The sequence below is a fragment of the Rattus norvegicus genome, chromosome 7 (assembly GCF_036323735.1).
Source record: "Rattus norvegicus strain BN/NHsdMcwi chromosome 7, GRCr8, whole genome shotgun sequence".
In the NCBI taxonomy this organism is placed as follows: Eukaryota; Metazoa; Chordata; class Mammalia; order Rodentia; family Muridae; genus Rattus; species Rattus norvegicus.
In genome coordinates, this window is record NC_086025.1 from 8,239,821 (window position 1) to 8,311,909 (window position 72,089).

Genomic DNA, 72,089 nt, shown 5'->3' on the forward strand with positions numbered 1-72,089 from the left:
AGTTTCACTGGGTTTGCTTAGTTTCTGTTTCAATGACCTGTTCATTATTATTGTGTGGGGTTCAATGTGTTTTTCAGGCTTTAGTAAAGCTTCTTTTATGAATGTGGGTGTCCTTGCATTTGGGGCATAGATGTTCAGAATTGAGACTTTGTCTTAGTGGATTTTCTCTTTGTTGAATATAAAGTGTCTTTCCTCATTACACTTGATAACTTTTGGTTGAAAGTCTATTTTATTGGATATTAGGATTGCAGGTCCAGTTTGTTTCTTGGGAACATTTGCTTGGAAGATCTTTTTCTAACCTTTTACTCTGAGATAGTGCCGGTCTTTGTAATTGAGGTATGTTTCTTGTATGCAGCAAAATGCTGAATCTTATTTGCATATCTAATCTCTTAGCTTATGTCTTTTTATAGGTGAGTTGAGTACATTAATGTTGAGAGATATTAAAGACAGATGACTGTTGGTTCCTGTTATATTTGCTTTTGTAGGTAGCTTTATGTGCTTGTGGTTTTCTCCTTTTGGTTTTGTTGTGAGATGTTGAATATCTTATCTTTTCTTTGGGACAGGTATCTTTCCTGTATTGTAGTTTTCCTTCTAGTATTCTCTGTAGGGCTGAATTGGTTCATAGATACTGTTTGAATTTTGTTTTTTCCTGGAATATTTTGATTTCTCCATTTATGTTGATTGAGAGTTATGCTGGGTGTAGTAGCCTGGGCCTGTATTTGTATTCTCTTAGAGTCTGCATGACATTGACCAGGGGCTTCTGGCTTTCATAGTTTCTGTTGAGAAGTCTGGTATAACTCTGATATGTCTGCCTTTATGTGTTACTTGGCCCTTTTCCCTTGGAGCTTTTAATAGTATTTCTTTGTTCTGTGCATTTAGTGTTTTGATTATTATGTGATGAGAGGATTTTCTTTTCCGGTCCCATTTGTTTGGTGTTCTGTATGCTTCTTTTACCTTTATGGCCATCTCTTTAGGTTGGGAAAGTTTTCTTCTATCAATTTGTTGTAGATGTTGTCAGGTGCTTTGAGCTGGGAATCTTCATTCTCCTCTATTCTAATCATTCTTAGATTTGGTCTTTTCATTGGGTCATGAATTTCCTTGATATTTTGGGCTAGGAGTTTTTTATGTTTTTATTTTTTTTTGACCTTTGTGTCAATCTCTTCTACCATATTTTCTATACCTGAGATTCTCTTTTCTATCTTTTGTATTCTTTTAGTGATTTTTTACATCTGTTATTTTTGACCTGTTCCCTAGGTTTTCCATGTCCTAGTTTGCCTCCATTAGTGTTTTCTTTATTGTTTCTACTTCCACTTTTAGGTCTTGGACTGCTTTATGTAATGTTTTCACCTGTTTGATTGTCTTTTCCTGTATTTCTTTAAGGGATTTGCTTCCTCCTGCTTCTACGTTATCTGTGTTTTCCTGTATTTGCTTCAGTGACTTATTTATATCCTCCTTGAAGGACTTCATTATCTTCATGAGATAGGATTTTAGGACAGCTTCCTGACTTTCAGGTGTGTTGGCGTATTCAGGGCTTGCTGTGGTGGGAGGACTGGGTTCTGAAGATGCTCATGTATATTGACTTCTGTTGCTTATGGTCTTGCACTTGCCTATAGCTATCTAGTTCATCTCTTGGAATCCATAGGTTCCCAACTCTTACACACTCTACTCTGACCTCTACACTATGGAATAGGCTTTTCCTACCCTGCAGCATTATTTCTCTCTCTCTCTCTCTCTCTCTCTCTCTCTCTCTCTCTCTCTCACACACACACACACACACACACACACAACACACACACACACACGTATAGTAAACAAATACACCAATGCATTTTTCAGATGTAACAATATCAAGTTCTTATCCATGTGCTTTGTAATTACAAAGATACTCTTCTGTCAGGACTAATTGTTTTCATACACAAACACCAAAATACCAGATTTAAATGAATTCTTAGTTTACAGTTTAGGAAGGCTATACTCTTTCTTTCATATATATTTTCATGCAGGATATCTCACAGTATTCTAAATTGTCCTAAATTTGCAATATACCTAACTGTGCTGGAATTTATAGAATCCTTCTGCCTCATAATTCTAAGTGATAAAATTACATAAGTAAGCCAAGGTACTCAGTTTCTATCTCCTTATAAGCAACAGATTAATAGCCAGAGGGAGGACCACTTTTATACATTATAATTTCTGTATTTTTAAAATGGATCCCAGAGTCCATTTTAATGTCTTTTTTGACAAGTATGGTATTATAAAATTGTGTGAGAAACAGAGGGATATGCAGCGAGAGGCATCAAGATTAAGATATGAAAGAATCCAGGGACTGAGGCTGAAGCTTAGTTTGTAGGGTGCTTGCCTAGGATGCTTAGAGCCCTGGCTACTATATTCAGTATGGTAAGAACCAGGTATAGTGGTTAACTCCTATTATCCAGCACTTAGGAAACATCAGTGAGAGGCTCAGGAGTTTGAGGTCATTCTCAGTTACACTGCAGACTTTGAGGTCAACCTGGATTACGTTAGACACTGTCTCAGAACAGAAAAGAACAGACAGATGTAAAGAAAGACTGGAAACCTTGTCCCACCTGGATTCCATGAAACAAACCATACATGTAAGAAAATTCCAGGATGAAGGAGAGTGAGTAGGCAATATGTAAATAACTTATAAAGGACCAAGGAGCTGTTTTTTTATGGAAAAGCATATGTATTGTGAAAAGCCCAAGACTGGGAGTCCAATGTTATATTCCCTGATGTATCCTGGCACGTCTCAGGGTTCTATTTTTTATGCAAAGAACTTGATGTCCAACTATGAAGAGCAAGGGACCCCAAGAAGAAACCATGCAGGCTCTGACCAGCACAACAGTAACATAAGAGATAGGGGTAGCCTATGGTCTAATGTGTTTCTACATCACATTAAAGAATGTGCAGCCCTAGAAACACCATCTCATGTGTTATCCCTGCTGGGGAGTGCACAAGACGATAGGGATGCTTGTGCAGAGATTTGATGCCAGAAACCATCTCCTGCAGAAGAACAGAAGTGAGGAGGCTGCAGGACCTGTGGTCTGTGTATGAAGAAGCAGTTCCCTGGGATGACATACCACCTACCTTACTAACTTTCTCTCTCTCTCTCTTTCTCTCTCTCTCTCTCTCTCTCTCTCTCTCTCTCTCTCTCTCTCTCTCTGCCACACTGTCCCTTTGCTCCTGACACTCAGAATCCTCATTGGCCTTCCAACATTCCACGTTCTTTCCAGGGCCTTTATTCACACTATTTGCAGTACAGAATTGTTCCTCCATCTGTCCCCAAGACTCCCTTCCTATATCTCTGCTTCTTACCAACATTATTTTGCTGTAGAAGTCTCTCTTCCAAAGATTATTAGGAACATGACTAGTACAAGGCAATTGATGTAAGCACACATCCCAAGAGAACCAAAATAATAGATTGCTGGGTGCTGGACATGCTGCTGCTAGTGAGCAGCTATGACAGCTGGAGACTTCAGATACAGGGTACACTCAGGATTCAGACACTGAGTCTTAATGCTTCTCCTCACACCCTCGCACCCCACTGGTAATCTCCATGCCTGTTTTTCCCTAAGACACTCAACATTCATCTTTTCCCTAGGTGATGACCATTTTTGTTTCTGCCCCAGCATGCCCTGGGGAACTTACTTTCATTTTCATTTTTTTAGTTGCTTGGACATAAACAAGCTCACAGAAATTCTTCTGCCTCTGTCTCTGCTGTGCCTGGATTAAATGCGTTCACCACCACTACCTGGCATTAAGGAAATGTTCAAAGGGACTATTTGAAATTTATCTTTCAAAGTAGCAAACATTCTCTAACGCACAGCCATTAAAACCTTTCTTGTCTCTTTGGAATGTGAAATTCTATATATGCATTCCAGAAATTTGACTGCATGAATTTCAAGCACAGACAGGCTAAAATCAGATAGATAAAAACACAAGGAGAATTCACTGAGGTCAAAAGTATTTCAGAGTCACATCTTTAAACATGGAGACACCAAACATCCTTTTTCTTCTCCTTGGTCTTCAATGAAAAGGAGGAGAATACAAGTATCTCTCCAGACATCAAACAAGTGGGTTATCTGATAAATTTGTAAATCTTCCTATGCCTTGGGGCAATAAGAATAAGTTCTCATGGTTTTTAGTGCAGAATTCTACCAAACTTTCAAAGAATGGCTAATACCATCGCTCCTCAAAATATTTCACAGAATAGGAATAGAAGGAACACTGCCAAACTTACTCTGTGAAAGCAGAGTTACCCTGATACCTAAACCACACAAATACTCCACAAAGAAAAAGAATTTCAGACCAATCTCTCTTATGACTATCAATGCAAAAATACTCAATAAAATCATCACAAACTGAATCCAAGAACACATCACTCTTCATGATCAAGTAGGCTTCATTGCAAGGATGCAGGGGTGGTTCTATATAGGAAAATCCATCCATGTAATCCACCCTATAAATAAACAAAGAAAAAGTCATATGGTCATTTCATTAGATGCTGAAAAGGCCTTTGAGAAGATACTACACCCCTTCATGCTAAAATTCTTGGAGAGATCAGTGATACCAGGTGCATAAAACATCATAAAAACAATATCCACCAAGCCAATAGCCAACATCAAATAAAATGGAGAGAAACTTAAAGCAATTCCACTAAAATTAGGGGCAAGAGAAGACTGCCCACTTTTCGTTTTAGTACTTTAAGTTCTGGCTAGAGCAATAAAACAACTAACTGTGATATAAAAAGAGTACAAATCAGAGAGAGGAAGGGACAGAATTCTCAGATAATATGATAGCATATGTAAGTGACCCCCAAATTCCACAAGATAACTCCTACAACTGATAAACACCTTCAGCAACGTCGTTGGACACAAAATTAATGTACATATATCAGTAGCCCTCCTCTCTACAAATGATAAATGGACTGAGAAAGAAATTATGGAAACAACACCCTTCATAATAGCCACAAATAACATAAAATATGTTTGTGTAACTCTAAAAAAGCAAACAAGAAGAAGGAAATTAAGAAAGATCTCAGAAGATGGAAAGATCTCCCATTCTCATGGATTGAGAGGATTAACATAGTGAAAATGTCTTATCAAAATCAATCTACACATTCAATGTAATTCCCATCAAAATTCCAACACAATTCTTTATGGACCTTGAGAGAGAAATTCCCAACTTCATGTGAAAAAAAAACAAACAAAAAAACTGGAATGCTAAAACAATCCTGAACAAAAAAGGACTTCTGGAGGGATGACTAACCCTGATCTCAAGCTGTACTACAGAACTGTAGTGGTAAAAATTGCATGGTATCCGTATAGAAACAGACAGGTTGATCAGTGGAATCAAATTAAAGACCCAGAAATAAACCCACACATAGGGTTAGTCATCCTGTGGTACCCTCATAGCTGTAGCAGGTTCTGTCCCTGAACCTGTTTCCTGTTTGTGGATTTCATTTGCCTATCTAGGCTACCTGTCTTCCCTCAGTGGGAAAGGAGTCTAACCCTGTAGAGATGTGTCAGAATGCAGGGACTGGGGAGGGGGGTCACCCTCTCAGAGGAGAAGGAGAGGGATTGTGTGAGGGAGAGACCAGAGGACAAGGTTTCAGAGGTAAAATAAATACATAAATTTAAAAAATACTAGCAAGTGGAAGAAAATACTAGGAAAACTGAAATATGGAAATGGTCTTAGATAGACTAAGATGGCTGGATGTTTCCTGAATAAAAACATCTAGAAAGCTTTTTGTTTTAAATAAAATTGTGAGTCAGTCATGTCAGAAACAAAGGATGAGAGTTTTAATAAGTGTATTATAGTTTTTGTTTTGTTTTGTTTGTCGCCGGGAGCGTGGAAAATTTATTGAGAGCAGGTCTTGCGTTCCAAAAGGGTGCTGGGCTTTCATTCATCGTTGGCTGTGTCACTGCGGGTGGTCCCCTTATTACTATCAGTTGGTTGGCCACACTGCAACGACCACAATAGCCACGAGCAGCAATAAAATCACCATTATCATCCCACAGGAAGCTGACTTTCCGTCCACCAGGGTCACTCGCCTGGCTTCAGTGCGGAGCTTCTCATCTGTGTTCTCCACCAGGTTGGCAAGGTCATCGATGATCTCGTTCTGTTCGTCCAGTTCATTCCCAATCTCCTGGCACATTTGCTTTTGGCGGCTTATGGTAGAGGAAAGGGCATCAAGACCCGCGTCCTGTTCTTTTATGATTTTCTGCTGCTGTTGCCGGACCTCATCAAAACCCAAGCCTCTGGTCTCCTCTGGCTCCTCACAGAGCCAAGGGTTGGAAGATCCTCGCTTTGCTTCTTCACCCATCAGGCTGGACCTGATCAAATCCGGCTCGGAACCCTCATTCTTAAATGATGCCAGGAGCAGTCTCTCTCAGGTGACAAGGTCATCCTGAAGGTTCTTTCTTCGATCCCCCTCCAGCTGTGTCACCTGGCGGGTCAACATAGCTCTTAGAAGTAAATTCCTTCAAGAGTTCGATCTTTACCTTCAGATTCTTCAACAAAGTTCTGATTGTCAAGGTAAGCTTAGGTGTCTTCTCACCTCTTCTTTCGCACTGATTTCGTTCTTGAATATTCTCAGCAATTTCTTGGGCAAACTGACAAGTAGAATCGTAAGTGTAGAACCAGGGGTCTGGGGCCATGGTGCAGTCTCCACCTGCAGCTGGGATACTTCTGTTTTATAGGTTTGTTTTGCAACTCAGACAGTTCCTCAATAATTGAGACTGGGATAACATATTTATTTAAGAAGCTTTAATGGCAAAATAACTGAGTAGTTATGATTGTGTTTTAATCTTCTATACTAATCTGGCTACTTAACAGTCCAAATCCCAACACACTTGCATTTTATCTCATTCTCAACGTCTCTTCTGGACTCTCTCCCCCTGGGTAATCTCCACTTTCTCTTTCTCTCTCTCTCCCCCTCCCCTGGCTGGGATGACTTCCTGACCCATTCTCTCCCCTGCTCAGTAATAGGCTGGTAAGCTTTTACTCAAAAGTCAGAGAATAAATGGTGAGTGATACTTATACAACATCAAGGCAGGAGATACTTAGAGTAAGGATTGATACCAGATATGGGGCCAGAGAAGTCAGCACTTGGATAATTCAAAGATATAAACGACAAATAATAATACAAATGATACAAAATCTTTTGTCCCACAGGGCACAAAAGCATCATGTCTACATTTCCCCCTTTAGTTAATAAAAGGCTTTCTGTTTGGAAACTTTGGATATACAGTCTATATTGGTTCTATAACCTATTCTCTTGGTGAGTTTAAATTCCTTGTCTAGATCATTCTTTACTATAACTTGCATAGACCTTAATACGTTTTCTTAAATCCTAAACACTTTAGTCTTATGTGGGAGACTATAATTGTCTAATGTTCAACCCCATCAGACACCTGAAAAGGAATAATTATTACCTGAGTATGTACAAAGTGTAAGCAAGCAGCTTCCAAAGATAAAGAAAGGAGATAAAAAGCTAACAGCCTGAGCAGTTTCATCATTACCAGAGCTCAATGATCCCAAAAGGGTTTTCAGAGCTCTGATCTTTGAGCTAAGTGATTCTAGGAGCTGTGGGAAGGAGGGAAGTTAAAAGTTATAGTGATACTTGTTTGGACGAAAATCCCCATGACCAACAGAACAGAATCTCTGGCCTGACATTCCAAGGAGAACTGGCCAATATCAAGGATAATTGAATCGACTAGCACTAAATAGGTACTACCCCCTCATGTACTTTCTTGATTGAACACAGGACTTAGTGCTGACATCTTAAATGAGCTTAAAGAAAATGGTGTTTATAGAAAACACGAAAGAATATATGTTAAAGCATAAAATATGAGTATTTTCCATCAAATACTATTAATATTGTTTTTGTATTAAAAATTTCAAATATTTTTAACCTCCCTATCCAATAAAACCTTAGTTTTCTCAAAGATCCACTTGTTTCTGGTAGGAGTTTAATGGGCTGGAGCAGGGCCTCTTTTCCCTTCCTTCCTCATATCTGATACAGCAGTTCTTCCTAGACTGTCCAAATGAGTAAGACTGAGGTGAGGTCCAAGGCAAAGGGGAAATGATACAGCCACCACCTTCCTTAGAAGAAAAACCAATGGAGCCTTGGCTTAGGGCAGGAACATAGCCTCGAGATGACGAGTAAAATGTTCCTTTTCCAGACACTAAAATGGCAGTGCTGGCCCCTTTCTTGGCTATCCTGAACTTATTTCTAATATGACCACATAGAAAACAACTTTAAGAATGATTTAACACCTATCTCCTGCCATTTATTTCTGGGAGCCAATCCAAGATTTTCTCAGAGGTGCTTGCTCAAGGGCCAACTTGGCAAGGTCTGTTTTGGTGCTTGGGGAGGTCTTGAGGGAGTCAAGGGAACCTAGCTCCTTGGCCTTTGGTTATCAGTCCCAAGGCCACCTGCATTCAGTCTGAGGCATCCTGTATTCTTGTCAGCATTGCTGAATTGGTTTCTGCGGATTTTATCTGATTCTCCTCTGCAAACAGTGTGTCAGACCTGCACTTCTTTTTTTTTCTTTCTAGTTAGAAACATGTTATTTAAATGTGTCGAATAAAAACTTATATTTCGAGCGAAAGTCCCAATCTCGTGCTCTCTGCCTCCAGCTCACTGCTCCCAAAACCCCTGGGAGAGAGAGCTCACCGTCCGGACAGGTGGGCACTCCTGAGACTGCAGAGTGGAAGAGACCACCAACACTGCCCACCCCTGCCCACATCCGTGGCCCAAGAGGAAACTGTATACAGCCTCTGGGTTCCCATAGATAAGGGCACAGGAGGAGCAGGTCCACTGCATCTGAGACACCGCTGGAACGTGAAGGGACCAACCAGATAAACAGTTCTCTGCACCCAAATCCTGTGGGAGGGAGAGCTAAACCTTCAGAGGGGCAGACACGCCTGGGAAACCAGAAGAGACTGCACTCTGCCCACATCTCTGACTCCAGAAGAAAACACCAAACGCCATCTGGGACTCTGGTGCACAGGGGCTCCCGGAAAGTGTGACACAGGTCCTCCTGGTTGCTACCCCTGTGCAGAGCTCATAAGCAACACCCCACGAGCAAACGGGAGCCTCGGGACCACAAGTAAGACCAACTTTTCTGCTCCAAGCAACCTTCCTGGTGAACTCAGCACACAGGCCCACAGGAACAGCTGAGGACCTGTAGATAGGAAAACCTACACACTCGAAAGCAGAACACTCTGTTCCCATAACTGGCTGAAAGAAAACAGGAAAACAGGTCTATAGCACTCCTGACACACAGGACAGTTTAGCCACTGTCAGAAATAGCAGAACAAAGTAACACTAGAGATAATCTGATGGCGAGAGGCAAGCGCAGGAACCCAAGCAACAGAAACCAAGACTACATGGCATCATCAGAGCCCAATTCTCCCACCAAAGCAAACACTGAATAACCAAACACACCAGAAAAGCAAGATCTAGATTCAAAATCATATTTGATCATGATGCTGGAGGACTTCAAGAAAGACATGAAGAACTCCCTGAGAGAAATGCAGGAAAACGTAAATAAACAAGTAGAAGCCTATTGAGAGGAATCACAAAAAATCCCTGAAAGAATTCCAGGAAAACACAATCAAATAGTTGAAGGAATTAAAAATGGAAATAGAGGCAATCAAGAAAGAACACATGGAAACAACCCTGGATATAGAAAACCAAAAGAAGAGACAAGGAGATGTAGATACAAGCTTCACCAACAGAATACAAGAGCTAGAAGAGAGAATTTCAGGAGCAGAAGATTCCATAGAAATCATCAACTCAACTGTCAAAGATAATGTAAAACAGAAAAAACTACTGGTCCAAACCATACAGGAAGTCCAGGACTCAATGAGAAGACCAAACCTAAGGATAATAGGTATAGAAGGGAGTGAAGACTCCCAGCTCAAAATATCAGTAAATATCTTCAATAAAATCATAGAAGAAAACTTCCCTAACCTAAAGAAAGAGATACCCATAAGCATACAAGAAGCCTACAGAACTCCAAATAGATTGGACCAGAAAAGAAACTCCTCCCATTACATAATAGTCAAAACACCAAATGCACAAAATAAAGAAAGAATATTAAAAGCAGTAAGGGAAAAAGGTCAAGTAATATATGAAGACAGACCTATCAGAATCACACCAGACTTTTCGCCAGAGACTATGAAAGCCAGAAGATCCTGTACAGATGTCATACAGAACCTAAGAGAACACAAATGCCAGCCCAGGTTATGTATCCTGCAAAACTCTCAATTAACATAGATGGAGACACCAAGATATTCCATGACAAACCAAATTTACACAATATCTTTCTACAAATCCAGTGCTACAAATGATAATAAATGGTAAAGCCCAACATAAGGAGGCAAGCTACTCCCTAGAAAAAGCAAGAAACTTATCGTCTTGGCAACAAAACAAAGAAAAGAAAAGCACACAAACATAACCTCACATCTAAATATGAATGTAACAGGAAGCAATAATCACTATTCCTTAATATCTCTCAACATCAATGGTCTCAACTCCTCAATAAAGAGACATAGATTAACAAACTGGATATGCAGTGAAGACCCTGCATTCTGCTGCCTACAGGAAACACACCTCAGAGACAAAGACAGACATTACCTCAGAGTGAAAGGCTGGAAAACAACTTTCCAAGCAAATAGTCGGAAGAAGCAAGCGGGAGTAGCCATTCTAATATCAAATAAAATCAATTTTCAACTAAAAGTCATCAAAAAAGATAAGGAAGGACACTTCATATTCATCAAAGGGAAATTCCACCAAGATAAACTCTCAATCCTAGATATCTATGCCCGAAATACAAGGGCACCTACAGGCGTAAAAGAAACCTTACTAAAGCTCAAAACACACATTGCACCTCACACAATAATAGTAGGAGATTTCAACACCCCACTCTCAACAATGGACAGATCATGGAAACAGAAATTAAACAGAGACATAGACAGACTAAGAGAAGTCATGAACCAAATGGACTTAACAGAAATTTAAAGAACATTCTATCCTAAAGCAAAAGGATATACATTCTTCTCAGCTCCTCATGGTACTTTCTCCAAATTTGACAATATAATTGGTCAAAAAACGGGCCTTAACAGGTACAGAAAGATAGAAATAATCAGGCCACCATGGCCTAAAGCTGGTCTTCAATAACAATAAGGGAAGAACGCCCACATATACATGGAAGTTGAACAATGCTCTACTCAATGATAACCTGGTCAAAGAAGAAATAAAAAAAGATATTAAAGACTTCTTAGAATTTAATGAAAATGAAGGTACAACATACCCAAACTTATGGGAAACAATGAAGCTGTGCTAAGAGGAAAACTCATAGCTCTGAGTGCCTGCAGACAGAAACAGGAAAGAGCATATGTCAGCAGCTTGACAGCACATGTAAAAGCTCTAGAACAAAAAGAAGCAAATACACCCAGGAGGAGTAGAAGGCAGGAAATAATCAAACTCAGAGCTGAAATCAGCCAAGTAGAAACAAAAAGGACCAAAAAAGAATCAACAGAACCAAAAGTTGGTTCTTTGAGAAAATCAACAAGATAGATAAACCCTTAGCCAGACTAAGGAGAGGACATAGAGAGTGTGTCCAAATTAACAAAATCAGAAATGAAAAGGGAGACATAACTACAGAAACAGAGGAAATTCAAAAAAATCATCAGATCTTACTATAAAAACCTATATTCAACAAAACTTGAAAATCTGCAGGAAATGGACAATTTCCTAGACAGATACAAGGTACCGAAGTTAAATCAGGAACAGACAAACCAGTTATACAACCCCATAACTCCTAAGAAATAGAAGCAGTCATTAAAGGTCTCCTAACCAAAAAGAGTCCTGGTCCAGATGGGTTTAGCACAGAATTCTATCAGATCTTCATAGAAGACCTCATACCAATACTATCCAAACTATTCCACAAAATTGAAACAGATGGAGCACTACCGAATTCCTTCTATGAAGCCACAAGTACTCTTATACCTAAACCACACAAAGACCCAACAAAGAAAGAGAACTTCAGACCAATTTCCCTTATGAATATCGACGCAAAAATACTCAATAAAATTCTGGCAAACCGAATCCAAGAGCACATCAAAACAATCATCCACCATGATCAAGTAGGCTTCATTCCAGGCATGCAGGGATGGTTTAATATACGGAAAACCATCAACGTGATCCATTATATAAACAAACTGAAAGAACAAAACCACATAATCATTTCATTAGATGCTGAGAAAGCATTTGACAAAATTCAACACCCCTTCATGATAAAAGTCCTGGAACGAATAGGAATTCAAGGCCCATACCTAAACATACTAAAAGCCAAATACAGCAAAGCAGTAGCTAATATTAAACTAAATGGAGAAAAACTTGAAGCAATCCCACTAAAATCAGGGACTAGACAAGGCTGCCCACTCTCTCCCTACTTATTCAATATAGTTCTTGAAGTTCTAGCCAGAGCAATCAGACAACAAAAGGAGATCAAGGGGTACAGATTGGAAAAGAAGAAGTCAAAATATCACTATTTGCAGATGATATGATAGTATATTTAAGTGATCCCAAAAGTTCCACCAGAGAACTACTAAAGCTGATAAACAACTTCAGCAAAGTGGCTGGGTATAAAATAAAATCAAATAAATTAGTAGCCTTCCTCTATACAAAGGAGAAACAAGCCGAGGAAGAAATTAGGGAAATGACACCCTTCATAATGGACCCAAATAATATAAAGTGTCTGGTGAATATCCATTTGGTGATTTAAATTTTTCTTAATGGAATGGGCTTTCTTTGAGGCAAGAGAATTAATCTGCTACACATTGTTTAATGGTCTGCATATACTGGAGACCTTATGTCTATATGAAGGAGAAGTTCCTACTGAAAGATCCCCCAGAGCGGGGAGACTCTCATTCAAATCTTGGCATGACGCTATCCCCTTAAGAACTCAGGAGAGACTGTCATTGCTGTAATCACAAGAGGTTTATCGATAGGAACAACCAGTGCACTGGGGTCAAGACTCGTATCCCACACAGGGGCACAGGAGTTCTACCTCCAGTAGCTGGGAGAAGGGGTATTTAAAGGAAGAAGCCACAACTCAAGGGGGTAGGGATGGCATCATTGGAAAATTTGGGAATACCAGTGAAAAATCACAAGGAGAAGCTTCCTGTTTCTCAAGATTGTTCTTTAAGGTTTTAATCTAACTTTATGGTCAGCTAGTTCCTGGGAGAGAGTTGTCTAACCTGCTGGTGTAATTACTCATTCTGTGGTGAGCTAGTTCCTGGAACATGCAGTTCCAGGGCCCGACCATTTTCTTTCTTCTGCTCTAAACTTTTGTCTGGGGGGGGGGGGGGGGGAGCAACCTTAAAACTTCTAGCTTTCACTACTAAGTGCAGGGTTGACTTTGCAGTCCAGGTGAAAGTTATGCAATGCCAGTCTCCACTCTGTGCCTGGGGTGGAATGTAGGGCTGTGCTGTGTTCCTTCACAGCACTCTGTCTCTAAGGGAGCTGCTCGTGTCACTCAAGCGTCACTCGCTAATCAGGGCCTCGAGGCGGAACATCAGTCGGAATAGAGGCGGGAACTTCCGGTCTGCCTTGCCTCTGGTTGACTGAGGAAGTCTCTCCTCGGTCCGTGCTCTGTGCTGGGACCCTGCTTCCCACAGCTGTGAGAAGAGCGTGGATGAGGTCAGAATCCGCGCTATGGTGAGCGGGGCCGCCGTCCCCATGTGTGGAGGATCCGCGGGAGCCCGTGTGGGGTTGACCCGGGGTGCGGGAACCGGCGGCGACACGCAGTGCCCTGTGTTACTCCGTTTGTTCAGGAGGTTTGGTCCCGCTTCAAACCTCTCATTGACTTAGTTCTCCTGGGCTCACAGCGTGGGAAGCGGGAGCTGTGCTTGGAAACCATTCTGGGCTTGCTGCAGAGCTCGGGCACGCGCGGCCTTTATTGTCAGGGGAGACAGTGCTGACTGGCGGAGCTCTAGTTTGTCTGGTGTCGTCTAGAAGTTCTTCCCCTGGCCCTTGACATTGAGGTGTAGGATCCGTCTGCAGTTAACTCTGCGCAGGTTTAAAGTCTGCCTTATTAACACATTCGCATGTAGATGCCACGGGGGTCCAGTCACGCGTGCCAGGAAGGCCAGCCTCACTGTGGTCTCTTGTCATTGACCCAATATTAATTATGATTTTGTTCTGAGTGCTCTCTCATGTTCTGCTGATCTCTTTATTCTTTCTCAGCAGCACAGTCTTTATTGCAGGTGTAGGAGAGTTTTGAAGTCAGATGGTGTCACTGTGCTGTCTGTTCAGTCTTGTGTTGCTCATGTTTCTGTTCATGATGACCTTTTGTCATCGGTTTTCTGTTGTTCTTCGCAGAAATCGTTAGACGTTTTGGTTTTCGAGACAGGGTTTTTCTATATCCCTGGCTGTCCTGATACTTTATTTGTATTGCAGGCTGGGAGCTACACCTGCCTCTGCCTCCTGAGTGCTGAGATTAAAGTTGGGCACCAGAACTGCCAAGAAATCGTTAGATTTTTTTAAATTGGACTTTTTTGAATATATATCTAAAATTTGCACTGAAATAATATTGAGGCTCCTTGTTCAAAATTATTGAATCTTTCTCCGTTGACCAAGTTCCTTGAGTCTTTTAATTAGAAAGTTATAGTTTTGACTACATGTTTGTCATACTTTTATGTATTTCTCTGTATTAATACATATTTCTATGTTCTGCAACAGAATCTAAGGATAATTTTGTGCCAGCACAAATGCGTTCTGAACCAAACCCAGGTCTTCTGCAAGAGCAGTAAGTGGCTTTAACTGCTGAGCCAGTCTTAAACTTGACAGATTTTCAAAAATTTACACATGTGCATGCATGTGCACAAGATGAAAACTGAGAATTAAAAGAATGTAGGTTTGCTTAGGAAACTATCTTTGGGTCTTATAGGAGATGACTCTGTAGGTATGCTGGTCAGGTTTGGTTAGATTGGAACAAGCTAGACAAACTGGCCTGTGGGCAAATGTATAGAGTATTCTCCTGATTGATGATTGATATTATATTCCCGCTGTGTTTGGTGCTGTTGTGGGCAGGTGGTCGTGGATTGCTTGAAAGCAATCTTAGCAAGCAGTGAGATCAGTAAAGTTCTATTTTTGTGAAGAGGCACCATGATCATAGCATCTCTTATTGAAGGAAATCATTTAATTAGGGCTTGCTTATAGTTTCAGAGGTTTGGTCCCCTAATGTCACAGTAGGGAGTATCTGGGACGTTGTCAGATGAGATGCTGGAGCAGTAGTTGAGAGTTTTAATCCAGATCATCAGCCACAGGAAGAGCCTGTGAGCCTGGCCTGAGCATTTGGAACTCCATAGCCCAGCCCAGTGTCAGGCTTCTTCCAAGAACACAAACTCCACGGCAACAAAGGTCCTAGCCCTTGTCAAGGAGCACCTCCCTAATGACCAGCATTTAAATCTATGAGCCTGTGGGCACCATTCTTATTGGAATTACTAGAGGCAGTGAGCGCCATTAAGCAGGTTGACAGCATATGTGGAATGTATACGCCTGCAGTGTGTAGTTACAGAAGTTTTTGCAAAAGCTGTTAGCTAAAGATGGAGACTTGTCATTATAGTGAGATTTTTTTATTTACTAAGCTCAATAAGTGCATGGTGTCATTTTCTTTGGGAAGGCACATTAATTTGGAACAGCTTCACCTTCAGGCAAAAATTCAGAAAAATATTTTACAACAAGCTCTCTCATGTTGATTCAGGCTGCCTTCTTCAGCCACCAAGGCCTTGCTGCCTTTCTGAAACAACCTCCTCATTTCTTGGATTAAAGGTTTCTAGCACCACACCGTTCTAAGAATACTCATTTGAATCATGTAGTGGGCTGGCCATATCAGTAACAAGAAAGAGATTTGTGTGTTTCTTTCTTGAAACTAGAATAAAAGGAATACTTTACTGGGTAAACTGCAGGAGGAAACATAAGGCAGTAGCTGATTTCAGATTAAGTTTCAGTTAGTTCTGCCTGCTGGTCTCCATTAGACAGTATGTTCTGATGTTTCCTATTTTCTTTTTGTTGGTATATTTTTGTGGCTCTCTTCTTATGCCTTAGTTGAAAGATTTCTCTTGGTTTTTCTAGGGTATAGCTTCCCTTCTTTGGTTGGAGTTTTCCATCTATTATCCTTTGTCGGGATGGATTAGTGGAAAGATATTGTGTAAATTTGGTTTTGTCATGGAATATCTTGTTTTCTCCATCTATGGTAATTGAGAGTTTTGCTGGTATAGTTGCCTGGGCTGGCACTTGTGTTCTCTTAGGGTCTGTATGACATCTGCCCAGAGGCTTTCCTATTCTCTGCTGAGAAGTCTGGTATAATTCTTATAGGTCTGCCTTTATATGTTACTTTACCTTTGTCCCTTACTGCTTTTAATACTCTTTCTTTGTTTAGTGCATTTGGTGTTTTGACTATTATGTGACTGGAGGAATTTCTCTTCTGGTCCAATCTATTTGGAGTTCTGTGGGCTTCTTGTATGTTTATGGGCATCTCTTTCCTTAGGTTAGGGAAGTTTTCTCCTATAATTTTGTTGAAGACATAACTGGCCCTTTAAGTTGGGAGTCCTCACTCTCTTCCATACCCATTACCCTTAGGTTTGATCTTCTCATTGAGTCCTGGACCTATTACCCTTAGGTTTGATCTTCTCATTGAGTCCTGGATTTCCTGGATGTTCTGGGTTAGGGGCTTTTTGCTTTATGCATTTTCCTTGACTGAGTGTCAGCTCTGGCCGCAGATGGAAACCCGAGGGATCCTGACCCAGACTGCTCCTCAGTTCCTGTGTCAGGAGGACTCCGGGCAGGTCTCTCTGAGCAGAAGTGGTAATCCTACCTGTGCTTGCAGGTGTTTCAGCACTCCTGGAGGCCAGCTTTCTCCCAGTTGGATCTGGGAACAGAGAGCTGGGGCACAGAGCTGCTCTGGGCTTTTTTTTTTTTTTTTTTTTTTTTTTTGAGATTCAGTTGTTTCATGTTGGTGTCTAGAGACCAGTGAACTTGATTGTTGTGGGGAGGGCAGTAATGGGGGGAAGATGGGGAGGGGCTAGGGGGATGTTGGCCTGGAAACCGGGAAAGGGAATAACAATCGAAATGTAAATAAGAAATACTCAAGTTAATAAAGATAAAAAAAAATCATTATGAAAGTAGGTTTTGAGAAATCTAAGCCTACGGCTGCTGTTCCCCTCTCTTCTTGGAGACTTTGGAGTTCATTACCTGGATCTGAGAGTCTCTGTCGTACTAAAAATGGAAACATCTTAACTGTCATGCTCAGTGGATCTAGGACAGGTTTGAGGGCCAGTATCTCCCAAGCACATCTGAGTTAAACAAGCCCTGTCTGGCTTTAGTTTGCTTGCTTTCTTTTTCTTTAGACTGTATCTTGAAGACATTAAACAGGAGGTTAGATAAGGCTCATTTGGGAATTCCATTAGGATTTATCATGACATCGCTTCTCGGCCTTTTGGCTAAGATCAAGTGTAGGATTTATCATGACTACAAATATAGTTCTGAACATCTTAAGGAATTTGATTATTTATAAGGTGAATATTAATTCATTTTTTAGTATCCTTAACAGTTTCTAATAAAAATGACAATTTCTGAATTGAAGCTCTTTGAATATTAAGATAAGACGTGTCTTTTTTGAGACAAGGTTTCTTCATGTAGCCCAAGCCATCATGGAACTCTCTTTGTAGATCATGCCAGTCTCCAACTTACAGAGATCTGCCTGCTTCTACCTCCCAAGTGCTGGGATCAAAGGCATGTGCTACCATTCCCACCGTAAGATAAGACTATTAAACATAGACTGGGAACTTTCTTGATCCTGATATAGTACACCATTATAAAACACAACAGTTTTTTATATAACTTAGTTTGTCAGAATAGCTGTGCCTTAACAATGTTAGTAAAATCAAGGAGGTTAGATATATATCTTTAAATCAGTCTCTGATAGCCTGAAGAGACCTTAGGTAAGGAGACACATATTTTTGAGCCTCAAATTTTATAATGCTCGATCCTTTTAACATTGGTGTTTTGGTTTGTTTGTTTTTTATGTTGTGGTTACCCCAGCCATAAAAATAAGCATCTGACTTACAGTCAACCGGAGGCTACCCCTGTGAAAGGTCTTTTCACCCTCAAATGGTTGTGACTCATAGGTTGAGAAACTGCCTCAAGTTCTTTGTCAGACTACATTGGGTTATTGTTCTGCTGTATCATAAGATAGGGATTTTATAGTCTCTGGTGTTTAGCAGTGGCATCAATTTGTAGCCACTTTCCCCCCATGAATATACTTAAAGTCAGTAGGTCAAGGGGTGAACTGCTGGCAAATGAAATTTGGCCCATTTCTCTGAATGTGAAACACTGAAAAAAAAAAATCAAGCTAAATGAAACTTGATACAAACTGACAGACAGGGACAGACCACAATGCACAGAACCAGAACAGATATTCCACCAAAAGGGAATCAGTGAAGGGCCAGGACACCTCCCATCCAACTTTGACCATAGGAGCAATACTGTGTCTAGTTTCTCTTGTGTCTCAGATGGTGCCAATTAGAAACCAGAATACAAGCTTATCTCCAGAGGTCCAGATGACTGAAAAACAGTCTCAGATGCTGCAAGTTCAGCTCTGTGGCTCAAGTGGGTAGGCATTTAGTTCCTATCCAGGGCACCAAATGTTGTGTCTGAAAATACAAAACAACGCAAGCAGGCACAAGAGCCCACACAAAGCAAGATCTTATTGGAATTAGGCAGCACAGACTTAAGAGTGGACTGCATCCCTGAATGTTAATCTTAGTAAGCATTTAAGCAGAAAAATTACAAAACCTAGGAGCATCTGTGCCAAGATACAATTAGAATTGTTCATCAATCAGAAGCATTTGGTTTTTTTTTTTTTTTTTTTTTTTGGTTTTTGTTTTTGTTTTTTTTTTTTCTGGTGCCAAGGAATAATGTCTTTTATTAAGCCTGTTTTAGAAACCAGAATTGAATATACATAAATAGGGTGAATATTCATTTTTTTAGACTAATGCCACACAGTCTGAAACCCTTCAGGACTTTTATTGTACATCTCCATTTCACTGTAAGACCCAAACTTGTCAATCTTGTCAATGTGAAGTGTATTGTCACATACATAGTTCATCATGTGTTTCATTATTTTATAAGTGCTACAAGACTTTTTATTGCTTTTGGTAATGAAAGTGATGAGTTGCCATTTGTGCAGCTGTGAAGCAAAGCACACCTTGTTATTGAAGAGACTTCACTGGAAATAAAACTCTGCTGGTGTGTGCCAGATTCCTTTATATCACAGTGAATGGTGCAGGTGGGTGCTGGTCCAATCCCAGCCCCTAAACTATTCAGTAATGTTTATCTATAGTCCCAGCACTCAAGAATCAGGGGCATTAGGATAAAGAGTTTGAGGTTATCCTTGGCTCCATAGTGAGGTTGAGGCTAGCCTGGGCTACATAAAACCCTGTCTTGAAAAACCCAAAGAAACAAGCCAAACAGATGAGAACCCAAGCCCATAACTAAGTGAGCCCGACTTCATTGATAAAGCAGAGTAAGAGAACCCTTTACACAGTGCTTTAGAAGATTCAATTAAGAGTGACCATTTTCACAGCATTGGCTAAATGCAATTAATGTTAACAAATATTTTGCAGGAGGTCTAGCTGACCGGTCACTAGTCCTTTTGGCCTAAGTGTTTTGTCTGAAAACTTTCTGTGCTAGTTGAAGGTAGGCACCGTGGTCTGGCATTTGCAGCCTCCATATCTTTAAATCTTCTTTTTTTTTTTTTTTTTTTTAATTAACTTGAGTATTTCTTATTTACATTTCGACTGTTATTCCCTTTCCCGGTTTCCCGGCCAACATCCCCCTAACCCCTCCCCCTCCCTTTTTTATGGGTGTTCCCCTCCCCATCCTCCCCCCATTGCCACCCTCCCCCCAACAATCATGTTCACTGGGGGTTCAGTCTTAGCAGGACCAAGAGCTTCCCCTTCCACTGGTGACCTTACTAGGATATTCAATGCTACCTATGAGGTCAGAGTCCAGGGTCAGTCCATGTATAGTCTTTAGGTAGTGGCTTAGTCCCTGGAAGCTCTGGTTGGTTGGCATTGTTGTACATATGGGGTCTCGAGCCCCTTCAAGCTCTTTCAGTTCTTTCTCTGATTCCTTCAATGGGGGTCCAGTTCTCAGTTCAGTGGTTTGGCGATGGCATTCGCCTCTGTATTTGCTGTATTCTGGCTGTGTCTCTCAGGAGAGATCTACATTCGGCTCCTGTCGGCCTGCACTTCTTTGCTTCATCCATCTTGTCTAATTGGGTGGCTATATATGTATGGGCCACATGTGGGGCAGGCTCTGAATGGGTGTTCCTTCTCTCTCTGTTTTAATCTTTGCCTCTCTATTCCCTGCCACGGGTATTCTTGTTCCCCTTTTAAAGAAGGAGTGAAGCATTCACATTTTGATCATTCCGTCTTGAGTTTCATGTGTTCTAGGCATCTAGGGTAATTCAAGCATTTGGGCTAATAGCCACTTATCAATGGGTGCATACCATGTGTGTTTTTCTGTGATTGGGTTACCTCACTCAGGATGATATTTTCCAGTTCCAATCATTTGCCTATGAACTTCATAAAGGCATTGTTTTTGATGGCTGAGTAATATTCCATTGTGTAGATGTACCACATTTCCTGTATCCATTCCTCTGTTGAAGGGCATCTGGGTTCTTTCCAGCTTCTGGCTATTATAAATAAGGCTGCTATGAACATAGTGGAGCACGTGTCTTTTTTATATGTTGGGGCATCTTTTGGGTATATGCCCAAAAGAGGTATAGCTGGATCCTCAGGCAGTTCAATGTCCAATTTTCGGAGGAACCTCCAGACTGATTCCCAGAATGGTTGTACCAGTCTGCAATCCCACCAACAAAGGAGGAGTGTTCCTCTTTCTCCACATTCTTACCAGCATTGGCTGTCACCTGAGTTTTGGATCTTAGCTATTCTCACTGGTGTGAGGTGAAATCTCAGGGTTGTTTTGATTTGCATTTCCCTTATGACTAAAGATGTTGAACATTTCTTTAGGTGTTTCTCAGCCATTCAGCATTCCTCAGCTGTGAATTCTTTGTTTAGTTCTGAACCCCATTTTTTAATAGGGTTATTTGTCTCCCTGCATTTGTCTCCCTGCGGTCTAACTTCTTGAGTTCTTTGTATATTTTGGATATAAGCCCTCTATCTGTTGTAGGATTGGTAAAGATCTTTTCCCAATCTGTTGGTTGCCGTTTTGTCCTAACCACAGTGTCCTTTGCCTTTGCAGTTTTATGAGATCCCATTTGTTGATTCTTGATCTTAGAGCGTAAGTCATTGGTGTTTTGTTCAGGAAATTTTTTCCAGTGCCCATGTGTTCGAGATGCTGCCCTAGTTTTTCTTCTATTAGTTTGAGTGTATCTGGTTTGATGTGGAGGTCCTTGATCCACGTGGACTTAAGCTTTGTACAAGGTGATAAGCATGGATCGATCTGCATTCTTCTACATGTTGACCTCCAGTTGAACCAGCACCATTTGCTGAAAATGCTATCTTTTTTCCATTTTACGGTTTTAGCTCCTTTGTCAAAAATAAATGACCATAGGTGTGTGGGTTCATTACTGGGTCTTCAATTCTGTTCCATTGGTCTATCTGTCTGTCTCTGTACCAATACCATGCAGTTTTTATCACTATTGCTCTGTAATACTGCTTGAGTTCAGGGATAGTGATTCCCCCTGAAGTCCTTTTATTGTTGAGGATAGTTTTAGCTACCCTGGGTTTTTTGTTATTCTAGATGAATTTGCAAATTGTTCTGTCTAAGTCTTTGAAGAAATGGATTGGTATTTTGATGGGGATTGCATTGAATCTGTAGATCGCTTTTGGTAAAATGGCCATTTTTACTATATTAATCCTGCCAATCCATGAGCATGGGAGATCTTTCCATCTTCTGAGGTCTTCTTCAATTTCTTTCTTCAGAGTCTTGAAGTTCTTATTGTACAGATCTTTTACTTGCTTGGTTAAAGTCACACCGAGGTACTTTATATTATTTGTGTCTATTATGAAGGGTGTCGTTTCCCTAATTTCTTTCTTGGCTTCTTTCTCTTTTGTGTAGAGGAAGGCTACTGATTTATTTGAGTTCATTTTATACCCAGCCATTTTGCTGAAGTTGTTTATCAGCTTTAGTAGTTCTCTGGTGGAACTTTTGGGATTACTTAAATATACTATCATATCATCTGCAAATAGTGATATTTTGACTTCTTCTTTTCCAATCTGTATCCCCTTGATCTCCTTTTGTTGTCTGATTGCTCTGGCTAGAACTTCAAGAACTATATTGAATAAGTAGGGAGAGAGTGGGCAGCTTTGTCTAGTCCCTGATTTTAGTGGGATTGCTTTAAGTTTCTCTCCATTTAGTTTAATGTTAGCAAGTGGTTTGCTGTATATGGCTTTTAGTATGTTTAGGTATGGGCCTTGAATTCCTATTCGTTCCAGGACTTTTATCATGAAGGGGTGTTGAATTTTGTCAAATGCTTTCTCAGCATCTAATGAAATGATCATGTGGTTTTGTTCTTTCAGTTTGTTTATATAATGGATCACGTTGATGGTTTTCTGTATATTAAACCATCCCTGCATGCCTGGGATGAAGCCTACTTGATCATGGTGGATGATTGTTTTGATGTGCTCTTGGATTTGGTTTTCCAGAATGTTATTGAGTATTTTTCTGTCGATATTCATAAGGGAAATTGGTCTGAAGTTCTCTTTCTTTGTTGGGTCTTTGTGTGGTTTAGGTATAAGAGTAATTGTGGCTTCATAGAAGGAATTCGGTAGTGCTCCATCTGTTTCAATTTTGTGGAATAGTTTGGTTAGTATTGGTATGAGGTCTTCTATGAAGGTCTGATAGAATTCTACACTAAACCCGTCTGGACCTGGGCTCTTTTTGGTTGGGAGACCTTTAATGACTGCTTCTATTTCCTTAGGAGTTATGGGGTTGTTTAACTGGTTTGTCTGTTCCTGATTTAACTTCGGTACCTTGTATCTGTCTAGGAAATTGTCCATTTCCTGCAGATTTTCAAGTTTTGTTGAATATAGGCTTTTATAGTAAGATCTGATGATTTTTTGAATTTCCTCTGATTCTGTAGTTATGTCTCCCTTTTCATTTCTGATTTTGTTAATTTGGACACACTCTCTGTGTCCTCTCCTTAGACTGGCTAAGGGTTTATCTATCTTGTTGATTTTCTCAAAGAACCAACTTTTGGTTCTGTTGATTCTTTTTATGGTCCTTTTTGTTTCTACTTGGTTGATTTTGGCTCTGAGTTTGATTATTTCCTGCCTTCTACTCCTCCTAGGTGTATTTGCTTCTTTTTGTTCTAGATCTTTTAGGTGTGCTGTCAAGCTGGTGACATATGTTCTTTCCTGTTTCTTTCTGCAGGCACTCAGAGCTATGAGTTTTCCTCTTAGCACAGCTTTCATTGTTTCCCCATAAGTTTGGGTATGTTGTACCTTCATTTTCATTAAATTCTAAGAAGTCTTTAATTTCTTTCTTTATTTCTTCCTTGACCAGGTTATCATTGAGTAGAGCATTGTTCAACTTCCACGTATATGTTGGCGTTCTTCCCTTATTGTTATTGAAGACCAGCTTTAGGCCATGGTGGTCAGATAAGACACATGGGATTATTTCTATCTTTCTGTACTTGTTGAGGCCCGTTTTTTGACCAAATATAGGGTCAATTTTGCATAAAGTACCATGAGGAGCTGAGAAGAATGTATATCCTTTTGTTTTAGGATAGAATGTTCTTTAAATTTCTGTTAAGTCCATTTGGTTCATGACTTCTCTTAGTCTGTCTATGTCTCTGTTTAATTTCTGTTTCCATGATCTGTCCATTGTTGAGAGTGGGGTGTTGAAATCTCCTACTATTATTGTGTGAGGTGCAATGTGTGTTTTGAGCTTTAGTAAAGTTTCTTTTACGTATGTAGGTGCCCTTGTATTTGGGGCATAGATATTTAGGATTGAGAGTTCATCTTGGTGGATTTTTCCTTTGATGAATATGAAGTCCTTCCTTATCTTTTTTGATGACTTTTAGTTGAAAATTGATTTTATTCGATATTAGAATGGCTACCCCAGCTTGCTTCTTCAGACCATTTGCTTGGAAAGTTGTTTTCCAGCCTTTCACTCTGATGTAGTGTCTGTCTTTGTCTCTGAGGTGTGTTTCCTGTAGGCAGCAGAATGCAGGGTCCCCGTTGCGTATCCAGTTTGTTAATCTATGTCTTTTTATTGGGGAGTTGAGTTCATTGATGTTGAGAGATATTAAGGAATAGTGATTATTGCTTCCTGTTATATTCATATTTGGATATGAGGTTGTTTTTGTGCTTTTCTTCTCTTTGTTTTCTTGCCAAGACGATTAGTTTCTTGCTTCTTCTAGGGTGTAGCTTGCCTCCTTATGTTGGGCTTTACCATTTATTATCCTTTGTAGTGCTGGATTTGTAGAAAGATATTGTGTAATTTTGGTTTTGTCATGGAATATCTTGGTTTCTCCATCTTTGTTAATTGAGAGTTTTGCAGGATACATAACCTGGGCTGGCATTTGTGTTCTCTTAGGGTCTGTATGACATCTGTCCAGGATCTTCCTGCTCTCATAGTCTCTGGCAAAAAGTCTGGGGTGATTCTGATAGGTCTGTCTTTATATGTTACTTGACCATTTTCCCTTACTGCTTTTAATATTCTTTCTTTATTTTGTGCATTTGGTGTTTTGACTATTATGTGACGGGAGGAATTTCTTTTCTGGTCCAATCTATTTGGAGTTCTGTAGGCTTCTTGTATGCTTATGGGTATCTCTTTCTTTAGGTTAGGGAAGTTTCCTTTATGATTTTGTTGAAGATATTTACTGGTCCTTTGAGCTGGGAGTCTTCACTCTCTTCTATACGTATTATCCTTAGGTTTGATCTTCTCATTGAATCCTGGATTTCCTGTATGTTTTGGACCAGTAGCTTTTTCCACTTTACATTATCTTTGACAGTTGAGTCGATGATTTCTATGGAATCTTCTGCTCCTGAGATTCCCTCTTCTATCTCTTGTATTCTGTTGGTGAAGCTTTTATCTACGGCTCCTTGTCTCTTCTTTTGGTTTTCTATATCCAGGGTTGTTTCCATGTGTTCTTTCTTGATTGCTTCTATTTCCATTTTTAATTCCTTCAACTGTTTGATTGTGTTTTCCTGGAATTCTTTCAGGGATATTTGTGATTCCTCTCTGTAGGCTTCTACTTGTTTATTTATGTTTTCCTGCATTTATCTCAGGGAGCTCTTCATGTCTTTCTTGAAGTCCTCCAGCATCATGATCAAATATGATTTTGAATCTAGATCTTGCTTTTCTGGTGTGTTTGGATATTCAGTGTTTGCTTTCTGGGAGAATTGGGCTCTGATGATGCCATGTAGTCTTGGCTTCTTTTGCTTGGGTTCCTGCGCTTGCCTCTCGCCATCAGATTATCTCTAGTGTTACTTTGTTCTGCTATTTCTGACAGTGACTAGACTGTCCTATAAGCCTGTGTGTCAGGAGTGCTGTAGACCTGTTTTCCTGTTTTCTTTCAACCAGTTATGGGAACAGAGTGTTCTGCTTTTGGGCGTGTAGTTTTTCCTATCTACAGGTCTTCAGTTGTTCCTGTGCCTGTGCACTGAGTTCACCAGGCAGGTCGCTTGGAGCAGAAAAGTTGGTCTTACCTGTGGTCCCGAGGCTCCAGTTTGCTCGTGGGGTGTTGCTTATGAGCTCTCTGCGGGGGCAGCAATCAGGAAGATCTGCGCCACCCTTTCCGGGAGCTTCTGTGCACCAGGGTTCCAGATGGCGTTTGGTGTTTTCCTCTGGAGTCAGAGATGTGGGCAGAGTGTAGTCTCTTCTGGTTTCCCAGGCGTGTCTGCCTCTCTGAAGGTTTAGCTCTCCCCACGGGATTTGGGTGCAGAGAACTGTTTATCTGGTCCGTTCCTTCAGGTTCCAGCGGTGTCTCAGACGCAGGGGACCTGCTGCTCCTGTGCCCTTATCTCCAGTAATCCAGAGGCCATATACAGTTTCCTCTTAGGCCAGGGATGTGGGCAGGGGTGGGCAGTGTTGCAGTCTCAGGAGTGCCCACCTGTCCACGCGGTGAGCTCTCTCTCCCATGGGGTTTGGGAGCAGTGAGCTGCTGCGGGCAGGGATCCGCGGGTTTGGGAATCCCGCTAAAAACCGGAAGTGTCCGGTCCTAGAGGAATTTTGCCTCTGTGTGTCTTGGGTTCACCAGGCAGGTGGCTTGGAGCAGGAAGGTTTGTGTTACCTGTGGTCCTGAGGCTCAGGTTTGCTCGTGGGGTGTTGCTTATGAGCTCTCTGCGGGGGCAGCAATCAGGAAGATCTGCGCCGCCCTTTCTGGGAGCTTCCGTGCACCCGGGTTCCAGATGGCGTTTGGTGTTTTCCTCTGTGGTCCCAAGGCTCGCATTTGATTTTTTTGTTTGTTTGTTTCTTTTGTTTTGTTTTTTTGTGGTTAGGAACAATCATGTTTCGGGACAAAATAAGAAGGAAGTTGGTCTGCCATCTTCAAAGTCCTCAGGTCCCTCGAGCCTGGGAACTTGAATTTAATTTCACCTTACGATCAAAATGGAGGCTGAAAACAAAATGGCAGTAATCAGGAGAAGTGTCATTTGTTTGACCCTAACACCAGGCCCTGCCTGCTGACAGCAAAGGCAGGAAGAAGACATCCAGAGATCACGCCCACCACATGGCCTGCCCGTAGCGTGATCCACTGTGATGGACACATATGAGGTAGAGAGATTCGAGAAAAGAGAAGCAGGCACTTTGAGCACTGTGAAGAAAAGTGGATCTGCATCTGCAAAGCTGGATAGGAACAGCCTTCTGTGAGTAGAATGTGATGCACCCTGAGGCCATGGTAAAGTCCTGGCCTGTGTAGGTGCTCAGGACCCTGTGCAGATGAACCAGCTCCCCAGGGCAGGGCCCAAAGGAGGGCATGACAGTGGGGGAGCTGGCCCTGCCCCTTGCTGACTGTTCCATTGGGTGATGTAGCTAGTGCAGCGCTGGAGAGCTCATCCTGGTGGTAAGGGTGTGGGAGGCTCACCACCCAGTCTAGATCCAAGGCTATGAGTTAGCCCACCCCTGCATCTACCACATCTATGAACTGCCTTAGTGAATGAAGCAGCTGGTCCTACAGATCCACAGCTGTAGGATCTCTATGACATGGGGCAACAACAATCCTGGTGGGGATCCAGGATTGATAGTGTAGTAAAAGCCAGAGGTCTCGAACCAGGCCAATGAATGAGTCATTTCAACGAACACTTGCAAGTAAAGATGTGTAAACAGAAGGGTGTGTCGTGGCCCACACTGTGACATAGTACAGCTCCTACAATGAGATTTCTTTTTCTTTTCTGTCTGGGGAGGTTGCAAGGGCAAAAGGCTGATATGATGAATGGGATTGGGTGCATGATATGAAATTCACAAAGACCATAAAGTGGCTGGGGCATTTTCGTAGAGCGATTAGTTGATAAGGAACAGGCTGACAAAGCTATGGCAAGCAAACCGGTAAGCAGCACCTTTTGTGGCCTCTACATCAGCTTCTGTCCCTAGGTTCCTGCCCTGCTTGAGTTTCTCACCTCACTGTTCTTGGTGGTAAAATGTCATTGACACTGTGAGTAAACTAAACCTTTTTCTCTCTCCCCCTTCCTCAAAAAATGCCATCTGGGATTAAGTACTCACTTGTAGTTTAAGGACTATAGGCTACAGTATACAGAAAACATGTAAAATAATTGAGAAGGAAACAGTGTTAGAAGGTTAGAAGGTTTTCATTGCTTGTTTGTGTCAAAGCAACTGAAAAATGGCTGTAAGGTTCTTAGGGCATGCTTGTATACCACAGGTGGAACTGGAGTCAGGCCGTGTCTTAGGTAAAAACAGGCATGGAGACTACCAGTGGGGGGTGGGAGTGTGAGGTGAGGCATTAGACCCAGCCTCACCTGTATCTGCAGTCTCCAGCTGTCCTAGCTGCTCACTGGCAGTGGTTCATTAGCACCTGCAGCCTAGTTTGGTTCCCCTGGGGTGTGTGCTGACCAAGGTTGGCTCTCTAGGCTGATGCAAATTCATGAGTCTTCGAAGTCTAAGCAGTGTAGATCATTCAAAGCTTCCTTTGATAACTTGATAGTTAGGTGTTTGTTGGAGGTTCCTGGCTAATAGAATTTCCCAGTTGGAAGCCAGTATATACATCAGGTAATTCAATGTGTAAAAATAAAGCAAACACACAGCATGGAAGTCTGACATCTCCTTAGTCTGATGGAGTGACACCAGGAAATTCATGAGTGTTGACCATTTTGTTTATGCCATGTGGTTACAATAACCTATAAATCACATGGCATTTGCCCTTTCTGTGAAACCATGAATGAAGATGAAAATTTCATAGAGAAAGAGCCATCTAAGGTCTTGGAAACTAATGTCCAAGGTGGCTGACATAGAGTTCCAAGACGGGTTTTGCCCAGCAAGATTTTATTCTTGCCTTAGTCTAATCCATTCTTACTTCATTGGAAAGGACATACGTATTCTGTGTCATTGTATGTTGGGAAGATGTAATTTGATTTTTGCTTTTACACAGTGTCACAGTCAAGATCTTGCCTTTAGTTTCTGGAGAAACTTTGGCCATTGGAACAGTGTTGGAACTGTTTTACAATGTGAAGATCTTTGAAGTGGACTAAATATGTTTTGTTAATGCAAAATGTGTCTGGGATGGGCTCTGCCCAGGAGCATGTCATGGCCTGTGTTGAAATGTGGTGGGTTGAATGAAAACTCATCCAGGTAGAATGGTGTATGTGAGCATTTGTCTCATGGCTGTGGCTTTCACTGGAGTGCTTACGGAACCTTTAGGAGGAGGATCCTTTCTGGAGGAAGTTAGTCTCTGGGGAAGGCTTTCAGTGCTTATTCCCTTGCACACTTCGTCGTCTTTTAAGTCTTCTGTTGGTTCAAACTGTGCCCCATGCTTCCTTCTCGTGCACCCACACCATCTCCACCATTACAGACCCCATCTCTGAAAAGTGCAGTATAAAACAGAAGCAGCTGCTTCTCCTCAATAAGCGGATTTTCTAGATTATGTTTTCATTTTATACTTTGGCTGATGGAGTAGGTTTTGTACCTGTCAAGCGGTTCCTCTTGTGCTGGACTTAACTCACATCTTCACTTTGGAACTGTGGCAGAGGGTGCTGTTTGTCACCGGGACAGGACACATGCACATGCAGGAGCACATGCGTGTACGTGCATGTGTGCGTGTGTGTGCGCACACACACTCCTACACACACGCGTGTAAGTAGCACAGGCCATCTATTTGTCTGGTGCTCACTGAAGACAAGGAGACCCTTAGATTCTCTTGATCTGGCGTTATGAATGGCTGGGAACCTCAAAGCCAGTGTTGGGTATTGATCCAAGTCTTCTTCAAAAGCAACATGTACTCTTCTGTTCACCCATCTTTGTTGTCCATGCTCTTTGGCTTTGATTTTAGATCAACATTTATTCCCTAACATTTTTGAGAATTTGATGTCAGTTTAGTAAATTAATAAAACTGCATTCATGTATTTTACATGAATCATATTCTTTTACAGTTAAAATTGGGGCATTGTAAGTTTTGATAGACGAGTATTGGACTGGAGTGAATGTTTAACTCTTCAGAGGAATTTTGAAAGAGCCCCTAAGTACTTTCTGTATTTTTCGGTTTGTTTTCTTGAGACGGTGTATCACTACTTAGCTCTGGCAGTCATGGAAATCAGTGCATAGACCAGTTCTGGCTGGAATCACTTGTGTCTTCCTCCTGAGACCTTCTATTAAAAGGTCCACCCCTTTTTGAAGATAGGGATTTTTTTTTTGATACACTTTTGCTAATGTATAATCAATAGGGTTGATTAGTTTTAGCGTCTCTCCGTATTACTTGTTAGTTGTCATTTCTCTGGCAGTGTCCTATGGAATTCAAAGAGGTGTGGTCCTCCTTTTCTGTTTCCTTCTAAGATCACACTGACTGCATTTTGAATTCTGTCATATGGAAAAAGTCTGTGACGCATGCAGAAGTGCATAAGTAGATTCTCAGTGAAGTGTACATGTGCAGTGTAGTCTCACCATTTCTATTATGTACTTCTATGGGGCATTTTAGGCTGCAGTGACCTATGAGGATGTGCACGTGAACTTCACCCATGAAGAGTGGGCTTTGCTGGATCCTTTCCAAAAGAGTCTCTACAAAGATGTGATGCTGGAGACCTACTGGAACCTCACTGCTATAGGTAAGAATGTGAGTTTCCTTCACTCTCTAAACAAGGAACAAGCTTTTTCTTTATTTCTTCTTTTCTTTTTCTTTTTCTTTTTTTTTTTTTTTTTTTTTTGGTGTACTCCTGTGGCTTACATTTTGATAAAGGAAGAACGTGGTGAATATCAGACATGGTTCTTAGGTACGCCACTAAAATTTGCACAGGATAATGTTCCATTCATTTACCTGAAGGAAAAAAATCGTGATGTCCTTGTTTCTAATAGCTGCATAGTATTCCACTGTGTAAATGAACCATCATATTTTCTGCGTCCATTCTTTGGTTGAGGTGACTAAGCCAGCTCAGTCAACAGGGTTGCAAGGGAGGAAGTGAGGAGTAAAAAAGAAAAGACAATATTATAATATGGACCCCAGCTTATGCTGAAGCTGAAGTGGGTTTAATTTCTCTCAGTCTGCTTTTATGTCATTCTGAGTACATACAAAGAATGAGGCCAGTCCTAAGGCATAAACAAAGTAGTGAAGGAACAAAGCATAAACACAGGTCCCGAGGTCACTGCTTCTAGGGCCTCATCAAGATGATCAAGATATAAGGAACACATTCCTTGGCTGTATTTTCTTGAGCCTGCTTCCTTGTCCTAGCCCAATGTCAAATATCCTCATCAAATTCCTAGAAGCAGCCCCAAGAGCTCTCCACATTGAGGGACATCTGGGATGTTTCCAGTTTCTGGCTTTTATGAATAGAGCTGCTATGAACATAGTGGACCATGTGTCCTTGGTATATGTTGGGGCATCTTTTGAGTATATGCCCAGGAGTGGTATAGCTGGGTCCTCAGATAGAACTTTCTCAATTTTCTGAGATATTGCCAGATTGATTTCTAGAGTGGTTATACAGGTTTTCACTTCCACCAGCAATGGAGGCTTCACGTCGTTGCACGTGCTGTCGCTTGAGCTCTTGATCTTCGCCATTCTGACTCGTGTACGGAATCTCAGGGTCGTTTTGATTTGCATTTCCCTCATGACTAAAGATATTGAACATTTCCTTAAGTGCATCTCCACCATTTGAGGTTCCTCTCTTGAGAGTTCTCTGTGTAGCTCTGTTCCCCATTTTTTAACTGGGTTGTTTGGTTTGTTGGTGTCTAACTTCTTGAGTTCAGTGTAAACTTTGGATATTAGCCCTATGTTGGATGTAGGGTGAGAGATGATCTTTTCCCAATCTGTAGGCTGCCATTTTGTTCTTTTTGACAGTGTCCTTTGCCTTACAGAAGCTTTTCCATTTCATGAGGTTCCATTTATCAATTCTTGATCTTAGAGCCTGAGCTATTGGTATTCTGTTTAGGAAATTGTTTTCTGTACCAATGTGTTCAAAGCTGTTGATCGATGTTGTTCATGGGTCATGTGGACGAGAGAGAAGTTCACCAATATGCTAAGCCTTCATTTTTCTATGGAGCAGAGGGATTCAGCTGAGGGAAGACTGACACCCAGCTAGCTTACTCCAGTTACTTTATTCAAACATCATAAAAGGGTAATTGGGGCTGGGAAAAGTTCTAGCTACAAAAATTATCTTGCCCTTGCTGCTCATGAGAGCAGGTGACCTACATAAATCTCACTCCATTTTGACCATGGCTAGCAATAATAGTTAGAACCCCAGATTTGCCAGGAATACGTGAAGAACAAGATTGGTGCCCTGTAAGTTCTCATGTAGCACCAATAGCAAATTCTCTAGAGAGAGAACATTTCTTCAACATCCAAACAGTCTCAAAACAATTTCTCAGCCTCTGTGGATTGACCCGAAGGCCTTGCTGAAACATTTCACTTAAAGCCAAATCCAAAGACTTTTCCATACATATGACTAAGCCGTCCTCCTTTTTGTTTTTAAGCAAATTTGTTAGGGATATAATTATTATTGGAGAATTAAAGAGTTGTGCAGTAAATATGGCCTTTTGTGTATCTAGTTGTGTAACCGTTTTATGCAAATAAATCAGCCTACATTTCAAAAATCCGTAAAGTTATCACTATGGAGTATTATAAAAATCACGAAGGGAAGAAACTTATCATAATGATTCCTAGGACCTAAGGAAGCGACAGCGTTGGTTAGACATTCTATAGCTTCCATCCCTGTTATTTTAGGCAGCTCCTTGGAAGACATTTCTGCAGTTTCTTGCTGCAAATCATAAAACATTTGAGAAGAATTAAGATGATCTTACAAATTCATTTTAAGTTTTTTCCAGCCATATTTGTTGTCATTCAATCTCAAAGGCATAATACAGTAAGTAATATCAGTCCAATCATATTTCAATTTCATTTGCTCTCTCAATGATTCTAATTGCTCTCCAATGAGTTTTACAGCTTGTCTCAGTTTACGTATTTCATCAGCTGTTTCCCTGTTCATCTTGCTTTGCTGAATTGAGGTGCATAAGAATGCATATGCCAGCATTAGTTTGAACTTCTTTATGAAGTGGAACTCCAAGTGCGGTAGCTGTTGTTGTTTAAATATCGGCCGGCACCCGAATAAACCAACACGGTTCCATGTGGAGAGATTTAATGGGAGAATGAGACAAAGGGAAGGGATGAAAGAAAGAAGAGAAAGAAAAAGAGGGCAGAAGCTGTCTGCCTTTTATTTGGAATATGACATAACTGCTCTCAGGTGGAGTTGGGAATTGAGCCAAAAGGTTTACTGGAAATGTATGGCCCTTGCCATGGCAACATTGACCAAATGGTGTTGCTGCTGAAGGCAATTCCTGATAGCAGCAGTAGCCATAGCAGTTAATGCGATGATTCTCAGGGCCACAACAGTTATCCATCCCACCATCCATGAGTTCTTAATATCCTTTCAGCCAGCCTCAGTACTAGCATCAGCACAGGTGAGTCCTGCCATGGTCTTGACAGCCTCACTGGCACCCAGACTGCTGGTCTTGCTCTGAGAATACATAAACTTTCAAAAGCATCATTTAAAGACACATTGGCATTGACACAGGTATGAAGTGTACAGCATGTTTAGATGATGCTGTAATCATTGCGGTGTCATTGCACAGGTCCATTCAGTACCAAATAAGGTAATGGCACAAGCCGTAAAAGGGATGACTTTAAAGAAAAGGACAAATGAAAATTTTTTATTATTGAAGTTCAACTTTATGTTCTCACTTCAAGTGGATGAAATGTGCTTGCTAATTTCCGCAGATTAGTCTGAATAGAATTATCAAATCGTAGCAGAGGGCCTGACATCCCAACTCCATGCTTCTCCATGAAAGTGTCTAGAAGCAGCGACAAGCTCCACAGTTTTATTCATTGTCATATCAAGTCTGAGTGAGAATATAGTCAAGGATTTGAAGACCCTCAAGCATAAATGCTCTAACGCCTTCTCCTTGGGAGATAGTCACGAGCACCCAAGGATTCTCACCTGTGCAGTGGGCACCCTAATAATTGCAGTACACACTGTCATGCCTGTGTCAGTGGTCCCTGCCAATGTGTCCAATCAGATTCCTTGTTAGTTATCCATAAATGTGTCCAATCAGATTCCCTGTTAGTAATCCATAAATGTGTCCAATCGGATTCCCTGTTAGTAATCCATAAATGTGTCCAATCGGATTCCTTGTTAGTAATCCATAAATGTGTCCAATCGGATTCCTTGTTAGTAATCCATAAATGTGTCCAATCGGATTCCTTGTTAGTAATCCATAAATGTGTCCAATCAGATTCCTTGTTAGTAATCCATAAATGTGTCCAATCAGATTCCTTGTTAGTAATCCATAAATGTGTCCAATCAGATTCCTTGTTAGTTATCCATAAATGTGTCCAATCAGATTCCCTGTTAGTAATCCATAAATGTGTCCAATCAGATTCCTTGTTAGTAATCCATAAATGTGTCCAATCAGATTCCTTGTTAGTAATCCATAAATGTGTCCAATCAGATTCCTTGTTAGTAATCCATAAATGTGTCCAATCGGATTCCTTGTTAGTAATCCATAAATGTGTCCAATCAGATTCCTTGTTAGTAATCCATAAATGTGTCCAATCAGATTCCCTGTTAGTAATCCATAAATGTGTCCAATCGGATTCCTTGTTAGTAATCCATAAATGTGTCCAATCAGATTCCTTGTTAGTAATCCATAAATGTGTCCAATCAGATTCCTTGTTAGTAATCCATAAATGTGTCCAATCAGATTCCTTGTTAGTAATCCATAAATGTGTCCAATCAGATTCCTTGTTAGTAATCCATAAATGTGTCCAATCAGATTCCTTGTTAGTAATCCATAAATGTGTCCAATCAGATTCCTTGTTAGTTATCCATAAATGCGTCCAATCAGATTCCTTGTTAGTAATCCATAAATGTGTCCAATCAGATTCCTTGTTAGTAATCCATAATTTGCAAGAAGGTTAATTTGTGGAGCTAGTGTGTTAATCTGTTGTCCCTCCAATCCAAATGCACAAAGCCTAAGTTTTCTGTAAGAATTCTGGGTAGTAGTATGATCAATTCTAGAGATGCAAATAGGGGAAGTTATACTTAGACAATTCCGTTGCCCACACAAATAGGAATCCCTTTTATTCCCACAGTATAATTTACATGTCCTTCCCCCTCCTCTGCAGGTTGAGCAGGTCCATGATTGTCATAAGGACCAGGCAGACAAGAAGAGTCATTGACAACACAGGAATGTCCATGTCTTCCCAGCTTACTCTGTTAATTGGAATATTAGGGATATAAGCCCAATAAGGATGATTTGTCTCCATTACCTGTACAGTTACTACAGACAGCAAGGCAAGTAGTAAGGCTGTCGTGTTCAGTGGCTATTCACACACTGGATCTAGTGTTTCTTCATCCTTGGCTACTTTCTAAGCTGTCTGCAGGTAGGAGGATCAGCCGTCTGCTTCAAAATCAATCTATCATTCCCTCCCTCCCCCTCTTCCCCCCTAAACCATGCTGTCCATGTGTCTCAGTTAGGGCTCTCTAGAGTCACAGAACTTATGGGTAGTCTCTGTGTAGTAAGAGATGACTTATGGTCTGTAGTCCAACTCCCCAACAACGGTCATCAGCAGCTGTGAATGAAGTCCAAGGATCTAGCAGTGGCTCAGTCCCAAGAGGCACACAGGCAAGCACAAAAAGGAGAGACACTTCCTTCTTCCAATGGCCTTATGTAAGTCTCCAGCAGACGGGGTGTCCCAGATTAAAGGTTTGTACCACCACGCCTGGGTCTGGGACTTGCTTTGGTCCAGGTGACCTTGAACTCAGAGATCTCTTTGCATTAAGTCCCTGGGATTCATAGCCACTTTGCCTCAAGATCTCCATACCAAGATCCAGGTCAGAAAGTTGTATCTCCCAGCCTCAAGATCAGGATCAAAAGTGATCCTCCCAATTCTGGGTTATAGTTCATTCCAGATACGGTCAAGTTGACAACCAGGAATAGCCATTACACCATGTCAGCTGCAAATGCTTCCATAACACCTGTCTTGCTCATGAAGAGTTTTTTTTTTTTTGTTTTTTTTTTTGTTTTTTTGTTTTTTTCCGGAGCTGGGGACCGAACCCAGGGCCTTGCGCTTCCTAGGCAAGCGCTCTACCACTGAGCTAAATCCCCAACCCCTGCTCATGAAGAGTTTTAATTAGTTTTGATGGAATCCAGTTTTTCATCTCCTGTAGCCTCACGCCATTGTAATTCCTCCCTTGCTGTCCTTTGTGATGTTAAAACATCCTTGAAAGAGTATTTCAGCAGCTGTTTTCCTGCTTCATTAGCATTTGAAATTATTTAAAGTCAATAATGCATTTTTTAATCTGTCTCTAGGGGTCTTTATCTTTCCCCCTTTTTCTTTTAATAACATCTCTTTTAATGTATGATTAGATCTTTCCACAATTGCCTGACTTGTAAGATTATGGGGAATACCTGTAATAGGTTTTATGTCATGTAAAAAATTGTTTCATTTTGTTAGAAAGGTAAGCGGCTGCTTTATCACTTTTATTTTGTGATGGCATCCCCATAATTACCATTGTTCCTAATAAATGTGCTATTTTATTAGTATTTACTTTTGATTAGTAGTTATTAAATAATCTTATTAGTTATTATTTATCTTTAAATATATAATACTATATTTATTTAATACTATTGAATTTGCTTACATATGGAACAAATAGGACATTTTTAATGAATTTTTTTTAAAGTTTGTGACCATGTAATTGAGAACTTTTTCATTAAGCTCTTCCTTGATACTTCTAACCCATTTCTATTAATAATTGATATATTTCACCATTACCTTGAATCAGTAGTACTGCAAATTCAGTATGAGAAGGAATGTGAGTTATATGCAATGGGTAATTTCTGTCTTTAATTGCCTCTTGCAATTGCTTAAATTGCTTAAATCCTTAAATTGCTTAACCTTTATAGGAAATTGTGAGTTATCAGGAACAAGTTCAGCGGTTTCTATCCAAAGAAATCCGTCTGCATACTGAGAATCAGTAATTATATTAAAAGCTTCAGGAGAAGAATCTAATAACATAAGAATTGCATATAGTTTTCAGTTTTGAACAGAATAGGGGCTTTAAAATATATTACTTATATTACCTGACTTATAACCTCCCATTCCTAAATAATCTGCATCAGTGTAAAAGGTTAAAGCTCCAAGTATTTTTTTTTTTTTAATCCCTGGGAGAATCATTCTGTCCTTTTAATTACAGCTGCTTTGCCTTGTGATGTGGTCGTAACAGTGACTGAGCAACCCTACCATCTGCCTCTAATTGTATGGTTTTCATAACCTAAGCCAAGGGTCTAATTTCACCTTGATAATTTTCATTTATTAATCTTGCATGTACAACAAATATCGATATGTGAAACTACTGTATAAAATTATTCCTGTGGTTTCTGTAGGAATAGAACAATACACAGCAGTGGTTATAACAAGGAATTTGAGGAGACAGTGTAAGATTTTTACGTACTGCGAAGTAAAGAGCAGCAGTACCTTAAGTGCCATACATTAGATCTCCAGTATTTAATTTGTATTCCCCCAATTGCCTTCGTGATGAACTGTTGCATTGCTAACACGGTATTGTTGGCTCAAGTCGTTTGATCTTGGGCCCCAATGTAGGCCCCTTATCTGATTTCCTGATGGTAAAAACTTGTCTGGGACATCTCTTACCAATCAGCATTCATTAGCACAATGTCTGCCTTTTTCACATTTATTACATGTTCTTGGTGGTTGATTGTTTTAAAATGAGGCTGTTCCTGTAGCAGGCAAACATCTGCATTCTGTTTTCAGATGTGCAAGCCTCCCACAGTTAAAGCATTTGTGTGTGTGTGTGTGTGTGTGTGTGTGCGTGTGCGTGTGCGTGTGCGTGTGCGTGTGCGTGTGTGTGTGGTATAAAACATTTAGCTAAGGCATTTGTCCAATTAAAGTTGATATAATGCAGCGGATCCAATATCTACTGATATTGTCCAGTAGCTTTTATCCATTCATCTAAGGAGGCATCCTGAGCTTTTAACTGTCATCACTTTTTACCTTTCCTTATTTGCATTTTCAAAAGCCAAAGATTTGAGTAGTCCCTTTCTTATATCTGGATGTGTTGTTGAAGCTAATTTTTACAAAAAGTCAGTATAAACCTCCCCAGGACTTTAGGTAAATTTAGTAAAAGGGGTAATCCTTATTCCAGTTTTTTAAAGCCACAGATTCTCTCTCTCTCTCTCTCTCTCTCTCTCTCTCTCTCTCTCTCACTCTCACTCTCGCTCTCTCCTCTCTTGTCCTCATACTTTTCCTCATCTTTTGAGAAGTAGCTTTTCTTTTCAATGCCTTTTGGGAAGTCTCAAGAGCTTTTCTACTTGTTTATTTAATATTTGAGTTGTGCAGTAAATTCAGTATGTTCCTTTTTTTAGGTCTATCTCATGTGAAGGAAGGGGGAGGAAATTCTTCTCCATCCTCATTTTTCTCACTTCCAGGTTCTTCTGAATTATCTTTCTCACTTACTATCTGATTATCTTGCTCTACACTAGATCTATATGTCTCTGACTGTTGACTCTGTAGTGGTTCTAAGACATTTGTAATTAAAGTACATAAAGACCAAGTCTTTATAGGTATTTACTCTCCTCTCTGGTGGGCCACTTTTAAAGACCTTAGCACTTATTTCCACACTGACAATTTTAATTGAATATTTGGAGTTGGTTTAAACCACAGACAATGCTTTTTAATTAATGCAAAGTACTTGATAATCATTCCTTTGTTTCTACTCTACTTCTTTCCAATAAACATTAAATTAACTGCATATATTTCTGCTCTTGAGATGAGAAATTGCTCAGAGCAGCTAGTAAATTTCTCATGACCTCTGCATGAAAAAGTCCTGAAGATGCACTTACTTCCTTGTAACCATAACACCTTTCACCTCCAGTCCTTGTGAATCCGGATTCCTCTCCATCCTGATCCACAAAATTGGGTACCATTTATTGATTGAAGTTGATTATAGGTGGTGTGGTACAGAGAAGGTCACCAATATGCTGTCTTCATTTTTTCAAAGGAGCAGAGGGGTTCAGCCTTCTTGAAAAAGACTGACACCCAGCTAGCTCACTCCAGTTACTTTATTCAAACATTACACAAGGTTAATTGTAACTGCGAGAAGTTGCAGCTACTAAAGTTATCTTGCCTTTGCTCCCCATGGCAGATGACCCACATAAATCTCAGTCCCTTTTGTCCATGGCTAGCCATAATTAAAAGTTTCCCAGGAATGTCTTGAGAACAAGGTTGGTGTAGTTCTCTATGTTCTCACATAGCACTAGATGCAAATTCTCTAGATACAACATTTCTTCAAGGTTCAAACAGCCTCTACTGATTGACCCAAACATAGTAAAAGCTTTGCTGAAACATTTCACTTAGAGCCAGACATAAAGGCTTTACTATACATATTATGACTAAGGCTATTTCCCACTATCGCTTCTACTATATTTATTGTAGCTGGTTTTAGGTTGAGATCTTAGATCTCCTTGACTTGAGTATTGTGAATCTGCTAAATATGACTCTATTTGCATTCTTCTACATGCAGACATTCAGTTACATCAGCATTTGTTGAAGATGCTTCCCTCTTTCCATTCTATGGCTTTTGCCTTCTTTGTCTATAGGCATGTGAGTTTATTTCTGGATCTTTGATTTGACTCCATTGGTCATCCTTGACTGTATACCAATCCCATGAAGTTTTTATTACCTTTGCTTTGTAGTACAGCTTTAGGTCAGAGATGGTGACACCTCCAGAAGTTCTTTTATTATACAGGATTGTTTTAACTATCTTTTTCTGTGCGAAGTTGAGAATGGCTCTTTCAAGGTCTGTAAAAAATACATATCAGAATTTTGATGGGAATTGCACTTAATCTGTAGATTGCTTTTGGTAAGATGGCCACTTTCACTATGTTAATCCTAGCAGTCCATGAGCATGGGAGATCTTTCCATCTTTGGATTCATTCTTCAATTTCTTTTTTCAGAGATATGAAGTTCTTTCACATGCTTTGTTACAGTTATACCAAGTTGTTTTTATTTGTGGCTGTTGTGAAGACTGTTGTTATCCTAATTTCTTTTCTCAGCCTGTTTATCATTTGTATGAAGGAAGACTGCTGATTTTTTTTAAGTTAATTTGTATCCAGCCACGTTGCTTTGCTTATCAGCTGTAGGAGTGCTCTGTTAGAAATTTTGGGGTCAGTTTTGTATACTATCATATCTTCTGTGGAAATATTCTGAGTGAGGAAACCAAGACCCAATAGAACATACATGGTATGTACTTACTTATAAGTGGATATTAGCAATAAACTAGAGGATACAATGACTAGACCCAAAGAAGCTGAACAAGAATGATGACCCAAGTGAGGATGCTTGAGTCTCAATTAGAAGACGGAATAAAACAGTATAGTAGGCAGATGGAGTGATAGAACTAGGTAGGAGAGAGGATGGAAGAAGGACTCAGGGGCATTCAGGATAGACAGGAGAAAGGCCAAGAGAATGAATGGAAACCTACAGTTGCTGAGGGTAGGAAGTGAGGGGTGGGGTACATCTCTAGGATATGCCAGAGACTAGTGATGGGGGAGTCTCTCAGGAGTCTAAGGTGGTGACTTTAGCTGAGACTCATTGTAGTGGGGATAGACAACCTGAAAAGGTAACCTCCTGTATCCAGGTAGGACCCCGCATGTAGGGAAAATTTGTCCTGTTTATAAGAAATGCAAAGACAAGGGGTTGGAGATTTAGCTCAGTGGTAGAGCGCTTGCCTAGCAAGTGCAAGGCTCTGGGTTTGGTCCTCAGCTCCGAAAAAAAGAAAAGAAAAGAAAAAAAAAAGAAATGCAAAGACAAATATGGAACAGAGACCAAGGAGCAGCCAACCAATAACAGCCCCAAATTGAAACCCATCCCATGGCAAGCACCAATCCCTGACACTATTAATGATACTCTGCTATGTTAGACAGAGCCTGGCATAACTATCCTCCACCCAGCATCTGACTGAAACAAATGCAGATACCCCAGCCAAGTGTTAGACAGAGATTGGGGACTCTTATGGATGAGATAGGGGAAAGATTGAAGGCCCGGAAGGTGCTAGGAACTCCACTAGAAAACCAACAGAATCAACAAACTTGGACCGTTGGGGAATCTTACACATTGAACCACCAACCAAATATCATATATGAGCTGAACTTAGGCCGCCTGCACATATGTAGGAGATGTACAGCTTGGTTTTTATGTGGGTCCCCAATAACTGGAGCAGGGGCTGTCCAAAGAACTATTGCCTGTCTGTGGAATCTGTTCCCTTAATTGGGCTACCATGTCTGGCTCAGTGATAGAGAATGTGCCTAGCCATGCAGAGACTTGATGTGTCAGATCCTTTGAAGGTCGGGGAGCATGTTTCCCCACTCTCCCAAGACGGAGGGTGGAACTGTGTGAGGGGGAACTGGAACAGACGGAGTAGCAATCGGGATGTAAAGTGAGTAAATACATTAATTAATGAGAAAAAAATCAAAGAAACCTGAGATTTGTAAAAAAAAATAAATAAAAAATAAATAAAATTTCTGGTATGTTTTAGGATACAAATTGGAAGACGAGGAACACTCTCAATGCTCTAGAAGATATGGAAGGTAAATTTTATTTGAAAGCTGATACTAATATATCACTGATTTATCGGGAAACTTTAATGGAAAGTTTTGAAGAGAAGCAACAGTGGAAGTAAGCATAACTTTATGTTTGTTAACGATCATTAAATTCTCACAAGACCATGTACTTCAGTTTTTGGTAGCTGACCTCCATTGGTGTTTAGTTTATGTCCTAGACCTATTATAAGCAAATAGTTCACAGTAAAGCTAGTATTATTCATATACTTAAAATATGTGTTCCAAAGTTTAGTGAAAGGAACATTTTATTGGAAACAAGAAAGTTGTTGTGGAAAAAACCTTAATCTCTATAGCACATGTCTATGGAGAACAAAATGTTAACCTGTGTGAATACACTGTGACTACCTTTTGTTGTCTCTCCTTTAATAGACATAATATCTGTCACTCTGGATGTAAACCTTGTGAACGTAAAGGATATGGAAAGAAGCAATGTACCTTTGCAAGTAAAAGATTTCTTCAAATATATGAAAGAATCCATACTGAAGGGAAACCCTATGAATGTAAACAATGCAGTCAAATCTTTGCAAATTTATGTCATCTTCAAAAACATGAAAAAAAACATACCAGAGAAAAACTATATGAATGTAATCACTGTGGTAAAGCCTTTCCAAGTCGCAGTTCTCTTCAAATACACAACAGAACTCATACGGGAGAGAAACCCTATAATTGCAACCAATGTGGTAAAGCATTTGCATGTAGCAGTAATCTTCTACAACACAAAAGAACTCATACAGGAGAGAAACCCTATGATTGTAAGGACTGTGGTAAAGCATTTTCAAGTAGCAGTAATCTTCAAATTCATAGAAGAAAACACACTGGAGAGAAACCCTATGGATGTAATCAATGTGGTAAAGCCTTTGCATATAGCAGTGCTCTTCAAAAACATGAAAGAAGTCATGCTAGAGAGAAAATCTATGAGTGTAATCATTGTGGTAAAGCTTTTGCACATCATGGAAATCTTCAAAATCGTGAAGAACATCATACTCTTGTAAAACCATATGAATGTAGTCAATGTGGTAAAGCCTTTACATATAGCAGTAATCTTTATATTCATGAAAGAAGTAATACTGGAGAAAAGCCATTCAAATGTCCTCAATGTGGTAAAGCCTTTCCAAATCACAGTTCTCTTCTAATACATGAAAGAACTCATACAGGAGAAAAACCCTATGACTGTAATGAATGTGGTAAAGCCTTTTCAAGTCGCAGTAACCTTCAAGAACACAAACGAACTCATACAGGAGAAAAACCCTATCGTTGCATTAAATGTGGTACAGCATTTGCATATAGTAGTAGTCTTCAAAAACATGAAAAAACTCACACTGGAGAGAAACCTTATGAGTGTAATCAATGCAGTAAAGCCTTTACACGTCGTGCTAGTCTTCAAGTACATGAAAGAAGTCATAGTGGAGAGAAACCTTATGAGTGTAATCAGTGTGGTAAAGCCTTCGCAAGTCGTAGTAGACTTCGATATCATAGAAAACACCATACTGTTAAGAAACCAAATTAATCAGTGTAGTAAAGCCTTTCCATGTTGAAGTCATCTTCAAACACATGAAAGGAATCATACTGGAAAGAAACTATGAGCGTAATCAATGTGGACAAGGCTTTATATGTCACTGTAGTCTTCTTAATCACAAAACCAATGTCATATGGAGAGGAACCCTACAAATGTAATTGATGCAGTAAGCTTTGGCATGTAAGTATAATATTCAGACATATCAAAAAACTCATACTGGAGAGAAACCTTGTGAATGTTTTCAAGTGATAATGCCTCTGCATGTTATGGTCTTCAAAGGCATGAGAGAATTCCTACTGGTTAGAAACACCCTGAATCCAATAAATCCAGTAAGCCTTATGCATACACATACATACATGCTATGGCCCAAAGAGGCACTGTGCACTGATGGTTGGTAGTTGAATGCTATTGCTCAAAGAAACAACAAATCCGATATCCTGATCGCAAGATCCACTTTGTCTCAAGGTACTCAGGACTCCTACTCAGCAGGTAGTAGTCTAATGATAACATTGCTTCCTTTACCCTATATCCTTTTTCTCTTTCAGATTTAGTTTTAGGAAGTTGAAAGGGAAGAAGAAGAGGGATGGAGAAGGGTAGAAGAAGTAACCCACTAAGTACAATTGGCACTCAGACATGGAGCTAGGCAGATTGAGAAATTTTATTTCAAGTGCCCTGGAGGAAACAGCTGAGAATAAAGGAAAGGATTTTTGTTTCAAGACACCAGTAAAACAGTTTTTGTGGGTTCTTACCTTGGGATATTTCTGTACCTGTTTCCAGGGAGGATCTTGTGTGTTTGTTTTGTTTTAGTTTTTGTTGTTGTTCTGGTTTTTTGTATTTATTTTTTGTTTTTTTCTTTTTCTTCTCCCCATATCCTGTGTCAGAAACGGTAGGGAGAATGGCTCAGCAGTTGGAAAAATTGGGACTGAAAATGGAGGGACTGAAAAACAAAAATGGCAGAGATGAGAAAACAAAAAGGTTCACTCTGCTTTTTCTTTTTTGAAAGGTTTACTGATTGTCAGGGCAACTGGAAAAATTGCGGATGGAGGTTGCAGAACTTGGGAAACTACACGCATTGGAAAAGGGAGAACAAAAAGCCTCAGTCCAAGTGACTACACAAGACAGCAGGACTTTCTGACAGGAATAAAATGGGAAAGAAACTGCTCTGGAGGGTCCTCAGGTCAGAGAAAAGCTGAAAAGAAAGGATGGCAGTCTGATGAAACAGCTGATTTCAAGAGAAAAAGTTAATCTCAAAAGAGTTGTGCTACCAGAGTGGGAGGCAGGGCATCCTGGAGTTGCAAAATCACTATCATCTTTCCCAGTAGTCATGTAGCATATGCCTTCTAATAGGGTGATAAAAAGTTATGACAAGGTAGGATAGAGTCCTGTTGATGTCCTCATCTTATGTCAAACAAATTCTAAATGACTAGTCTACTAAAAATAGAAATATACCTTTGCACATGCTGAAAGGAAGGACCCATGAATATCAAAAAGTGAAATAGTGTAAGGGGAGTGAATATAGTAAAAGACCAATTGCTAGGCAAAGGGCGGTACTCTGACATACAGGAACAAAAGCAATTCAATTCTGTTACTATAGAACAATGTTGCTTACTGGCTTTAAGACCTTTGGACAAAATGATATAAGATAATGATATAAGATCCACCTCGTTCACTGATTTTTTTTTAAAACAAATATTAGTCTCAGCTGTAAAGAAGGCTGTATCAGATCCTGATGTAAGACAGGTGTTGATAGAGACCTTGGCAGAGGAAAATGCAAATACAGAATGTAAAGAAGGTATTACACCATCAAAGGCTTGGAAAGCACACATGGATGAGTGGATAAAGGATACAACCAATATTGGTTCTAACTTGTATCATGTTCATAGCATAGATAAAACTATAGCTAGAAGTCTCTAATATCAAAATGCATCAATTGCTTGAAATATACTCATTTGAAGAGATAGTGACCAAGCCATTAAAGATCCCAGATTACAAAATGGCAGTGTGTTAAATGCAAGAAATATGGTACTTGGCAATAAAAAAGTAAACAAGGCATCTTTAAACGTAATGGTTTTTCTAAATATACACTAGAAAAACATCCTAGTCATCGAAGTATGTACAGGGAATGTGGCAGTAGTTTACATTGGACCAATGCAAGCTTCTGCAGGCTGTGCTGCTCTATACCTGACCATAGATAAACATCTTACTGTACCCACCAAAACTCAATGTTATGAAATATATACTGGAGTTTATGGTCTTTTGCCTGCCAGGACAGTAGGAATGATCTTGGAAATATGCAGATTGACCTCTCAAGGATTCACTGTTTATCCAGAAATTAAAGATGAAGATTTCAAAAAAGAAATTAAAATTATAGCCTATGTGAAAACAGAGATAGCATTTAATGCAGGTGGTAGGAATTGCTGAGCTTCTACTGTTTCCCTACATCAAAGCCAAAATGGGTCAAGTAAAAACAGGAGGGTTTGGAAGTACTAGAAAACATGTTCTGGGAAAGTGTTATTAATGATCAGAGGCCAAAATTAAAATTGCAAGTAAATGGTATTGAAATAGTAGGTTTGGTGGATACAGGGACTGATATAACTATTATTTATCAAAAATCCTGCATTCAGGATGGCCACTTCCAAAGGTTTATTCACAGTTTCTAGGAACTGGAAAGATATATGAGACAAAGTGTACTATAGGTCAAATGTGTGAGACTGGAATGTCAACAAGGAAAGTTAAAGTCTTATGTGGCTGACATACCCATATGCTTATTAAAAAGGGAATTTTTACAACAGTGGACTCAGATTAATATTCCCAAAATCCCATGATGAAATTAAGGCTGAACTGGTACATGCTCCTGGGAAAGGTATTGCTATGCATCATCAAAAATAATTCAAGGTTGTGCCAATTGTCCAAACATAAGACATCACAAGGATTGAGTTTCCTAATTTATAAGGGAGGCCAACACTGAATTACCATTGGACCTACCCTTAAAATGGTTGATTAATATGCCTGTATGGATAGATCAGTGGCTTATAACAAAGGAAAAATTATACACACTTGAGTAGCTGGTACAAGAGCAGCACTATGGGCAACATACAGAAGTGTCTACTAGCCCATTTAATTTTTCTGTGGTTTTTATAAAAAAGAAATAAGGAAAAAGGAGAATGTTAATACATTTAAGACTGGTGAATAGAATAATTCAACTAATCTGCCCCTTAAAGCCTGGAATTTCTTTACTTTTTTATTCCCTAAGCCATGGCCGAAGATAGTACTTTATTTAAGAGTTTGTTTTTTAACTAGCTCCTTGAATGAGCAGAATAGGAAAAGGCTTGCCTTCACAGTACCTAATTATGATAATGATCACCCAATAAAAAGGTGATCATTATGGAAAGTTCCATAAGGAATATTAAGTTGTCTAACTTATGTCAATATTTTGTCAAACAACCACAAGAAATAATTTGTAGGCAATTTCCTCAAACCATTGTTTGTCATTACATGGATATTTTGTTGTCAGATTCTGAAGAAATATTTTAGAGAAAGAGTTAAATGAAACAAACAATTCTGCCATTCTGGGTTAGAGATTGCTCACCCCCCCCCCCAAAAAAAAAAAAACCTACAGTGAGGAAATTCTTTTAACTCTGTGGGTATAAAATAAGTCAACAGAAAATTCAACCACAAAAGATACAGATCACCTGCAAAGTCTTTGGTTTTCATATACTAATGGTAGATAATAATTTGCTACCAGGTAACATTGAATTAACTACTCAGGAGTGGATTAATTTGTTTGAAACATTACAAGGAGATTTAGACTTAAACAGTCCAGGATGGTTAACAGGTGAAACAAAGTAAGAGTTAACTCTGGTAGAACAGAGACTCAAAAATGTTTATGTGGGAGCAGAAACGCAGCCCCTGAAGAAAGGGAGGCAAAGTTTAGAACAGAGGCAGAAGGAACACCCATTCAGAGCCTGCCCCACATGTGGCCCATACATATACAGCCACCAAACTAGATAAGATGGATAAAGCAAAGAAGTGCAGGCTCACAGGAACCGGATGTAGATCTCTCCTGAGAGACATAGCCAGAATACAGCAAATACATAGGTGAATGCCAGCAGCAAACCACTGAACTGAGAACGGGACCCCTGTTGAAGGAATCAGAGAAAGGACTGGAAGAGCTTGAAGGGGCTTGAGACCCCATATGAACAACAATGCCAACCAACCAGAGCTTCCAGGGACTAAGCCACTACCCAAAGAGTATACATGGACTGACGCTGGGCTCCAACCTCATAGGTAGCAATGAATAGCCTAGTAAGAACACCAGTGGAAGGGGAAGCCCTTGGTCCTGCCAAGACTGAACCCCCAGTGAAGGTGATTGTTGGGTGGAGGGTGCTAATGGGGGGAGGATGGGGAGGGGAACACCCATATAGAAGGGGAGGGGGAGAGAATAAGGGGTAGGGGGATGTTGGCCCGGAAACCGGAAAAGGGAATGACAATCAAAATGTAAGTAAGAAATACCCAAGTTAATAAAGATGGAAAAAAAGAACAGAAAAAAATGTTTATGTGGATCTCATAGATCCTAAAGTTGATTATATTTTGGTTACTTTGCCTTCAACTCATTTTCATTCAGGTAATCATGCAAAGGGAAGATAGGATTATTGAATAGACTTTCTTAGCACACAAAGTAAAAAGTTAAAGACTTAAATAGAAAAAGTTTCTGGGGCTGGAGAGATGGCTCAGCCGTTAAAGGCTAGGCTAACAACCAAAAATATAAGAAAAAGTTTCTGATTTAATTATAGAAGGTAAGTAAGACTATACCAATTATCAGGGATACACCCAGCAGAAATAGTAGTACCTTATACTAATATTAAGATTATGGCTGTGACCAGAACTGACTGGGTCCCACAGCTCTCTGTACCCAGATCCTGTGGGAGGGAAAGCTGGACACTTGGGGGCTGGGAGGAAGGTGCAGATGATCCTGAGAGTGCAGAGGAGACCACCATTTCTGCTCAAATTCCTAGCACAAGAGGAGCTTCCCTGGAGGCTTCTGGACGCAGGAACCTAGTAGCCATGAAGGATCCATCTGGTTTCCACCTGCACCCAAACTGAAAGCCAGTCTCCAGCAGTGCTAACACACCAGAGAACAGAGGTAAGGTGACCCCTTTGGCTCTAAGGGACCTGCCTGGAGCCCTCAGAACACAGAACCCAGGAGCAGTCTGGGACAGGATCCTTCCAGTTTCTGCCTGCACCCAGAGGTGACCTGGTCCCACAGCTCTTTGTACCCAGATCCCCTGGGGGGAAGAGCAGGAATCTCAGAGATATGGGCCATCCCAGGAGCACAGGGAAGATCACCACTTCTGCTGGCATTCCTGGTCCATGAAGAACCTGCCTGGAGACCTCAGGACACAGGAACCTAGGAGCAATGTGGGATAGGATCCTTATGGCTACTGCCTGCGCCCGGACCTGGCCCTGTGACACAGCTCTCTGGACTCAGGCCCTGCTGTCAGAAAGCTGGTCTCCAGAAGTGTTGACACACAGGCTTACAGGAGGGTCAAGCCACTGTCAGAGATAGCAAAAAAAGCCACACAAGAGGCAAGGAGATGGTGAAAAGCAATCACAGGAACTTAAGCAACAGAAACCAAGACTCCGTGACATTATCACAGCCTAGTCCACCCATCAAAGCAAATACTGGATATCCCAACACACAAGAAAAGCTAGATTTGTATTTAAAATCACATCTCATGATGATATAGAGGATTTTGAGAAGGACATAAATAACTCAAAGAAATAAAGGCAAACACAACAAAACAGGTGAAGGAATTGAACAAAACCATCTAAGACCTAAATATAGAAATAAAAACAATATAGAAATCAGAAAGGGAGACAACCCTGGAGATAGAAAACCTAGAAAAGAGATCAGGAGTCATAGACACAAGCATCACCAACAGAATAAGAAAAGAAAGAATCTCAGAGGCAGAAGATAACATAGAAAACATTGAGTAAGCCTTCCAAGAAAATGCTAAATGCAAAAAGCTCCTAACCCAAAACATCCAGGAAGTTCAGGATACAATGAGAAGATCAAACCTAAATATAAGTAGAGAAGAGCATAAAAGTTCCCAACTTAAAAGGCCAGTAAATATCTTCAACAAAATTATAAAAGAAAACTTCCCTAGCCTAAAGAAAGAGATGCCTGTAAACAATCTAGAAGCCTACCGAACTCAAAATTGATTGAGTCAGAAAAGAAATTCCTCCTCTCACAAAATAGAAAAAACACCAAATACACAAAACAAAGAGTATTAAAAGCAGAAAGGGACAGAGGTCAAGTAACATGAAGACAGATCTATCAGAATTACACCAGACTTCTCTCCAGAGACAATGAAAGCTAGAAGATCCTGGGCAGATGTCATACAGACCCAAAGAAAATACAAATGCCAGGCCAGGCTACTATATCCAGCTAAATTCTCAGTTAACATAGATGGAGAAACCAAGATATTACATGACAAAACCAAATTTACAAAATACTTTTTCACAAATCCATCCCTACAAAGGATAATAGATGGAAAACTCCAACACAAGGACGGAAACTACAGCCTAGAAAAACAAGAAAATAATCTTGCAACAAATCCATAAAAAGAGAACCACACAAACATAATTCCACCTCTAACAACAAACACAACAGGAAATGACAATCACTGTTCCTTAATATACCTTAATGTCAATGGATACAATTCCCCAGTAAAAAGACATAGACTAACAGACTTTGTAAACAGGACCCAGCATTTTGCTGCATACAGTAAACACACCTTGGTGACAAAGACAGACACTACCTCAGAATAAAGGCTGGAAAACCACTTTACAAGCAAATGGTCCCAAGAAACAAGCTGGATTAGTCATTCATGTATCAAATAAAATGGACTTTGGACCAAAAGTTATCAGAAAAGGTAAGAACACTTCATATTCATCAAAGGAAAAATCCACCAAGATGAACTCTCAATTCTGAATATCTATGCTCCTAATGCATGGACACCTACATCTATAAAAGAAACCTTACTAAAGCTCAAAGTACACATTGTCTCTCCCAGAGAAATAGTGGGAGACTTCAACAGCCCACTCTCAGCAATGGGCAGATCATGGAAACAGAAACTAAACAGAGACACAGAGGAACAAACAAGTTATAAACCAAATGGACTTAACATTTATAGAACATCACATCCTAAGACAAAAGAATATACATTCTCAGCACCTCATGTTAACCTTCTCCAAAACTGACCATATAATCTGTCACAAAACAGGCCTTAACAGATACAGGAAGATAGAAATAATCCCATGCATCCTATCAGATCACCACGGACTAAGGCTGGTCTTCAATTACAACAAAAACAACAGAAAGCCCACATATACATGGAAGTTTAACACTGCTCTACTCAATGATACCTTGGTCAAGGAAGAAATAAAGAAATTAAAGACTTTTTAGAATTTAATGAAAATGAAGGCAAAACTTATGGGACACAATGAAAGCAGTGCCTGCAAAAAAGAAGCAGGAGAGAGCAAACATTAGCAGATTGACAGCACACCTAAAAGCTCTAGAACAAAAGAAGCAAATACACCCAAGATGACTAGAAGGCAGGAGATCATCAAATTCAGGGCTAAAATCAACCAAGTAGAAACAAAAATACTATACAAAGGATCAACAAAACCAGGAACTGGTTCTTTGAGAAATTCAACAAGATAGATAAACCCTTAGATAGACTCACAGGTAGAGTGTCCAAATTAACAAAATCAGAAATGAAAAAGGAGACATAAAAATAGAATCTGAGGAAATTAAAAAAAAATCATCAGATCCTACTACAAAAACCTATATTCAACAAAGGAACATCTGGACGAAATGGACAATTTTCTAGACAGATACCAGGAACCAAAATTAAGTCAGGATCAGATAAACCATCTAAACAGTCCCAGAATGCCTAAAGAAATCGAGGAAGGTATTAAAAGTCTCCCAACCAACTAAAGTATATGACCAGATGGGTTCAGTCCAGAATTCTACCAGACCTTCATAGAAGACCTGATATCAAAACTGTCCACAAAATAGAACAGAAGGAAGACTAGCCAATTCCTTCTATGAAGCCACAATTACTCTTATACCTAAACCACACAAAGACCCAACAAAGAGAACTTCAGACCAATTTCCCTTATGAATATTGACGCAAAAATAATAAAATTCTAACGAACCGAGTCCAAGAACACATCAAAATGATAATCATGATCAACTGAGCTTCATCCCAGGGATGCCCTTGGTCCTGCCAAGACTGAACCCCCAGTGAAGGTGATTGTTGGGTGGAGGGTGCTAATGGGGGGAGGATGGGGAGGGGAACATCCATATAGAAGGGGAGGGGGAGAGGATAGAGGGTAGGGGGATGTTGGCCCGGACACCGGGAAAGGGAATAAGAATCTAAATGTAAACAAGAAATACTCTGGGCTGGAGAGATGGCTCAGCGGTTAAGAGCACTGACTGCTCTCCCAGAGGTCCTGAGTTCAATTCCCAGCAACCACATGGTGGCTCACAACCATCTGTAATGGGATCCAATGCCCTCTTCTGGTGTGTCTGAAGAAAACTACAGTGTACTCATATAAATAAAATAAATCTTTAAAAAAAAAAGAAAAGAAAAGAAATACTCAAGTTAATAAAGAAAAAAATCAAATTGCTGGCTCTAAATATGTAGAAAAATTGTATTGTATATAAAAACTGCTAAGTTTATTCCTGACAATTCAAAATTATACTTGTTATATATACAATTGTAACGGGCAATATGAAATAGAAACTATCCTTTAATATACCACCAAATCTGGCCTCAACAGGTTTGTCAGTCCCATTGACACAAGGGAATAAAGAAATCGACCAATTATTAATAGGAAAAAGTTCTATCACCTACCAACAAAGGAAATTATAAGAAAATGCCCTACTTATTTTTTATTTTTTTGTAACGAAACTCTATCATCCACTACAAGTCAATATAGGTTTACCAGAAAAGATAAAATAAAATTTGGCATATGGATGTATTTCATCTTGCAGAATTTGGAAAATGAAGTTTGTATACCATACCATTGATATACACTCAGGGTTTTAATGGTCAACTGGTTTGAGTTCTAAAAAGGATGATTCTGTAATTACACATTTACTGGAAATAAAGGCTATTATGCACATATCTGTTCAAATTAAGACTGATAATATCTCTTCATATGTCCCCAGTAAGATTTAGGAATTCTTTGCATATTATGACATAACCACATTACAATCATACAATCCTACAGGACAAGCAGATGTAGAAAGATATATCACTTTAAAAGAAATGCTTAAAAGTGCTCTCAGTAAGCCATGTGACCTGAGTTCAACTCTTGTAATCTACAGGGTACCAACTGCTGCATGTTCTTCTCTGACATCTACACATACACTGCAGAAGACAGAGCCACATCCCACCTTGCAGCATGTGTGCACACATGTATACCCATTCAGAAGAACTAAATAGACACATGCATAAAAATGTAATAAAGTCAAGTTATTTGTCTGTTTGGTAATGACAAAGCTCTCTCCTGTCAGGACTAAGACTCTTCACACACCAATGCCAAAGCACCAGGATGAAATCAGTTCACGAGTGCATACTTTAGAAAGGCTGGGCTGTTTGCGTTTTATCGATTTGTTCTTCATTTTTAGGCAGGATATCACATTGTAGTCCACTCTCACCTGAATTTGCAATACACTATTGACTGAGCTGGGAGTCATAGAATCCTCCTGCCTCAGCATTCTATGTGGTGAGATTGCATGAGTGAGTCAAGATGCTCAGTATAAGAAATAGACTTAGCCTGAGGGAAGATCACTTCTGGACTTCATAGTTTATGTATTTCCAAAACAGAGCCCAGAATATCATTGATGAATTTGTCATGAACCCCTTCTTGGCCAAGAGTGGTATAATAACATTGTGTGAGGTAAAGTGGGGTGGTGTGCAGAAAGAAGTCACGGCCTGAAGCAGAAGCTCTGTAGTCTGCTTGCCCAAAATGCTCAGAACCCTGAGTTCTATCATCAGCATAGGAAAAACCGGGTATGGTGGCTTGCTCCTGCCATTCAGCACTCAGTGGGCCACGGTGGGAAAATCAGGAATTTGGTGTCACTACGATACCGAGTTTGAAGCCATGGTGGATTACACCAGACCTTGTCTCAGAACAAACAAGAAAAGCTAATTGGAGGACTAGAAACCTTTCCCTGCTTGGACTACGTGTAACAAACCACATGTAAGAAAATCCCATGATAAAAACCATTCAGTGGGTTTTATGTAAATTGTCAAAGGATCAGGAGCTGGGGGCATGGCTCCTAGGGAAGAGCATATTTACTGTGCAAAGCCTCAGGTGAGAGTTCAACATTGTATTTCTTGTGTGGATCCTGGACTGGACCCCATATCATATCTTCCCCAATGCCCAGAATTCAGTGTCCAAACATGAAGGGAGATGGGCCCCCAGGAAGGTGAAGGCCCTCAGCCCTCTGACCTGAACACTAATTCCCATAAGTGATGTAGGAGTAGCCTAGGGTGGAATGGGGCTCTGCCTCATACTTATGAGGGTGCCAGCCTAGAGACTTCACCTAAAGTGGAACACACTAGTGGGGAGGGGACAGGGCCATTTGCATACTTTTGAGGAGATCCTGTACCTGAGACAAAAAAAAAGCCACCTCCTGCAGGAGATTTGAAACCTGCATCATCACAAAGAATGTAGGGTGAGGTAAGTTCCAGAGCTGCAGTCTCTGCAGTCTGCATGTGGGGAACAACTCCCTAGCACACACCTACCTTTCTATCCTTCCTTCTCCATCTCTACTCCATCTTTTCTTGGCTCCTGACACCCCCACCCCCACCCCAGCCTTAAAACAATCTATGTCCTCTCCTGCCCAAGGGCATTTGTCCATGCTGTTTGTAGTATACAATTATATTCCTCCAACTGCCTTTAAGGCCCCCTTCCTATATCCTCTGCTTGTCACTGGCTATTGCACACTTTATTTGATATTGCATTCTTATTTTCAGTTTCCTTCATTTCCACCATAGCACTTCACCACTCAAATAGGCACCTATGAAGACAATTGAAGATACCAAGCTCAGAGTTGGTAAATATTGGATGAATGACTGACCCACAATGAGGAGTAAATTTGTGAATGAATGACCTGGAACAGAATCTTCTATGGAGCAGGCGCTGGGCTAAAGCAGTGAATTAGTAAGAGAACATAATGGGGACTGGCATGAATGCTCAGTCAGCTAACAGTGGTTTTTCTGTGGAGAATAGATACATGGCTCTCAGACACTAGGTTGCACATGGCTCTGCCAGCTCTACCCAGGCCCAACCACTTCTAACCATAGCTCTTGGAGGCAGAGACCTGCTCAGTGCACAGATTACAGTGACAGATTGATGGGGAGGGCACCACCAGAGCTTTTGAGGTTCATGGTTCTTAGTCCCCAGTGTTCTGAATACATTCTGATTTAGGGTTGTTGGGTCCCAGAGCCCTCAGGTGTACACCTGGGTCCAGGGTCTTTTGGCACAGAGTCCTGGGTTCTGTGATCTGGGTCCTGGGTCTATGTGCAGGGTCTTGACGTCCAGAGTACTCAGAACACTGACTTCAGCCTCTGTAAACACAGAATCTACAGTAGTTGCTAGAAGAGAAATAGGAAGTAAGGAGACTGCTGAGCCATCTGTTTTTGCTGGTGGTAGGCATGGCAACCTGGGAGGACAGGGCCACAGAGTAAGGGACTAGAAGTTTAGTGTGCTGCCCTGGGAATAGTCCCAGAAGCTGGGAGGGTTGGAGCAAATATAGGGGATAGAAGTGTGGGGGTAGGCAGATTCTGGGTGGTGGCAGGGCTAGCCAGGATCTGATGGGCAGGCATAGAAAAAGACTGCAGGGATGGGCTAGAGGAAAGAAAAGAAAAGACAATGTCAGGGGTGCGTGGAGCCAAGGTGGGGCCGCAGCCAGGTGGGCAAAATGATGGATTCTGTGAGGGAACAAAAATGTCAAAATGCCTCTCATTCTTGCTCTTCCTCTCCTATCCTCTTCCCTCTCTGTCTCTTTTTTCCCCATTACCCTTCCTCTTTTCTTTCCACATGTTCAAGGCTGGCCTCTATTCCTTTCTTCCCCCTTCCCTCTCCCCCTGCCCCCTGCCTGCCTTTCTCTGTGGATACCCCCTCAACTCCCCTTCTCATGCCCTAAATAAGCTATACTTTAAAAAATGTCAAAATGTGCCTTTTTTAATTAGATATTTTTATTTACAGTTCAAATGTTATTCCCTTTTGCAGTTTCCTGTCCATAAGCCCCCTATCTCATCCCCCTCCCCCTTCTTCTATGAGGCTGTTCCCTCTCCCCAAACACCCCCCTTTCCTGCCTCCCCAACATGACATTCCCCTACTCGGGGTACAGCCTTGGCAGGACCAAGGGCTTCCCCTCCCATTGTTGCCCAAAAAGGCCATCCTCTGCTATGTATGCAGTTGGAGCCATGGGTCTGTCCATATCTAGTCTTCGGGTAGTTTTTAGTCCCTGTGAGCTCTGGTAGGTTGGTATTGTTGTTCTTATGGGGTTGCAAGCCCCTTCAGCTCCTTCAATCCTTTCTCTAGCTCCTCCAATGGGGACCCCTTTCTCAGTTCAATAGTTGGCTGCTAGCATTTGCCTCTGTATTTGTCACACTCTGGCCAAGCCTCTTAGGAGACAGGTGTATCAGGCTCCTGTCAGCATGCACTACATGACTTCATCAATATTGTCTAGTTTTGATGGAGATATATATATATATATATATATATATATATATATATATATATATATATATATATATATGCTGGATCCCAGCTGGGGTAGGCTCTGAATTCCTTCAGTCTCTATCCCAAATGTTGTCTCCATATTTCCTCCTATGGATATTTTTGTTCCCTCTCTTAAGAAGGACTGAAGCATCCACATTTTGGTCGTCCTTCAACTTCATGTGGTCTGTGGATTTTATCATTGGGTTATTCAAGCCTTTGGGCTAATATCCACTTATCAGTGAGTGCATACCATGTGTGTTTTTTTATAATTGGGTCACCTCACTCAGGGTGATTATTTTCTAGTTCAATCCATTTGCCTAAAAGTTTCATAAAGTCACTGTATTTGATAGCTGAGTAGTACTCTATTGTATAGGTATACCACATTTTCTTTATCCAGTCCTCTATTGAAGGGTTATTTGCAGTTTCTAGCTATCATAATTAAGGTGGCTATGAACACAGTGGAGCAAGTGTCTTTGTTGTATGTTGGAGCACCTTTTCGGTATATGCCCAGGAGTGGTACAGCTGGGTCCTCAGGTAGTGGAATGTCCAATTTTCTGAGGAACCCCCAGACTGATCTACAGAGTGGTTGTACCAGCTGGCAATTCCACCAAAAATGGAGGAGTGTTCCTCTTTCTCCACATCCTTGCCAGTGTCTGTTGTCACCTGAATATACTGTCTTAGCTATTCTGACTGGTGTGAGGAGAAATCTCAAGCTTGTTTTGATTTTCCTGATGACTAAATATATTGAACATTTCTTTAGGTGCTTCTCAGCCATTCAATATAATATTCTCAGCAGAGAATTTTTTGTTTAGCTCTATACTCCATTTTGTAAAATTTTTCTTTAATTTTTATTAAATTGGGTATTTCTTATTTATATTTCAAATGTTATTCCCTTTCCTGGATGCCTGTCCATCAGCCCTCTAACCCCTCCCTCTCCCCTTCTTTATGTGTGTTCACCTCCACATCCTTCCCCCATTAGCCCCCCCTAACAATCCCCTACACTGGATGTCCAACCTTGGCAGGACCAAGGGCTTCTCCTTCTACTGGTGACCTAACAAGGCTATTCACTGCTACATATACAGTTGGCGCCCAGGGTCAGTCCATGTATAGTCTTTGGGTAGTGGTTTAGTCCCTAGAAACTCTGCTTGGTTGGCATTGTTGTTCTTATGGGGTAGCAAGCCCCTTCAGCTCCTTCAGACCTTTCTCTAATTCCTCCAACGGGGATCCTGTTCTCACTCCAGTGGTTTGCTGCTGGCATTTGCCTCTGTATTTGACAGGTTCTAGCTGAGACTCTCAGGAGAGATCTATGTCTGGATCCAATCAGCATGCACTTCTTAGCTTCACCCATCGTATCTAGTTTTGGTGGCTGTATACATATGGGCCATATGTGAGGCAGCCTCTGAATGGCCATTCCTTCAGTTTCTGCTCCAAACTTTGCCTCTCTGTCCCCTCTTACGGGTATTTTTGTTCCCCCTTTAAAGGAGGAGTGAAGCAACTGCATTTTTGTCATCCTTGAGTTTCATGTGGTCTATGCATCTTGGATAATTCGAGCATTTGGGCTAATATCAACTTATCAATGAGTGCATACCATGTGTATTTCTCTGTGATTGGGTTACCTCACTCAGGATGATATTTTCCAGTTCATTCCATTTGCCTATGAATTTCATGAAGTCATTGTTTTTGATAGCTGAGTAGTACTCCATTGTGCAGATGTACCACATTTTCTGTATCCATTCCTCTGTTGAAGGGCATCTGGGTTCTTTCCAGCATCAGGCTATTATAAATAAGGTTGCTATGGACATAGTGGAGCATGTGTCTTTGTTGTATGTTGGAGCATCTTTTGGGTATATGCCCAGTAGGTATAGCTAGGTCCTCAGATAGTTCAATGTCCAATTCTCCAAGGAACCTCCAGACTGATTTCCATAGAGGTTGTACAAGTCTGCAATCCCACCAACAATGGAGGAGTGTTCCTCTTTCTCCACATCCTTGCCAGCATCTGGTGTCAACTGAGTTTTTTATTTTAGCCATTCTGTCTGGTGTGAAGTGGAATCTCAGGGTTGTTTTGATTTGCATTTCCCTGACAACTAAGGATGTTGAACATTTCTTTAGGTGCTTCTCACCCATTCGATATTCCTCAGCTGTGAATTCTTTGTTTAGCTCTCTAGCCTACTTTTTAATAGGGTTATTTGTCTCCCTGCGGTCTAACTTCATAAGTTCTTTGTATATTTTGGATATAATCCCTCTATCAGTTGTAGGATTGGTAAAGATCTTTTCCTAATCTGTTGGTTGCCATCTTGTCCTAATGACAGTGTCCTTTGCCTTGCAGAAGTTTGCAGTTTTGAGATCCCATTTGTCGATTCTTGATCTTAGAGCATAAACCATTGGTGTTTTGTTCAGGAAAAAGTGCGTCCCCACTTTTTCTTCTATTACTTTGAGTGTATCTGGTTTGATGTGGAGGTCCTTGATCCACTTGGACTTGAGCTTTGTACAGGCTGATAAGCATGGATCGATCTGCATTCTTCTACATGCTGACCTCCAGTTGAACCAGCACCATTTGCTGAAAATGCTCTTTTTTCCATTGGATGGTTTTGGCTCCTTTGTCAAAAATCAAGTGACCATAGGTGTGTGGGTTCATTTCTGGGTCTTCAATTCTATTCCATTAGTCTATCTGTCTGTCTCTGTACCAATACCATGCAGTTTTTATCACTATTGCTCTGTAATACTGCTTGACTTCAGGGATAGTGGTTCCCCTAGAAGTCCTTTTGTTGTTGAGGATAGTTTTAGCTATCCTGGGTTTTTTGTTATTCCAGATGAATTTGCAAATTGTTCTGTCTAACTCTTTGAAGAATTGGATTGGTATTTTGATCTCTGAGGTGTGTTTCCTGTAGGCAGCAGAATGCAGGGTCCTCATTGCGTATCCAGTTTGTTAATCTATGTCTTTTTATTGGGGAGTTGAGACCATTGATGTTGAGAAATATTAAGGAATAGTGATTATTGCTTCCTGTTATATTCATATTTGGATGTGAGGTTATGTTTTTGTGCTTTTCTTCTCTTTGTTTTGTTGCCAAGACAATTAGTTTCTTGCTTTAGATAGGGTGTAGCTTGCTTTCTTATGTTGGACTTTACCATTCATTATCCTTTGTAGGGCTGGATTTGTAGAAAGATATTGTGTAATTTTGGTTTTGTCATGGAATATCTTGGTTTCTCCATCTATGTTAATTGAGAGTTTTGCAGGATACCATAACCTGGGCTGGAATTTGTGTTCTCTTAGGGTCTGTATGACATCTGTCCAGGATCTTCTGGCTTTCATAGTCTCTGGCGAAAGTCTGGAGTGATTCTGATAGGTCTGCCTTTATATGTTACTTGACCTTTTTCCCATACTGCTTTTAATATTCTTTCTTTATTTTGTGCATTTGGTGTTTTGACTATTATGTGACGGGAGGAGTTTCTTTTCTGGTCCAATCTATTTGGAGTTCTTGTATGCTTATGGGCATCTCTTTCTTTAGGTTAGGGAAGTTTTCTACTATGATTTTGTTAAAGATATTTACTGGTCCTTTGAGCTGGGAGTCTTCACTCTCTTCTATACCTATTATCCTTAGGTTTGATCTTCTCATTGAGTCCTGGATTTCCTGTATGTTTTGGACCAGTAGCTTTTTCTGTTTTACATTATCTTTGACTGTTGAGTCGATGATTTCTATGGAATCTTCTGCTCCTGAGATTCTCTCTTCTATCTCTTGTATTCTGTTGGTGATGCTTGTATCTACGGCTCCTTGTATCTTCCTTTGGTTTTCTATATCCAGGGTTGTTTCCCTGTGTTCTTTCTTCGTTGCTTCTATTTCCATTTTTAATTCCTTCACCTGTTTGATTGCGTTTTCCTGGAATTCTTTCAGGGATTTTTGTGATTCCTCTCTATAGGCTTCTACTTGTTTATTTATGTTTTCCTGCATTTCTCTAAGGGAGTTCTTCATGTCTTTCTTGAAGTCCTCCAGCATCATGATCAAATATGATTTTAAATATAGATCTTGCTTTTCTGATGTGTTTGGATATTCAGTGTTTGCTTTGGTGGGAGAATTGGGCTCTGATGATGCCATGTAGTCTTGGCTTCTGTTGCTTGGGTTCCTGTGCTTGCCTCTCGCCATCAGATTATCTCTGCTGTTACTTTGTTCTGCTATTTCTGACAGTGGCTAGACTATCCTATAGGCCTGTGTGTCAGGAGTGCTGTAAACCTGTTTTCCTGATTTCTTTCAGCCAGTTATGGGATTAGAGTGTTCTGCTTTCGGGCGTGTAGTTTTTCCTATCTACAGGTCTTCAGCTGTTCCTGTGGGCCTGTGTCCTGAGTTCACCAGGCAGGTCGCTTGTAGCAGAAAAGTTGGTCTTATCTGTGGTCCCGAGGCTCAAGTTTGCTCATGGGGTGTTGCTTATGAGCTCTCCATGATGGTGGCAACCAGGAGGGCCTGCGCCGCCTTTTCCGGGAGCCCCTGTGCACTGGGGTCCCAGATGGCATTAGTTGTTTCCCCCTAAGTCAGAAATGTGGGCAGAGTGTAGTCTCTTCTGGCTTCCCAGGTATGCCTGCCTCTCTAAAGATTCAGCCCTCCCTCCCACTGGATTTGGGTGCAGAGAACTGTTGATCCAGTCCCTTCAAGTTCCAGCAGTGTCTGGGGCGCTGGGGACCTGCAGCTCCAGTGACCCTATCTTTCGGTTCCCAGAGGCCATATACAGTTTCCTCTTGGGCCGGGGATGTGGGCAGGGGTTGGCAGTATTGGTGGTCTCTTCCACTCTGCAGTCTCAGGAGTGCCCACCTGTCCGGGCAGTGAGCACTCTCTCCCACAGGGTTTGGGAGCAGTGAGCTGTGGGCGGGGCTCTGCAGTCAGTGCTCTTAACCACTGAGTCATCTCTCCAGCCCTGGAATCTTTTAAAAATGCCCTTTGGTTGGTTGCCCCAATACTGTCACCTCAAATACAGCTCAAGGAAGCAAGATGTGCTGTTTCCCCACATTATGGTAATATTACTTCTTCAGAGGGGATGGGTTTAAGAACAGGAAGACTTCCTGTTCTTTGGCTATGCAGGTTAGGAAAAAAAATATTTCAAAATAAAGAAACAAGTTTCTTCCTTGATTAAGGGCAGAATGTTACTGGAATCATTAACAATTTCATGCTTACCAAAGTTCAAATATGCCAAAAGTGTTTTTAGAGCTGAGATCTCTGAGCTAAGTGCTTTTAGGGGCTTTATGAAGGAGTAAGGTAATGGTAAAATCTTGTCAATAGAAAAAACTCCATCAACAAGAGAACAGAATTTTTGGCCTGGGTACAGGTCTAGCATTCTGATGGGGGCAAATCAATATCTTGGCCAAAGAAGCATCCTTGTGAATCAGGGGACTTACCCTGAACTATACTAATGGAATAGATCCAATAATATTTTTTTGTACTAGAGATCTGTGTTAGGATTATGGAGTCACCTAATACTAATCAGGGTCTCAAGATGGACCAACACACTTGTCAGAATGGAGAGGGCACTTCTGGTTCACTGTACTGTAGGCTTGCCTGTGTTTAAAGAAAGGGTTTGTGTGCTGCCCTGTGCCCACTCCTGGGAACTGTGAGGATTCCAGGAAAGCTGAGAATCTGACTCATTGTGAATAGGGCTGCCATCACCACATAGGAAGGAGCTAGAGGACCCTGTGTAGGGTTTGTCCTTGGCTGCGGGAGCCAGAGGCAATTGTCAGAATCTGGTATGATTCCATTTGTCCCCACTGAGGTCCTTGTACCTCCCAGGTACCCTAATCATACTAATGAAATAGATGCTATAAGTATTATTTTTTTGTATTTGAGGCATGTCTTAGGATTATGGCCTCAACTAGTGCTAAATAGACAGGTACGCCCTCCTCTCTGCAGTTTCTTACTCCAAAGTAGGACATAGTGATGACATCTTAATGACTTTCAAGGAAAATTATAAAAAAAGATGAAGGAATTTTTCTTTATTAAAAGTCAAATATCGGGATTGGGGATTTAGCTCAGTGGTAGAGCGCTTGCCTAGGAAGCACAAGGCCCTGGGTTCGGTCCCCAGCTCTGAAAAAAAGAACCAAAAAAAAAAGTCAAATATCAGTCTTTTTATTAAACACCGTTAAGCTTAAAGCAAGAAATTCAAATCCTTTCAATTTCCCTTCATAGTAAAACTGTTCTTTCTTCAAAGATCCCTTCTGTGCGGAAGGGACTTAAAGACCGAACAGGGACTCTTTCCACCTTCCTCTTTTATTTCCTGTGTGCCCAAAGAAATAAGGTTGAAGTCAGACAGCAGCCAAAGAAGAAAATATACAGCCACTACCTCCCTTAGAATAAAAACCAAGTATAGCCTCTGTCTAGGGCAGGAGCATAGCCTCCAGATCAAGAATGAAATTCCCCGGGGCTGGGGATTTAGCTCAGTGGTAGAGCACTTACCTAGGAAGCGCAAGGCCCTGGGTTCGGTCCCCAGCTCCGAAAAAAAGAACCAAAATAAATAAATAAATAAATAAATAATAAAGAAACCAGAGGCTCTCTTCCTCTTCTGGCTTGACACGAAAAAAAAAAAAAAAAAGAATGAAATTCCCCTTGTTCAGGCACTACAATTGGAATATGGTTTGTTTTCATGGCTGCCCTGCACTTATTTCTAACATGACCACACACAAAGCAACATTAAGGATGATTTAACACCTGCTCCTGCCACATAGGCTACTGCACAGGAGCTGCAGCCTGGCTGACCCACCTCCTCATCACTATGTATTCCTGGGAAAGTAATGCACTCAGGCGCTTTGATACATAGCAGCACAGTGGATACAGTTAGACTCATATGTTGTATCAGGATGAGAACCCTAGAAAGAAGCAACAACATGCTGCTGCTCACTGGTACTCCAGTGGAAAAGCTTGCTCCAGAGACCCTCTTTGGCAAGGACCACTCACCTATATAGGCCTCAATGGAGTAACAACTCCCCTACACTGTGATCAGAGATCAAAGGGCTCACACTGCACAGGCTTTCCCAGCTCTGTCCTCTACCCCAGGGGCACAAAGGGCCAGTATACTGGAAATTTTCATTTAAGTAGAAATGCTTTCAGTTTCCCAGAGCACTTTATGCTTCTCCTTTTATATGTAGGGTCTCTCGGATTCACAGTCATTACACACTCAATGTGCAGCCATCTTTTTACCTAAGAACTAGGAAGTCCTATAGACAACCTTAGGTCAAATTCAAGTAGGAGCAACAATTAAAGCAAAGGGAGGCCATGAATGTGAAGGCAAAGAGGGTACATAGAGGGTTGGAGAGGTGAAAGCAAAAGGCCAAATGAGCTAATTATGGTCTCAAAAATAAAATTTACAACATGGCATCAGGCTGTATGGCCCCATGTCCTCAAGGGAATAACAATTTATATTGGAGCATGCAAAGGATAACTCAGACCTTTTATCCCATGCTCATCCAGAAGAAACAAACAAGAAACAAGCAAACAAACAAAACCTTGCCAGATAGGCAAGGCCACACAAATTTGTCCAGCTCTTCTGTTCTCCTTGAACTAGTGTAACTACATAATTTAGTTTCTTAAATTTGATATTCACTTTTTAACTATATTTTTGGTTGCTGCACAAATAAACACTATCAGATCATTTATCAATCACCTGAAGTTTATCAGTTAACAGTTCACTAGTAAACTCGAGTGTAGACAAAATTGGAAAACTTTTGGTTGTGTGAAATAATTTTAAAAAATGGCACCATCCCACACTATGCCTGCAGGGCACCGGCAGGCCTGATCTGTTCTCATCTCAGCAGACTCTCTGACCCAGAGCTCCAAAATCTCTCCACCTGACTCACTAAGTTTCCATGGCAGGTCAATGCCAGCCCAGCCCCATGCATCCAAATCCACACAGCTACTGGTTTGCACTTCTCACAAACCTGTGTGCGTTTTGCCACCATATCTTTCTCTTGAACCTAGCTAAGTCACCAAATGGAGGAAAACACACAAACTTAGTTTTGAATCAACAGGTAACACAATTGCAGGGCACAGCAACTAGCATTCTAATTTTGAAAGCCAGTCTAAGCTAAATTCTTCCAGTGGCAAATCCTGGTGGATCTACCAGCTAAACTGGGGCCTCTTGTTAGCTACATTTTTTCCCTCCAAGCTCTCCATGTCCCCAGAATAAGTCATCTTTTCCTGCCTCTTCTCCTCTCTGACCTGGAAGTCCTGCCTACTCCTCACCCAGTGATTGGTCCCATAAAATCTGTATTCATTAGGGGAAGGTTCCACACCTTTTAACAACCTTCTGGGCACCTCCCTTTCTGTTTTCAAATGCACAACCGATGATTGGTACATGGTTCCCTCTACATTTGCAACACCCAGTAAAAGCCTGGGCTCTATTCCCTTGTTTCTCTTTTCTTTTCTGACCTGCATACTTGTGTTCCCAGCACTTTGTGGTAGAGGCAGATTTGGGGTTTAAATTCAATTCTCAATGATATAGGACCAGGCAAGCCTGGGATACAAGACATATTTCTCTTAAAGAAATTAACAACCATTTGAGAAACATCAAATAAAAGTCTTAGTTACTGGGAATCTTTTGAAATTAGAAGCAAATAGAGACTGGAGTAGTGATCTATGCACAAAAAATGAAAGTTAAAAAGTGTTACTTTGGTGGTTTGAGTAAGAATAGCCCTCATATGCCCTTAAGATTGAATAATTGGTCATCAGAGAGTGGCACTGTTTGAGAGGGATTAGGAGGGGTAGCCTCCTTGGAGTAGGGCAATCTTGTTGGAAGATTGTCACTGGAGGTAGGCTTTGAGGTTTCAAGGGTCCAAGCCCTTGAAAACTGCTATCTGATTGGTTCAACTGCTATCCACATGTAAAACCCTCAAATACTTCTCCAGGACCATATCTGCTTGCATGCCACCATGCTCCTACCATGATGACAATGGAATACACCTCCAACTGCAAACTGCAAACAAGCCCCTAATAAATTCTTTCCTTTAGAAGAGACTATGTGGTCGTTGTTTCTCTTTGCAGCATTAGCACACTAAGACAGGTTAACATTTCAACAGAGATAGTTATTTTACTAAGAGGCAATTAGCTATACTGATGTTGAAATAGAGTGTTGCTTCTCAGGAAGAGGAAATGCCATTAACAAGAGACTGTATGTGCTTGCCTTCTATAAAGTGTTTGCTGCAGAGCGCTGTATGCTGTCACAAAGTTACACAAAATGCCCTGTTTCTTTTTTTTTTAACCTCTGGTGCCTTTATTTTACATTATATTAGAGGGTCTATCAAGGAAAATTAGGTATGCAAAGTAAAATACATCCATATTAAAATGAAAATGTGAAACTGTTTCTATCCATAGATAGTATTGATGACTTGACCTATAAAGTAGTTTCTAAGAAACGCATCCTGAAAAAATTGAGAACTAAAAAATGAACTCTACAAAAATATAGGATAGAAGAACAATACAGACAAATGAGCAGTATTTCTATACTCTCTCAAAATTGAAAGGATTATTTCTTTGATGACATTAATAAAAACAATAATAAATACTTTATAAAAATGTAATAAAAGAAGCATGAGATGCTTTATTCACAGAACCAGGAAACAGTCTTAAGAGAAATTAGAAAATAAATGGAATGACATGTTTTGTTCATTGATTAGAAACCTTAAGACAGTTAAGGCATAAATAGTACTCACAATGACATAGAAGTTCAATGTAATCCTTTCCAAAGACTAGCTGCCTTTAGTGTGCGAATGAACCGTGCTGGTCATACAGAATTTGAGAGACTTCGAATAACCACCATCTGAATAAAGAGCAAATGGCCCAGCACACTTCCCTATCAAAAACAATATAAAACTGCTATCAACAGGACAGCGCTGGTGTGAGGATGGGTGATCAGAGTTTATAGGACTGAGAGTCCAGAGGTCAACCATTTATGATGAATTGAGGTTGAAAATTATGCTAAGGAGTCATAACTGTGATGTGGTGGTGGCGGCGGTCACTCTAGCACTCAAGATGTGGTGGTAAGGGCATCAGAAGTTCTTGGTTATCTTCAGCCTTGGAGGGAATTTGAGTCCAGTCTGGACTATATGAGATTCTGCTATTTTTTTTAAATAATCACTGTTTTAGACATGCTTTGGCACAGCTGAGTCTTTACAGGTACTACAGTGAGGTTGGCATCCTAATGTTAGGTAACATGAAACATAGACCTAATCATAATTGTTAAAGCTATAAAACTTTTAGAAGAAAGTACATGGACAAATTCCTAAGACTATGAGTTAGGAAATGATTTCTTACAAATGAGTTCCACAGACCTGGAAAAATATTAGTAAATAATTTTCCTGATGAGGCACTTTCATTTATGATTTGTCTATCTGTGTGTCTGTCTGCCTGTTGGTCTATCATCTATCTATCATCTGTCTGTCTGTCCATCCATCCATCCATCTACCTATCTATTCAACTATTTATCTATCTACCTATCATCTATCTATCTATCTATCTATCTATCTATCGACTTACTTAACCACTTGTCTACCTATCAAGAACACTTACAACTCAGAAACAAAAAGGTAAAAATAGTACAAGTTAAATCTGGCAAAGAAATGAACAAGTATTTCTCTGAAGGTAATGCACAAATATTCGTAATCATATTTAATCAAAACTATGATAAGAGTCCTCTTCACATATATTACAGCAACAGAGAAAAAGGTGTTGACAGGATTGCTGCTGGTAGGATTGTAGATAAGTGAATAGATATTGTAGGACCTCGTTGTTCCCAAGCATAAATTTATCAGGTCACTTGAATGACTCCTATCCATATATGAAGGAGAAATAAAAGCATTAATAGCACACAAAATATGTATGTGATATTTACAGTGTCACTACTCATGCTACTGTCAAAGTTAAAATTGCTTAAATGTCCATCAGATGATGAATGAATCAATAAAACATTCTGTCTGTTCAACAAAGTATTCAGTAATAAAAAGGGATGAAGTGTTGACATGTGGTCCAGCATGGGGGATGGAATTGGAGAACATTTTAAGGAAAAGAATCTAGCCACAAATACCTCAGATTGCTCATTTTATGTTACATAAAATAACGGCAATGGACAATAACCACAAAAAGAGAAATGAGTGTTTTCCAGGCTGGTGGGAGTAATAGGGTGACTCCTAATTGGCATAAAGTTGAATTTTGAATTATGAAAGTATTCTAAAATTACATACTGGTGATTTTTGCATATCTAAATTATTAGAAACATTGATTTGTACATTTTAGAAGAGTTTCCTCTTTATATGTTAGTTTGCTTCAGAAACGGCTGTTATTAGAATAAAATATTTTAAAAGATAGTTTCAGGGAAAGAAATTATGCCCTTTAGGTGTCAGAAAAGTAAACACATAGCCTTTGAGAATAAATTAGAAGACAACATATTATTTGAGGTTTTTGTTCTCTTTTGCTGATTCTTTTTCTTTTTTAACTTGAGTATTTCTTATTTACATTTCGAATGTTATTCCCTTTCCTGGTTTCCTGGAAAACATGCCCCTAATCACTCACCCTCACCTTCTTTATGGGTGTTCCCCTCCTCACCCTCCCCACATTGCCACCCTCCCCCCAACAATCACGTTCACTGGGGGTTCAGTCTTAGCAGGACCAAGGGCTTCCCCTTCCACTGGTGCTCTTACTAGGATATTCATTGCTACCTATGAGGTCAGAGTCCAGGGTCAGTCCATGTATAGTCTTTAGGTAGTGGCTTAGTCCCTGGAAGCTCTAGTTGCTTGGCATTGTTGTTCATAAGGGGTCTCCAGCCCCTTCAAACTCTTCCAGTTCTTTCTCTGATTCCTTCAACGGGGGTCCTGTTCTCAGTTCAGTGGTTTGCTGCTGGCATTCGCCTCTGTATTTGCGAATTCTGGCTGTGTCTCTCAGGAAAGATATACATCCAGTTCCTGTCGGCCTGCACTTCTTTGCTTCATCCATCTTGTCTAATTGGGTGGCTGTATATGTATGGGCCACATGTGGAACAGGCTCTGAATGGGTGTTCCTTCTCTCTCTGTTTTAATCTTTGCCTCTCTATTCCCTGCCAAGGGTATTCTTGTTCCCCCTTTTAAAGAAGGAGTGAAGCATTCACATTTTGGTCATCCTTCTTGAATTTCATTTGTTCTAGGTATCTAGGGTAATTGAAGCATTTGGGCTAATAGCCACTTATCAATGAGTGCATACCATGTGTGTTTTCTGTGATTGGGTTACCTCACTCAGGATGATATTTTCCAGTACCAAACATTTGTCGATGAATTTCATAAAGGCATTGTTTTTGATAGCTGAGTAATATTCCATTGTGTAGATGTACCACATTTTCTGTATCCATTCCTCTGTTGAAGGGCATCTGGGTTCTTTCCAGCTTCTGGCTATTATAAATAAGGCTGCAATGAACATAGTGGAGCACGTGTCTTTTTTATATGTTGGGGCATCTTTTGGGTATATGCCCAAGAGAGGTATAGCTGGATCCTCAGGCAGTTCAATGTCCAATTTTCTGAGGAACCTCCAGACTGATTTCCAGAATGGTTTTTACCAGTATGCGATCCCACCAACAATGGAGGAGTGTTCCTCTTTCTCCACATCCTTGCCAGCATTTGTTGTCACCTGAGTTTTTGATCTTAACCATTTTCACTGGTGTGAGGTGAAATCTCAGGGTTGTTTTGATTTGCATTTCCCTTATGACTAAAGATGTTGAACATTTATTTAGGTGTTTCTCAGCCATTCGGCATTCCTCAGCTGTGAATTCTTTGTTTAGTTCTGAACCCCATTTTTAATAGGGTTATTTGTCTCCCTGCGGTCTAACTTCTTGAGTTCTTTGTATATTTTGGATGTAAGCCCTCTGTCTGTTGTAGGATTGGTAAAGATCTTTTCCCAATCTGTTGGTTGCCGTTTTGTCCTAACCACAGTGTCCTTTGCTTATTATGAAGGGTGTCGTTTCCCTTATTTCTTTCTCAGCTTCTTTCTCTCTTGTGTAGAGGAAGGCTACTGATTTATTTCAGTTAATTTTATACCCAGCCACATGGCTGAAGTTGTTTATCAGCTTTAGTAGTTCTCTGGTGGAACTTTTGGGATCACTTAAATATACTATCATATCATCTGCAAATAGTGATATTTTGAATTCTTCTTTACCAATCTGTATCCCCTTGATTTCCTTTTGTTGTCTGATTGCTCTGGCTAGAACTTCAAGAACTATATTGAATAAGTAGGGAGAGAGTGGGCAGCCTTGTTTAGTCCCTGATTTTAGTGGGATTGCTTCAAGTTTCTCTCCATTTAGTTTAATGTTAGCTACTGCTTTGCTGTATATGGCTTTTACTATGTTTAGGTATGGGCCTTGAATTCCTATTCTTTCCAGGACTTTTATCATGAAGGGGTGTTGAATTTTGTCAAATACTTTCTCAGTGTCTAATGAAATGATCATGTGGTTTTTGTTCTTTCAGTTTGTTCATATAATGGATCACGTTGATGGTTTTCCATATATTAAACCATCCCTGCATGCCTGGGATGAAGCCTACTTGTACTTGGTGGATGATTGTTTTGATGTGCTCTTGGATTCGGTTTGCCAGAATTTTATTGAGTATTTTTGCGTCGATATTCATAAGGGAAATTGGTCTGAAGCTCTCTTTCTTTGTTGTGTCTTTGTGTGGTTTAGGTATAAGAGTAATTGTGGCTTCATAGAAGGAATTTGGTAGTGCTCACTCTGTCCTTAGAAGGGAGTTCTTTATGTCTTTCTTGAAGTCCTCCAGCATCATGATCAAATATGATTTTGCTTTTCTGGTGTGTTTGGATATTCAGTGTTTGCTTTGGTGGGAGAATTGGGCTCCGATGATGCCATGTAGTCTTGGTTTCTGTTGCTTGGGTTCCTGCGCTTGCCTCTTGCCATCAGATTATCTCTAGTGTTACTTTGTTCTGCTATTTCTGACAGTGGCTAGACTGTCCTAAAAGCCTGTGTGTCAGGAGTGCTGTAGACCTGTTTTCCTGTTTTCTTTCAGCCAGTTATGGGGACAGAGTGTTCTGCTTTCGGGCGTGTAATTTTTCCTATCTACAGGTCTTCAGCTGTTCCTTTGGGCCTGTGTCCTGAGTTCACCAGGTAGGTTGCTTGCAGCAGAAAAGTTGTCTTACCTGCGGTCCCGAGGCTCAAGTTTGCTCATGGGGTTTTGCTTATGAGCTCTCTGCAGCGGCAGCAACCAGGAAGATCTGCACTGCCCTTTCCAGGAACTTCCGTGCACCAGGGTTCCAGATGGCATTTGGTGTTTTCCTCTGGAGTCAGAGATGTGGGCCGAGTGTAGACTCTTCTGGTTTCCCAGGCGTGTCTGCCTCTTTGAAGGTTTAGCTCTCCCTCCCACTGGATTTGGGTGCAGAGAACTGTTTATCCAGTCGGTCCCTTCAGGTTCTGGTGGTGTCTCAGACGCAGCGGATTTCCTGCTCCTGTGCCCTTATCCAAGGCAACCCAGAGGCTGTATACAGTTTCCTCTTAGGCCAGGGATTTGGGCAGGGGTGGGCAGTGTTGGTGGTCTCTTCCGCTCTGCAGTCTCAGGAGTGCCCACCTGTCTCGGCAGTGAGCTCTCTCTCCCACGGGGTTTGGGAGCAGTCAAATGCCCTGTTTCTTAATTCTCTCACCATTGCTGCACCTACCAGCATAAGAGTATTGCCTAATTAGAAACACTGGGGCTCAAGCTAACCTTCAGAAATGGTACACACACACCCCAATTCAGGTTCCCTTCATTCTTAAGGCATTGATTAACCCATGCTGGGAAAGTACACAGAAAGTCATTCATCTTGCCCGATCACATCCTCCCTTTATAACTGAAACCCTGCAGTTTACTGCCTTAAACGTAAAACAACTTACCTTGTTTACCTATCTTGTTTATCCCTGCAGTGTAGAAATAAATTCTCTCCTTTCTATTGTGGGCCCAGGGAAGAAGCCTTGCTCTAAATACAAACTCTTTCCCAGTTACTGATACAGAGAGTCCACTCTGTGACTCTCATAGGTAGTTTTAGAACTGTGTAGTGTTACAAACCTTTAATCCAAATTAAGAAGTGGATTCATGAGGATAGAAACATTAATGCTCAGGGTGGGGGTGGAGCTGCCTGACTACACACTGGAAGGAAACAACATGAGTTAAAAACCTTGTCTCAAAAATATTTTTTTGAAAGGGTGAAGGTGTAAAACCAATATTAACATAGAGTTCTCTGGAGGAACAGAACATATGTGTGTGTCACTCGTATATATATATATATATATGATACTCATATATATATATATATGACTGAATGGGGAGGTTAATAATTCAGTACAAAAAAATATAATTCAGTACATGCTCAGTCGATAAGGCTAGATATGTCAGCTAGTCTAAAGAAGTAGGCTCTAATTCCAGTAAAGAAACTGACTTGTTAGCAAGGTGAGGGTATCAGGCAAAGAGCAAAAGTTTCAGTCATCCTTGTCTTTACATAGACTTCCAGCAGAAGCTATGGCCTGAATTAAAGGTGTGTCATCCCACTTCAAAGATCCAGACTAGGAGTTGATAAACTTACTTCAAATTAGGAAAAATAAAACCTCCTAATTGTGCCCTCCATTTTTGCATTTTTGCTATACCGGATGTGTTAACATTGAAATCAGAGGTAGGTATCACACATGGACTAGGCCAAGATCCAGTCACTGGATCCAATATTGAACTCAGGGCCTCATGGATTGCACAGTAAATGTGCTTTTCTCTGAGTCGTCCCTCCAGCTCTTCATACTTAAAGGTTATTTAATTAACAGTTCACATCTCTATTTTACCTCAGGCTTTGCTTACATGTGTGGTTTGTTACATGGAGCCCAACTGAGGAAAGATTTCCAGTTTTCCTCTTCCGACTGGCTTTTCTTCTGTGTTAGTTCTGAGACAGAATCTGATGTAAGCCAGAGTGGCCTGAAAATTGTCAATCTATCTGAAGTTCACTTTGAATTTTATAACCTTCCATTGCTGCTCCCTGAGTGCTAGAATGACAGGCATGTGACACCATGTATGGTTTCTGCCACACTGAGGATGGAACTGTTAACCTCAGTGAAATAGTGTAAAACCATCACCCAAACTCATCGGTCCAATTAAGTAATCTATGTTTTCTGTTAGACTAGGCTATCTCCTTAAATCTGGGTTTAAGGAAATAACATCAAACAGAGGAATTAATGGGGCCTATATAGCCCCTAAAATTGCAAGACTAGGGGTTTTAGAGGGTTGGTGTAAAGGACCCTAGTTCTGACTGAAGCATAAGAGCTATTAAGAGGCTTTGCCTGGTAGAAAGTAGGTAGGTTATGAGGACCCTAAGAGCTTTTGCCAGCCTTACACCC

At 40.6% G+C, this 72,089-nt stretch overlaps 1 protein-coding gene and 2 pseudogenes across 7 annotated transcripts; 2 read left to right on the forward strand and 1 right to left on the reverse strand.

The window, feature by feature from the left end:
• Positions 1-5,903: 5,903 nt before the first annotated feature.
• Stx8-ps1 (Syntaxin 8, pseudogene 1) lies at positions 5,904-6,697 on the reverse strand (annotated as a pseudogene).
• Positions 6,698-13,606: 6,909 nt separating this feature from the next.
• On the forward strand, positions 13,607-52,151 carry Zfp709l3 (zinc finger protein 709-like 3). Of its 7 annotated transcripts, none has more exons than XR_010053550.1 (5): positions 13,607-13,753; positions 30,213-30,339; positions 41,338-41,389; positions 41,792-43,427; positions 43,942-52,151. XR_010053550.1 is itself a non-coding variant. In XM_063264481.1 (5 exons), the coding sequence occupies exons 3-5, from the start codon at positions 30,306-30,308 to the stop codon at positions 42,927-42,929; spliced, it is 1,224 nt and encodes a 407-aa protein (XP_063120551.1). In that variant the 5' UTR covers positions 13,609-13,753; positions 14,777-14,843; positions 30,213-30,305; the 3' UTR covers positions 42,930-52,151. The 7 variants fall into 7 exon arrangements, 5 of the variants coding, with proteins under 5 accessions (XP_063120548.1, XP_063120551.1, XP_063120550.1 ...); XR_010053549.1 differs by having other exon boundaries at positions 41,792-43,118; XM_063264481.1 differs by adding an exon at positions 14,777-14,843 and having other exon boundaries at positions 13,609-13,753; positions 41,792-52,151.
• On the forward strand, positions 17,519-17,670 carry LOC120094030 (U2 spliceosomal RNA; annotated as a pseudogene).
• Positions 52,152-72,089: the final 19,938 nt, after the last annotated feature.

Coding starts and splice junctions, on each gene's coding strand:
- Zfp709l3 (XM_063264478.1), top strand. Junction 30,340..41,337: donor CTGGAACCTCACTGCTATAG/GTAAGAATGTGA, acceptor GGTATGTTTTAG/GATACAAATTGGAAGACGAG. Junction 41,390..41,791: donor TGCTCTAGAAGATATGGAAG/GTAAATTTTATT, acceptor CTCCTTTAATAG/ACATAATATCTGTCACTCTG.